Source organism: Oncorhynchus keta, chromosome 30 (genome assembly GCF_023373465.1).
Source record: "Oncorhynchus keta strain PuntledgeMale-10-30-2019 chromosome 30, Oket_V2, whole genome shotgun sequence".
Taxonomy (NCBI): Eukaryota; Metazoa; Chordata; class Actinopteri; order Salmoniformes; family Salmonidae; genus Oncorhynchus; species Oncorhynchus keta.
The window spans coordinates 27,506,650-27,578,738 of NC_068450.1; the positions used below are offsets into that span (position 1 = coordinate 27,506,650).

General features: G+C 43.8%; 3 protein-coding genes across 4 annotated transcripts; all 3 read right to left on the minus strand.

The window, feature by feature from the left end:
- Nucleotides 1-15,929: 15,929 nt before the first annotated feature.
- Nucleotides 15,930-17,660, minus strand: LOC127913966 (uncharacterized). Its single transcript, XM_052488095.1, has 2 exons — nt 16,325-17,660; nt 15,930-16,070 (listed from the first exon to the last, which is right to left on the minus strand). Exon 1 carries the CDS (start codon nt 17,610-17,612, stop codon nt 16,656-16,658), a length of 957 nt encoding a protein of 318 aa, XP_052344055.1. The 5' UTR covers nt 17,613-17,660; the 3' UTR covers nt 15,930-16,070; nt 16,325-16,655.
- An 8,906-nt stretch (nt 17,661-26,566) lies between these two features.
- LOC118363352 (gastrotropin-like) lies at nt 26,567-29,056 on the minus strand. Its single transcript, XM_035744093.2, has 4 exons — nt 28,691-29,056; nt 28,222-28,382; nt 27,994-28,083; nt 26,567-27,781 (listed from the first exon to the last, which is right to left on the minus strand). Exons 1-4 carry the CDS (start codon nt 28,755-28,757, stop codon nt 27,722-27,724), a joined length of 378 nt encoding a protein of 125 aa, XP_035599986.1. The 5' UTR covers nt 28,758-29,056; the 3' UTR covers nt 26,567-27,721.
- Nucleotides 29,057-33,586: 4,530 nt separating this feature from the next.
- LOC118363353 (alpha-1A adrenergic receptor-like) lies at nt 33,587-58,759 on the minus strand. 2 transcript variants are annotated; one of them, XR_004821394.2, is made up of 4 exons: nt 57,264-58,759; nt 36,243-36,384; nt 34,056-35,418; nt 33,587-33,939 (listed from the first exon to the last, which is right to left on the minus strand). XR_004821394.2 is itself a non-coding variant. In XM_035744094.2 (3 exons), exons 1-3 carry the CDS (start codon nt 58,243-58,245, stop codon nt 35,004-35,006), a joined length of 1,539 nt encoding a protein of 512 aa, XP_035599987.1. In that variant the 5' UTR covers nt 58,246-58,759; the 3' UTR covers nt 33,587-35,003. The 2 variants fall into 2 exon arrangements, 1 of the variants encoding a protein (XP_035599987.1); XM_035744094.2 differs by having other exon boundaries at nt 33,587-35,418.
- Nucleotides 58,760-72,089: the final 13,330 nt, after the last annotated feature.

Below are 72,089 nucleotides of genomic sequence, written 5' to 3' on the forward strand. Positions count from 1 at the left end.
GGATATGGATACTTTTGTACCTGCATCCTCCAGCATCTTCACAAGGTCCGTTGTTGTTGTTCTGAGATTGATTTGCACTTTCCACACCAAAGTACGTTCATCTCTAGGAGACAGAACGTGTCTCCTTCCTGAGCGGTATGACAGCTGTGTGGTCCCATGGTGTTTATACTTGCGTACTATTGTTTGTACAGATGAACGTGGTACTTTCAGGCGTTTGGACTTGTGGAGGTCTGCAATTTCTTTTTGGAGTTCTTGGCTGATTTCTTTTGATTTTCCCATGATGTCAAGCAAAGAGGCACTGAGTTTGAAGGTAGGCCTTGAAATACATCCACAGGTTCACCTCCAATTGACTCAAATGATATCAATTAGCCTATCAGAAGCTTCTAAAGCCATGACATAATTTTTTAAAAATTTTCCAAGCTGTTTAAAGGCACAGTCAACTTAGTGTATGTAAACTTCTGACCCACTGGAATTGTGATACAGACAATTAAAAGTGAAATAAAATGTCTGTAAACAATTGTTGGAAATATTACTTGTGTCATGCACAAAGTAGATGTCGTTACCGACTTGCCAAAACTATAGTTTGTTAACAAGAAATTTGTGGAGTGGTTGAAAAACGCGTTTTAATGACTCCAACCTAAGTGTAAACTTCCGACTTCAACTGTAGGTCCATGTAGGTCTATATATGTAGAGATAACTAGGTACACGTAGGTTTATATACATTATGTAAAGATATGTGGGTACTTGTAGGTCTACATATGTAGAGATATGTAGGTACGTATAGGTCTATATAGACAGTACCTGTCAAAAGTTTGGACACCTAGTCATTCAAGGGGTTTTCTTTGTTTCAACTATTTTCTCCATTGTAGAATAATGGTGAAGACATCAAAACTATGAAATAACACTTATGGAACCATTTAGTAACCAAAAAAGTGATAAACAATTCAAATATATTTTATAATTGAGATTCTTCAAAGTAGCCACCATTTGCCTTGATGACAGCTTTGCACACTCTTGGCATTCTCTCAACCAGCTTCATGAGGTAGTCACCTAGAATGCATTTCAATTAAACAAGTGTTCCTTGATAAAAGTTAATTTGTGCAATTTCTTTCCTTCTTAATGCGTTTGATTCGATCAGTTGTGTTATAAGGTATAGGGGATATACAGAAAATAGCCCTATTTGGTAATATACCAAGTCCATATTATGGCAAGAACAGCTCAAATAATCAAAAATAAATGACAGTCCATCCTTACTTAAAGATTTGAAGTTCAGTCAATCTGGAAAATTTCAAGAACTTTGAGTTCCTTCAAATGCAGTTGCAAAAACCATCAAGCGCTATGATGAAACTGGCTCTCATGAGGACCACCACAGGAATGGAAGACCCAGACCCTCTGCTGCATTAGAGTTACCAGTCCAAATAGACTGGTACCAGTCCAAATAGAGTGTCCAAATAACCAGCCCAAATAAATGCTTCACAGAGTTCAAGTAACAGACACATCTCAACATCAACCGTCCAGAGGAGATTGTGTGAATCAGGCTTACTTTGATTTACTTAGAATTCAAGGCACACTTAACCAGCATGGCTACCACAGCATTCTGCAACGATACACCATCCCATCTGGTTTGCGCTGAGTGGGGCTATCATTTGTTTTTCAACAGGACAATGACCCAACACACCTTTAGGCTTTGTAAGTGCTATTTGACCAAGAAGGAGAGTGATGGAGTGCTGTATCAGATGACCTGGCCTCCACAATCACCAATTTTTTATTTTTATTTTACCTTTATTTAACCAGGCAAGTCAGTTAAGAACATATTCTTATTTTCAATGACGGCCTGGGAACAGTGGGTTAACTGCCTGTTCAGGGGCAGAAGGACAGATTTGTACCTTGTCAGCTCGGGGGTTTGAACTCGCAACCTTCCGGTTACTAGTCCAACGCTCTAACCACTAGGCTACGCTGCGATGGGTTGGGATGAGTTGGACCTGAGAGTGAAGGAAAAGCAGCCAACAAGTGCTCAGCATGTGGTAACTCCTTCAAGACTGTTTGAAAAGCATTCAAAGGTGAAGCTAGCTGAGAGAATGCCAAGAGTGTGCAAAGCTGTCATCAAGGCAAAGGGTGGCTACTTTGAAGAATCGAAATGATTCCATATGTGTTATGTCATAGTTTTGATGTCCTCACTATTATTCTACAATGTAAAAAATAAAGAAAAACTGTTGCAATGTGAACTCCCTTCACTTCTTTCCGAATGCAGAATAATAACTTCACAACATGATAGTTTTCTCATGAAGAACATGAAATCTCAATTTGCCTCCACATAGGCCAAAGGAATCATGAAGGGATGTTTGCTGTTTAAAGAGGAAACTGCTGTCTAAAAAATGTGGACTTTTAACAAATTGCAGTAATTCCTTTACCCCATAGCCCTACATAAAAGAGGTGATGGCATTGTTTAATTGAACTACCATTAGAGGGTCGGGTGGCTGAGGGTTTGGTGCAGTAATTGTGTCTATAGCAGAGAAAGCCAGAAGGAAAATAAATTGTTAATCGCTTGATTTAATTAGTATGACTACTGGGAACAAATTAGAATTAAGCAATGACGCCTGATGAGGTGTGGTATACAGCTAAGGGCTGTTCTTAACCAAGACGTAACGTGGAGTGCCTGGATACAGTTTTAGCCGTGTTATATTGGACATCTATCACAAACCCCCCGAAGTGCCTTATTGGTATTATAAACTGGTTACCAATGTAATTATAAGAGTAAAAATAAATGTTTTGTCATACCCATGGTATACGGTCTGATATACCACGGCTTTGAGACAATCAGCCTTCAGCACACGAACCACCCAGTTTATAATTAAGCAATAAGGCATGAGGTGGTGTGGTATATGGCCAATCTACCATGAGTAAGGGTGGTTCTTATGCATGACGCATCGTGGAGTGACTGGACAAATCAAATCAAATCACATTTTATTTGTCACATACACATGGTTAGCAGATGTTAAATGCGAGTGTAGCGAAATGCTTGTGCTTCTAGTTCCGACAATGCAGTGATAACCAACAAGTAATCTAACTAACAATTCCAAAACTACTGTCTTATACACAGTGTAAGGGGATAAGGAACATGTACATAAGGATATATGAATGAGTGATGGTACAGAGCAGCATACAGTAGATGGTATCGAGTACAGTATATACATATGAGATGAGTGTGTAGACAAAGTAAACAAAGTGGCATAGTTAAAGTGGCTAGTGATACATGTGTTACATAAGGATGCAGTCGATGATGTAGAGTACAGTATATACATATGCATATGAGATGAATAATGTAGGGTAAGTAACATTATATAAGGTAGCATTGTTTAAAGTGGCTAGTGATATATTTACATAATTCCCATCAATTCCCATTATTAAAATGGCTGGAGTTGGGTCAGTGTCAATGACAGTGTGTTGGCAGCAGCCACTCACTGTTAGTGGTGGCTGTTTAACAGTCTGATGGCCTTGAGATAGAAGCTGTTTTTCAGTCTCTCGGTCCCAGCTTTGATGCACCTGTACTGACCTCGCCTTCTGGATGATAGCGGGGTGAACAGGCAGTGGTTCGGGTGGTTGATGTCCTTGATGATCTTTATGGCCTTCCTGTAACAACGGGTGGTGTAGGTGTCCTGGAGGGCAGGTAGTTTGCCCCCGGTGATGCGTTGTGCAGTCCTCACTACCCTCTGGAGAGCCTTACGGTTGAGGCGGAGCAGTTGCCGTACCAGGCGGTGATACAGCCCGCCAGGATGCTCTCGATTGTGCATCTGTAGAAGTTTGTGAGTGCTTTTGGTGACAAGCCGAATTTCTTCAGCCTCCTGAGGTTGAATAGGCGCTGCTGCGCTTCTTCACGGACGCTGTCAGTGTGAGTGGACCAATTCAGTTTGTCTGTGATGTGTATGCCGAGGAACTTAAAACTAGCTACCCTCTCCACTACTGTTCCATCGATGTGGATAGGGGGGGTGTTCCCTCTGCTGTTTCCTGAAGTCCACAATCATCTCCTTAGTTTTGTTGACGTTGAGTGTGAGGTTATTTTCCTGACACCACACTCCGAGGGCCCTCACCTCCTCCCTGTAGGCCGTCTCGTCGTTGTTGGTAATCAAGCCTACCACTGTTGTGTCGTCCGCAAACTTGATGATTGAGTTGGAGGCGTGCATGGCCACGCAGTCGTGGGTGAACAGGGAGTACAGGAGAGGGCTCAGAATGCACCCTTGTGGGGTATATTGACCATATACCACAAACCCCAGAGGTGCCTTATTACTATTATAAACTGCTTACCAACGTAATTAGAGCAGTAAAAACAAATGTTTTGTCATACCCGTGGTATATGGTCTGATATACCACGACTGTCAGCCAATCAGCATTCAGGGCGCAAACCACCCAGTTTATAATAGGGTATAATCTATTTTTCCACTTATTATCATGAAATAATCTAGTGGCACCGTCTAGTTGAGAAAACAAGTATGTTTCCAAAGTGGTATATATGGATTAGCTGACAACATCACAAAAATGATGTGCAGGCTTCAATGTGGCACTAGATTAGTATGTGAGTTGTTTTGATTCTGAATGGCCAGATAGCTAGCAGCAATGACAAGAAACTGCCTTGTGGGGAATCGTTTCAGCAAGTTTCATCTTGCTCTTGATACCATGTCTTGAGATGTTTTGACTGACTTCATGTCAATGCTAATATGGCAACAACTGTTGGTTAGCTATGTCTTTGAGCAATTGTCTTTGTTTTTAATATACATTGAAGACTAAATATAGTTTACATGTTGTCAACAATCTAAGCAAACCCTAACCTCTATGAATCCAAGAGTGGAAGACTCCTCTTGTCTCTAAAAGTAGGTTCACTTTATGTGAACAGTCCCATCACAAGTCAGACTGTTGAATTAACTTAATTTGAACGTACTTTACCTGTTGTCTGCTGATTTAGTCCTTATGTACTGTTGGAGGTAATCTGAGACCAAGTATCCACAGACTAGTGTTATTCACCCAACTTTCATTACGTTGGTCTGTATGTCTATTAGTATTTCTGATTTTAACCAAAGAACAGACCAAACCTTGTCCCATGCAATCAGTTGGCAAATTTCACAAGCACTTCCAGCTTGTGAAATATATACTTCCGGCCTGTCCTTGGACACTGTGCTATCTAACCTCCAAAGGAGCTTCAATGCCATACAACACTCCTTCCGTGGCCTCCAACTGCTCTTAAACGCTAGTAAAACCAAATGCATGCTTTTCAACCGTTCGCTGCCTGCACCCGCACGCCTGACCAGCATCACCACCCTGGATGGTTCCGACCTTTAAAATGTGGATATCTATAAGTACCTAGGTGTCTGGCTAGACTGTAAACTCTCCTTCCAGACTCATATCAAACATCTCCAATCGAAAATCAAATCTAGAGTCGGCTTTCTATTCCGCAACAAAGCCTCCTTCACTCACGCCCCCAAACTTACCCTAGTAAAACTGACTATCCTACCGATCCTCGACTTCGGCGATGTTATCTACAAAATTGCTTCCAACACTCTACTCAGCAAACTGGATGCAGTTTATCACAGTGCCATTTGTTTTGACACTAAAGCACCTTATAACACCCACCACTGCGACCTGTATGCTCTAGTCGGCTGGCCCTCGCTACATATTCGTCGCCAGACCCACTGGCTCCAGGTCATCTACAAGTCCATGCTAGGTAAAGCTCCGCCTTATCTCAGTTCACTGGTCACGATGGCAACACCCATCCGTAGCACGCGCTCCAGCAGGTGTATCTCACTGATCATCCCTAAAGCCAACACCTCATTTGGCCGACATTCGTTCCAGTTCTCTGCTGCCTGTGACTGGAACGAATTGCAAAAATCGCTGAAGTTGGAGACTTTTATCTCCCTCACCAACTTCAAAAATCTGCTATCTGAGCAGCTAACCGATCGCTGCAGCTGTACATAGTCTATCCCATTTTTACCTACCTCATCCCCATACTGTTTTTATTTATTTACTTTTCTGCTCTTTTGCACACCAATATCTCTACCTGTACATGACCATCTGATCATTTATCACTCCAGTGTTAATCTGCAAAATTGTAATTATTCGCCTACCTCCTCATGCCTTTTGCACACAATGTATATAGACTCCCCTCTTTTTCTACTGTGTTATTGACTTGTTAATTGTTTACTCCATGTGTAACTCTGTGTTGTCTGTTCACACTGCTATGCTTTATCTTGGCCAGGTCGCAGTTGCGAATGAGAACTTGTTCTCAACTAGCCTACCTGGTTAAATAAAGGTGAATTTTTTTTTTTTAATTGCGAAGGAACACGCTTTGGTCAACAACATTCGGTTACATTTGGCCAGTTTTCTAGTACTCGAGTCGGGTCTCGAAACCACATATTGAGTATCACGTGTCGGTTACATTTTTACTCTGTCTTGACTTGGTGTTCCCAAGACCTGCAGAGTAAAACACTCATAATCAACCTCCATTTAGTCAGCGCATAAAATCCTTCGCCAGGCCAAATATATACACTCCTTTCTTGAAACAATATCTTACGGTCTATAGAAAGCTACTTAACTCGTAACACTACTGTCCTTTACTGTCATTGAAAAGTTGACTTGACTCTATGACAGGGAAGAGTTGGGAAACTGTTGGAAAGTTGCCTTGACTCTCTGACAGGGAATAGTTGGGAAACTGTTGGAAAGTTGCCTTGACTCTGACAGGGAAGAGTTGGGAAACTGTTGGAAAGTTGCCAGGGAAGAGTTGACTATCTGACAGGGAAGAGTTGGGAAATCTGTTGGAAAGTTGTTGCCTCTGACTGGGAAACTGTTCTGACTTGACTCTGGGAAGAGTTGGGAAACTGTTGGAAAGTTGCCTTGACTCTCTGACAGGGAATAGTTGGGAAACTGTTGGAAAGTTGCCTTGACTCTGACAGGGAAGAGTTGGGAAACTGTTGGAAAGTTGACTTGACTCTCTGACAGGGAATAGTTGGGAAACTGTTGGAAAGTTGCCTTGACTCTGACGGGGAAGAGTTGGGAAACTGTTGGAAAGTTGCCTTGACTATCTGACAGGGAAGAGTTGGGAAACTGTTGGAAAGTTGCCTTGACTCTCTGACAGGGAAGAGTTGGGAAACTGTTGGAAAGTTGCCTTGACTCTGACAAGGAAGAGTTGGGAAACTGTTGGAAAGTTGCCTTGACTCTCTGACAGGGAAGAGTTGGGAAACTGTTGGAAAGTTGCCTTGACTCTGACAGGGAAGAGTTGGGAGACTGTTGGAAAGTTGCCTTGACTCTCTGACAGGGAAGAGTTGGGAAACTGTTGGAAAGTTGCCTTGACTATCTGACAGGGAAGAGTTTGGAAACTGTTGGAAAGTTGCCTTGACTCTCTGAAAGGGAAGAGTTGGGAAACTGTTGGAAAGTTGCCTTGACTCTCTGACAGGGAAGAGTTGGGAAACTGTTCGAAAGTTGCCGTGACTATCTGACAGGGAAGAGTTGGGAAACTGTTGGAAAGTTGACTTGACTCTCTGACAGGGAATAGTTGGGAAACTGTTGGAAAGTTGCCTTGACTCTCTGACAGGGAAGAGTTGGGAAACTGTTGGAAAGTTGCCTTGACTCTGACAGGGAAGAGTTGGGAAACTGTTGGAAAGTTGCCTTGACTCTCTGACAGGGAAGAGTTGACAGGGAAGAGTTGTGGAAACTGTTGGAAATTTGCATTGACTCTCTGACTTGACTCTGGGAAGAGTTGGGAAAACTGTTGGGAAACTGTTGGAAAGTTGCCTTGACTATCTGACAGGGAAGAGTTGGGAAACTGTTGGAAAGTTGACAGGGAAGAGTTGGGAAACTTGACTCTCTGACAGGGAAGTTGGGAAAGTTGGGAAACTGTTGGAAAGTTGCCTTGACTCTCTGACAGGGAAGAGTTGGGAAACTGTTGGAAAGTTGCCTTGACTCTGACAGGGAAGAGTTGGGAAACTGTTGGAAAGTTGCCTTGACTCTCTGACAGGGAAGAGTTGGGAAACTGTTGGAAAGTTGCCTTGACTCTGACAGGGAAGAGTTGGGAAACTGTTGGAAAGTTGCCTTGGCTATCTGACAGGGAAGAGTTGGGAAACTGTTGGAAAGTTGCCTTGACTCTGACAGGGAAGAGTTGGGAAACTGTTGGAAAGTTGCCTTGACTATCTGACAGGGAAGAGTTGGGAAACTGTTGGAAAGTTGCCTTGACTCTCTGACAGGGAAGAGTTGGGAAACTGTTGGAAAGTTGCCTTGACTCTGACAGGGAAGAGTTGGGAAACTGTTGGAAAGTTGCCTTGACTCTCTGACAGGGAAGAGTTGGGAAACTGTTGGAAAGTTGCCTTGACTCTGACAGGGAAGAGTTGGGAAACTGTTGGAAAGTTGCCTTGACTCTCTGACAGGGAAGAGTTGGGAAACTGTTGGAAAGTTGCCTTGACTCTCTGACAGGGAAGAGTTGGGAAACTGTTGGAAAGTTTCCTTGACTCTCTGACAGGGAAGAGTTGGGAAACTGTTGGAAAGTTGCCTTGACTCTGACAGGGAAGAGTTGGGAAACTGTTGGAAAATTGCCTTGACTCTGACAGGGAAGAGTTGGGAAACTGTTCGAAAGTTGCCTTGACTCTGACAGGGAAGAGTTGGGAAACTGTTGGAAAGTTGCCTTGACTCTCTGACAGGGAAGAGTTGGGAAACTGTTGGAAAGTTGCCTTGACTCTGACAGGGAAGAGTTGGGAAACTGTTGGAAAGTTGCCTTGGCTATCTGACAGGGAAGAGTTGGGAAACTGTTGGAAAGTTGCCTTGACTCTGACAGGGAAGAGTTGGGAAACTGTTGGAAAGTTGCCTTGGCTATCTGACAGGGAAGAGTTGGGAAACTGTTGGAAAGTTGCCTTGACTCTGACAGGGAAGAGTTAGGAAACTGTTGGAAAGTTGGGCGCTTACTATTAGTAAAGGGGAGACAGGGTGAAACTGTAACAGTCTTTATATCTTTTAGGCATGTCTTCGCAGTGATGAACCTATTGGACCGAGGTCTTCAGTGTGTGACAGGTTAGTACAGTGGTGAACCTATTGGACCTAGATCTTCAGTGTGTGACAGGCTTGTGATGCTGAAAGGACAGCAACAGTAATACCAGCACACTCATGTAGGAGATGTCACTTTTTATAAAACACAAATAGCCAGTGGTGGTATACGCCAGTACCCCGATAGGACCAACAGCACCTATCGGCGCCACCTCCTATCGCCAAAAGGACCAACAGCACCTATCAGCGCCACCTCCTATAGCCAAAAGGACCAACAGCACCTATCGGCGCCATCTCCTATTGCCAAAAGGACCAACAGCACCTATCGGCGCCACCTCCTATCGCCAAAAGGACCAACAGCACCTATCGGCGCCACCTCCTATCGCCAAAAGGACCAACAGCACCTATCGGCGCCACCTCCTATCACCAAAAGGACCAACAGCCCCTATGGGCGCCACCTCCTATCGCCAAAAGGACCAACAGCACCTATCGGTGCCACCTCCTATCGCCAAAAGGACCAACAGCCCCTATCGGCGCCACCTCCTATCGCCAAAAGGACCAACAGCCCCTATGGGCGCCACCTCCTATTGCCAAAAGGACCAACAGCACCTATCGGCGCCACCTCCTATCGCCAAAAGGACCAACAGCCCCTATGGGCGCCACCTCCTATTGCCAAAAGGACCAACAGCACCTATCGGTGCCACCTCCTATCGCCAAAAGGACCAACAGCACCTATCGGCGCCACCTCCTATAGCCAAAAGGACCAACAGCACCTATCGGTGCCACCTCCTATCGCCAAAAGGACCAACAGCACCTATCGGTGCCACCTCCTATCGCCAAAAGGACCAACAGCACCTATCGGTGCCACCTCCTATCGCCAAAAGGACCAACAGCACCTATCGGTGCCACCTCCTATAGCCAAAAGGACCAACAGCACCTATCGGTGCCACCTCCTATCGCCAAAAGGACCAACAGCACCTATCGGTGCCACCTCCTATAGCCAAAAGGACCAGCAGCACCTATCGGTGCCACCTCCTATCGCCAAAAGGACCAACAGCACCTATCGGTGCCACCTCCTATCACCAAAAGGACCAACAGCACCTATCAGTGCCACCTCCTATCACCAAAAGGACCAACAGCACCTATCGGTGCCACCTCCTATCACCAAAAGGACCAACAGCACCTATCGGTGCCACCTCCTATCACCAAAAGGACCAACAGCACCTATCGGTGCCACCTCCTATCACCAAAAGGACCAACAGCACCTATCGGTGCCACCTCCTATTGCCAAAAGGACCAACAGCACCTATCGGTGCCACCTCCTATCACCAAAAGGACCAACGGCACCTATCGGTGCCACCTCCTATCACCAAAAGGACCAACAGCACCTATCGGTGCCACCTCCTATTGCCAAAAGGACCAACAGCACCTATCGGTGCCACCTCCTATCACCAAAAGGACCAACAGCACGGATGCGTTTAAATATACATTTTGTCAACATTCTGGCTTGTATAGATGATTGCATCCTTGTTTACAACGACTTCTTTGACTGATATCCATGGAGTAACCATGGTAACATTCTGATGTTTAGACAAAGTCAACCCGTCTGTTTTGTCCAATAGTTGCACACGCGTCGGTTGTGTCGTTAAACAACCAACATGTCCTTGATTTTCTTATTTTTGATCACCTTGGCACATTTTCAGATGTAAGTGGTATATTTATAACACTCTAAACGGTTTACTTGTTGAGCCCCCTTTCTTTTGTTCAGGAACCTTTGATGGTGAAGTCATTGGGGTTTCACACGTCTTTCACCACGGAGTCCTTGATGCAACGTCTAAGTTAAAATCATCAGATAATGATAGGCTCACCATTTCATGTGAACTACCATTTAATCCAATAGCAAAAAATACAAGATAAACATTTCAAAAGTGTTATTTTTGAAGTGCTGAATAGAACAAATGGTAGATTGTAAATATCCTTTTCCATACAGTGTTTGACTATAACATATTATTATTATTATATATTATAACATGACAGGCACCATTTTCTGTAAATGTTCTATTCAATGGCAGGTTGTGAGCATGTTGACAAATATTTCAGTCTAACAGTTTCATTATCCTTATACTGTAGATGTCAAATTGATACATTTGAGGTAGAAATATAGACATTTAGAGTGTTCAGGAGTTCTGAAAAAAATATACATTATCTAGACATCACATGATTGTGTTTCTGTAGTTATCAGTATTGAGCAGTTTCATTCAATGATAGTTATTTGTATTGTTAACAAATGACAGGAAAATGATAGCAAAATTGAAGTGAATATTGCATTTTGAAAAGCAGATACACAGATTGAACATGTATCCAAATTGAAAGAGTGAATTGGTGCAGTGAACAAGAGACTGTGAGTTTGTTTGTTGTACTCAGCCAATTAAAAATATGTGTAGTTCTGAAACATGAGCCATTTTGATGATCTGTTTATATTTGTGTGCTTAAGAGATGTGAAAATGTACCACATTCTTGCGAAAATTCCAGCAAAGTAAATGATCTCAGCTGTAAAGGAACAGTGTCAGGCTGTCTCCCTCTAGTGGCTGTAAAGATACATTATAGACCTCTCGAGCCAGAAGCTCCTTCTGGGGGAGGTAGAACAGTGGATTGTCATTTCTAGAACCTCTTACTGATTTTCTTCATGGTCACACCATTCTTTCCAGGGGTTGTGGTGTGCTGGAATGCACAAGAAGGATAAGCGAACAGACAGGGTTCAGGCCCTAGAGGGAAGGAGCTTGGTCCAGACGAAGTAATTTCCATGCTGGACTATCTCTCACCGCCTTGATGTCTGTCTTCACTGCATCATCGCGTACAATCCCTGGGGGAAAGTTGAGGAAAGGGTGGAAGAGGGGAATGTGAGCGTGGAAGATGGGGGTGCGAGAACGATTGAGGTCAACATTCTGTGAAAGCAATGATCAAATACACACTATATAAAATGTTAGTTTTGCTCGTTCCAACAGAGGTTAACACAGAATAACTTGTCCAAATGTTGTTCTCTGTTTTTGAACAACATTTATGTCTACTAAACCTCATTGAAAATGATAGCTTTGGTACTGACCAAAGTGCTTGAGGAACACCACTTGGTTCTTCTGAATCTTCATCTCATATCTGCCACTGAATGACATGAGGGGAGGTCAGAGTAGAGGGCTGAAGAGAGAGGTGGTGTTCTCTGTAGAGAGAGGTGGTGTTCTCTGTAGAGAGAGGTGGTGTTCTCTGTAGAGCGAGGTGGTGTTCTCTGTGGAGAGAGGTGGTGTTCTCTGTGGAGAGAGGTGGTGTTCTCTGTAGAGCGAGGTGATGTTCTCTGTAGAGAGGTGGTGTTCTCTGTAGAGAGAGAAAGTGTTCTCTGTAGAGAGAGATAGTGTTCTCTGTAGAGAGAGATGGTGTTCTCTGTAGATAGAGAAAGTGTTCTCTGTAGAGAGAGGTGGTGTTCTCTGTAGAGAGAGATGGTGTTCTCTGTAGATAGAGGTGGTGTTCTCTGTAGAGAGAGATGGTGTTCTCTGTAGATAGAGGTGGTGTTCTCTGTAGAGAGAGTTGGTGTTCTCTGTAGAGAGAGAAAGTGTTCTCTGTAGAGAGAGAAAGTGTTCTCTGTAGAGAGAGATAGTGTTCTCTGTAGAGAGAGATAGTGTTCTCTGTAAAGAGAGATGGTGTTCTCTGTAGATAGAGGTGGTGTTCTCTGTAGAGAGAGTTGGTGTTCTCTGTAGAGAGAGAAAGTGTTCTCTGTAGAGAGAGAAAGTGTTCTCTGTAGAGAGAGATAGTGTTCTCTGTAGAGAGAGGTGGTGTTCTCTGTAGAGAGAGATGGTGTTCTCTGTAGAGAGAGAAAGTGTTCTCTGTAGAGAGAGAAAGTGTTCTCTGTAGAGAGAGAAAGTGTTCTCTGTAGAGAGAGATAGTGTTCTCTGTAGAGAGAGATGGTGTTCTCTGTAGATAGAGGTGGTGTTCTCTGTAGAGAGAGATGGTGTTCTCTGTAGAGAGAGAAAGTGTTCTCTGTAGAGAGAGATAGTGTTCTCTGTAGAGAGAGATAGTGTTCTCTGTAGAGAGAGATGGTGTTCTCTGTAGAGAGAGAAAGTGTTCTCTGTAGAGAGAGATAGTGTTCTCTGTAGAGAGAGAAAGTGTTCTCTGTAGAGAGAGATAGTGTTCTCTGTAGAGAGAGATAGTGTTATCTGTAGAGAGAGATGGGGTTCTCTGTAGATAGAGGTGGTGTTCTCTGTAGAGAGAGATGGTGTTCTCTGTAGAGAGAGAAAGTGTTCTCTGTAGAGAGAGATAGTGTTCTCTGTAGAGAGAGATAGTGTTCTCTGTAGAGAGAGATAGTGTTCTCTGTAGAGAGAGATAGTGTTATCTGTAGAGAGAGATGGTGTTCTCTGTAGATAGAGGTGGTGTTCTCTGTAGAGAGAGATGGTGTTCTCTGTAGAGAGAGAAAGTGTTCTCTGTAGAGAGAGATAGTGTTCTCTGTAGAGAGATAGTGTTCTCTGTAGAGAGAGATGGTGTTCTCTGTAGAGAGAGAAAGTGTTCTCTGTAGAGAGATAGTGTTCTCTGTAGAGAGAGAAAGTGTTCTCTGTAGAGAGAGATAGTGTTCTCTGTAGAGAGAGATAGTGTTATCTGTAGAGAGAGTTGGTGTTCTCTGTAGAGAGAGAAAGTGTTCTCTGTAGAGAGAGATAGTGTTCTCTGTAGAGAGAGAAAGTGTTCTCTGTAGAGAGAGATAGTGTTCTCTGTAGATAGAGGTGGTGTTCTCTGTAGAGAGAGAAAGTGTTCTCTGTAGAGAGAGGTGGTGTCCTCTGTAGAGAGAGGTGGTGTTCTCTGTAGATAGAGGTGGTGTTCTCTGTAGAGAGAGGTGGTGTTCTCTGTAGAGAGAGGTGGTGTTCTCTGTAGAGAGAGGTGGTGTTCTCTGTAGAGAGAGAAAGTGTTCTCTGTAGAGAGAGGTGGTGTCCTCTGTAGAGAGAGGTGGTGTTCTCTGTAGATAGAGGTGGTGTTCTCTGTAGAGAGAGGTGGTGTTCTCTGTAGAGAGAGAAAGTGTTCTCTGTAGAGAGAGGTGCTTCGTACTGGTCTTTTACCCTGGATGATTACACTAGGAATGTCCGTTGTATTAGGGAGATTGATTGAACTCTGGCCGACCATAGTCTCCTTACCAGCTCTAACCTCTGCCACCTGGAACGGTACCATAGTATCAGTTGAAAACTGGTCGAAACCAACATACCATAACCCAAGATCCTGGGTCTTGGCCGTTTTAATTGGGTGTATGGGTTTACATAGCCATCCCTCTCAGTGTGAGCTATGACCTGATTCCATGAACTACACGGTGATTTACACAAATACCTTCCATAGAGACCCATGGTTCTAGACTGCCAAGGAGTAAAATTCGACTGAGATATCCTTCCCCAATTCCACTCTCACTTCCTTACTATTCAGTTCCAGTGACCTTTTGAGATGCTTTGGTAATATCAAATTCCCCTCGTCTATCACGAGTCAAGTTACCCTCTTGGCCTTCTCGGGGTTCATGGTGTATCAGGAATATGGTCCCACAATCAGACAGCTCAGGACGGTCAGCACACCTGTGAAGCACCACCCTCTCCCAGAGAACATATCACCAGTCAGAGGCCAACTCACCTTCACTTCCATGAACGTTCACAGTGGGGAAAGGTCGGGGACAAGGGAGTCTTCAGTAAAGAGTTTAACCCCCAAACCTGATTGTTTACGGTTCTGCTCTTACCTCTGTGATTGTTCGACAGTGTCAGTGGGTCTTACCCTCTTACAATGTGTGATATGCACCCAGGTAGCTCTTTCAGCTATCCTCACCGCGAAGGCAGTAACCAGGAGTGCTTGGTATGGCCCCTCCCAACAGGGCTGGTTCCGTCTATTCTCACAGCGAAGGCAGTCACCAGGATTGCATGGTATGGCCCCTCCCAACGGGGCTGGTTCCTGTCTATTCTCACAGCGAAGGCAGTCACCAGGAGAACTTGCTATGGCCCCTCCCAACGGGGCTGCTTCCCGTCTGTTCTCACAGCGAAGGCAGTCACCAGGAGAACTTGGTATGGCCCCTCCCAACGGGGCTGCTTCCCGTCTATTCTCACAGCGAAGGCAGTCACCAGGAGAACTTGGTATGGCCCCTCAACGGGGCTGGTTCCCGTCTATTCTCACAGCGAAGGCAGTCACCAGGAGAACTTGGTATGGCCCCTCAACGGGGCTGGTTCCGTCTATTCTCACAGTGAAGGCAGTCACCAGGAGAACTTGGTATGGCCACTCCCAACGGGGCTGGTTCCCGTCTATTCTCACAGCGAAGGCAGTCACCAGGAGAACTTGGTATGGCCCCTCCCAACGGGGCTGGTTCCCGTCTATTCTCACAGCGAAGGCAGTCACCAGGAGAACTTGGTATGGCCCCTCCCAACGGGGCTGCTTCCCATCTATTCTCACAGCGAAGGCAGTCACCAGGAGAACTTGGTATGGCCCCTCCCAACGGGGCTGCTTCCCGTCTATTCTCACAGCGAAGGCAGTCACCAGGAGAACTTGGTATGGCCCCTCCCAACGGGGCTGGTTCCCGTCTATTCTCACAGCGAAGGCAGTCACCAGGAGAACTTGGTATGGCCACTCCCAACTGGGCTGGTTCCCGTCTATTCTCACAGCGAAGGCAGTCACCAGGAGAACTTGGTATGGCCCCTCCCAACGGGGCTGCTTCCCGTCTATTCTCACAGCGAAGGCAGTCACCAGGAGAACTTGGTATGGCCCCTCCCAACGGGGCTGGTTCCCGTCTATTCTCACAGCGAAGGCAGTCACCAGGAGAACTTGGTATGGCCCCTCCCAACGGGGCTGGTTCCCGTCTATTCTCACAGCGAAGGCAGTCACCAGGAGAACTTGGTATGGCCCCTCCCACGGGGCTGGTTCCCGTCTATTCTCACAGCGAAGGCAGTCACCAGGAGAACTTGGTATGGCCCCTCCCAACGGGGCTGCTTCCCGTCTGTTCTCCTCAGGGACTGGATTGAGTGAATCACCTTCTCCTGTAATTCACCTGTAGAGCATAACATCTTGGACATACAGGTTTGGTTAACAAACAGTTTCTCATTTGTTATATCTGATTATATCTTCAACTTCTATGTCTACTTTGTTAACTATAATAAAAAAAAATGTGTTTATTATCCAATAGGCCACAAAGTGTCCTATCCTAGGCCCCATCCTATCCTAGACCACAATTTACCCATCCCCCTTTGATACCTGGCTCTGCCCAGGTAACATTACAACAGCCTATTTAAACCGTAACTTAGGTAAAATAGATAGGTACCTTTTGTGCCAAATTCCTCCTTTATCAGTGGCTCCCATCTTAACCCATCTATTAACTTCCTTAATCGGAGCTCTAAGCTGACTTTCCTTCAGTAATTCTGTGTCAATACAAACTTCCTCTTTCAAGTGAGATTCTGTGTGTGGGTGTTGTTTTCTGGCCGCTCTTTTAGCTTCCTCATCTGCCCCTTCACATTTACAAATTGCTACTGTCTTTGGTCATAAAACTGGCTTTAGTAAATTCAAATACATGGATGGGTGCAAATACATGGATGGGTGCAAATACATGGATGGTGTTAAAAGCATAAGCACTGTCAATATATATCGTAATGCATTTACCCTTCCACAATTCCCAAGCTCTGGTAAGGGCTCCATCTTAATGCTCCATCTTCCAACACCTCAGTAAGAGTCACTAATGCATAACCAGTTGCATTTGAGCCATCTGGGTTCTTTCTGTACGACCCATCTACAAACAAAGTCAGTTCCCCATCCAATAAAGCTAGATCAGTCAAATCGGGTCTTAGTAAGACAACGTTCTTGGTTTCTGTTACACAATCATGTGGAGGGTGCAAGGTAGAACATCGCTCTATTGTTAGATTTGGCATATTTAACAGAATAATCTTACAAGACAAGTGTCTAGCTGGCGACATGTATGCCATTTTATGTTCCAATAACAAGATTGAGACGGCATGTGGTACCCTCAAAGTCAAATCATGGTACAGTACTACAGAGGTTGAGTCCTCCACAGTCCGTGCTGCAGCCACCACTGACTGTAAACACAGGGGCATTGCTTGTGCCACCTCATCAAGACGGGAGGAATAATAGACCACTGACTGTAAACACAGGGGCATTGCTTGTGCCACCTCATCAAGACAGGAGGAATAATAGACCACTGACTGTAAACACAGGGGCATTGCTTGTGCCACCTCATCAAGACAGGAGGAATAATAGACCACTGACTGTAAACACAGGGGCATTGCTTGTGCCACCTCATCAAGACGGGAGGAATAATAGACCACTGACTGTAAACACAGGGGCATTGCTTGTGCCACCTCATCAAGACAGGAGGAATAATAGACCACTGACTGTAAACACAGGGGCATTGCTTGTGCCACCTCATCAAGACGGGAGGAATAATAGACCACTGACTGTAAACACAGGGGCATTGCTTGTGCCACCTCATCAAGACAGGAGGAATAATAGACCACTGACTGTAAACACAGGGGCATTGCTTGTGCCACCTCATCAAGACAGGAGGAATAATAGACCACTGACTGTAAACACAGGGGCATTGCTTGTGCCACCTCATCAAGACGGGAGGAATAATAGACCACTGACTGTAAACACAGTGACATTGCTTGCGCCACCTCATCAAGACAGGAGGAATAATAGACCACTGACTGTAAACACAGGGGCATTGCTTGTGCCACCTCATCAAGACAGGAGGAATAATAGACCACTGACTGTAAACACAGGGGCATTGCTTGTGCCACCTCATCAAGACAGGAGGAATAATAGACCACTGACTGTAAACACAGGGGCATTGCTTGTGCCACCTCATCAAGACAGGAGGAATAATAGACCACTGACTGTAAACACAGGGGCATTGCTTGTGCCACCTCATCAAGACAGGAGGAATAATAGACCACCGACTGCAAACACAGGGGCATTGCTTGTGCCACCTCATCAAGACGGGAGGAATAATAGACCACTGACTGTAAACACAGGGGCATTGCTTGTGCCACCTCATCAAGACAGGAGGAATAATAGACCACTGACTGTAAACACAGGGACATTGCTTGTGCCACCTCATCAAGACGGGAGGAATAATAGACCACTGACTGTAAACACAGGGACATTGCTTGTGCCACCTCATCAAGACGGGAGGAATAATAGACCACTGACTGTAAACACAGGGGCATTGAATGCGCCACCTCATCAAGACAGGAGGAATAATAGACCACTGACTGTAAACACAGGGACATTGCTTGTGCCACCTCATCAAGACGGGAGGAATAATAGACCACTGACTGTAAACACAGGGGCATTGAATGCGCCACCTCATCAAGACAGGAGGAATAATAGACCACTGACTGTAAACACAGGGACATTGCTTGTGCCACCTCATCAAGACGGGGAGGAATAATAGACCACTGACTGCAAACACAGGGGCATTGCTTGTGCCACCTCATCAAGACGGGAGGAATAATAGACCACTGACTGTAAACACAGGGGCATTGCTTGTGCCACCTCATCAAGACAGGAGGAATAATAGACCACTGACTGTAAACACAGGGACATTGCTTGTGCCACCTCATCAAGACAGGAGGAATAATAGACCACTGACTGTAAACACAGGGGCATTGCTTGTGCCACCTCATCAAGACAGGAGGAATAATAGACCACTGACTGTAAACACAGGGGCATTGCTTGTGCCACCTCATCAAGACAGGAGGAATAATAGACCACTGACTGTAAACACAGGGACATTGCTTGTGCCACCTCATCAAGACAGGAGGAATAATAGACCACTGACTGTAAACACAGGGGCATTGCTTGTGCCACCTCATCAAGACAGGAGGAATAATAGACCATTGACTGTAAACACAGGGGCATTGCTTGTGCCACCTCATCAAGACAGGAGGAATAATAGACCACTGACTGTAAACACAGGGGCATTGCTTGTGCCACCTCATCAAGACAGGAGGAATAATAGACCATTGACTGTAAACACAGGGGCATTGCTTGTGCCACCTCATCAAGACAGGAGGAATAATAGACCACTGACTGTAAACACAGGGCATTGCTTGTGCCACCTCATCAAGACAGGAGGAATAATAGACCACTGACTGTAAACACAGGGGCATTGCTTGCGCCACCTCATCAAGACAGGAGGAATAATAGACCATTGACTGTAAACACAGGGGCATTGCTTGTGCCACCTCATCAAGACAGGAGGAATAATAGACCACTGACTGTAAACACAGTGACATTGCTTGCGCCACCTCATCAAGACGGGAGGAATAATAGACCACTGACTGTAAACACAGGGGCATTGCTTGTGCCACCTCATCAAGACAGGAGGAATAATAGACCACTGACTGTAAACACAGGGACATTGCTTGTGCCACCTCATCAAGACGGGAGGAATAATAGACCACTGACTGTAAACACAGGGACATTGCTTGTGCCACCTCATCAAGACAGGAGGAATAATAGACCACTGACTGTAAACACAGGGACATTGCTTGTGCCACCTCATCAAGACAGGAGGAATAATAGACCACTGACTGTAAACACAGGGACATTGCTTGTGCCACCTCATCAAGACAGGAGGAATAATAGACCACTGACTGTAAACACAGGGACATTGCTTGTGCCACCTCATCAAGACAGGAGGAATAATAGACCACTGACTGTAAACACAGGGGCATTGCTTGTGCCACCTCATCAAGACAGGAGGAATAATAGACCACTGACTGCAAACACAGGGGCATTGCTTGTGCCACCTCATCAAGACAGGAGGAATAATAGACCACTGACTGTAAACACAGGGGCATTGCTTGTGCCACCTCATCAAGACAGGAGGAATAATAGACCACTGACTGTAAACACAGGGGCATTGCTTGCGCCACCTCATCAAGACAGGAGGAATAATAGACCATTGACTGTAAACACAGGGGCATTGCTTGTGCCACCTCATCAAGACAGGAGGAATAATAGACCATTGACTGTAAACACAGGGGCATTGCTTGTGCCACCTCATCAAGACAGGAGGAATAATAGACCACTGACTGTAAACACAGGGACATTGCTTGTGCCACCTCATCAAGACAGGAGGAATAATAGACCACTGACTGTAAACACAGGGGCATTGCTTGTGCCACCTCATCAAGACAGGAGGAATAATAGACCACTGACTGTAAACACAGGGGCATTGCTTGTGCCACCTCATCAAGACAGGAGAAATAATAGACCACTGACTGCAAACACAGGGGCATTGCTTGTGCCACCTCATCAAGACGGGAGGAATAATAGACCACTGACTGTAAACACAGGGGCATTGCTTGTGCCACCTCATCAAGACAGGAGGAATAATAGACCACTGACTGTAAACACAGGGGCATTGCTTGTGCCACCTCATCAAGACAGGAGGAATAATAGACCACTGACTGCAAACACAGGGGCATTGCTTGTGCCACCTCATCAAGACAGGAGGAATAATAGACCACTGACTGCAAACACAGGGGCATTGCTTGTGCCACCTCATCAAGACAGGAGGAATAATAGACCACTGACTGCAAACACAGGGGCATTGCTTGTGCCACCTCATCAAGACAGGAGGAATAATAGACCACTGACTGTAAACACAGGGACATTGCTTGCGCCACCTCATCAAGACAGGAGGAATAATAGACCACTGACTGTAAACACAGTGACATTGCTTCTGCCACCTCATCAAGACAGGAGGAATAATAGACCACTGACTGCAAACACAGGGACATTGCTTGTGCCACCTCATCAAGACAGGAGGAATAATAGACCACTGACTGTAAACACAGGGACATTGCTTGTGCCACCTCATCAAGACAGGAGGAATAATAGACCACTGACTGCAAACACTAGGGCATTGCTTGTGCCACCTCATCAAGACAGGAGGAATAATAGACCACTGACTGTAAACACAGGGGCATTGCTTGTGCCACCTCATCAAGACGGGAGGAATAATAGACCACTGACTGCAAACACAGGGACATTGCTTGTGCCACCTCATCAAGACAGGAGGAATAATAGACCACTGACTGCAAACACAGGGACATTGCTTCTGCCACCTCATCAAGACAGGATGAATAATAGACCACTGACTAAAAACACAAAGACAATGCTACTGCCACCTCATCAAGAAAGGAGGAATAATAGACCACTGACTGTAAACACAGGGGCATTGCTTGTGCCACCTCATCAAGACAGGAGGAATAATAGACCACTGACTGTAAACACAGGGGCATTGCTTGTGCCACCTCATCAAGACAGGAGGAATAATAGACCACTGACTGTAAACACAGGGGCATTGCTTGTGCCACCTCATCAAGACAGGAGGAATAATAGACCACTGACTGTAAACACAGGGGCATTGCTTGTGCCACCTCATCAAGACGGGAGGAAGTGTTTTGGGTGCTTCTAAGATAGCTGTCTTTCTGGTTACATTAAGTGTTCTCCCTTCCTGAGTTATAGTGTGTCCTAAATAGAGCTGTAACTTCCTCTTATTAACCTTGTGACCTTGGTCTGCTAAGAAGAGGAACAGAGCAAGAATATTTGCTCTAAAAATCAACATGTCTATAGTAGTAATCTCTAGGATTATTACATAGTGTCACGTTCTGACCTTTATTTCCTTTGTTTTGTCATTATTTAGTATGGTCAGGGCGTGAGTTGTGGTGGGCAGTCTATGTTTGTTTTTCTATGATTTGGGGATGTCTATGTTTCGGCCTAGTATGGTTCTCAATCAGAGGCAGGTGTCATTAGTTTTCTCTGATTGAGAATCATACTTAGGTAGCCTGGGTTGCACTGTTTGTTTGTGGGTGATTGTCTATGTTGATTGCTTGTTTCAGCGCAGTTCGCATTAGCTTCACGGTTGTTATTTTGTTTATTGTTTTTGTATATCAAATCAAATCAAATCAAATGTATTTATATAGCCCTTCGTACATCAGCTGATATCTCAAAGTGCTGTACAGAAACCCAGCCTAAAACCCCAAACAGCAAGCAATGCAGGTGTAGAAGCACGGTGGCTAGGAAAAACTCCCTAGAAAGGCCAAAACCTAGGAAGAAACCTAGAGAGGAACCAGGCTATGTGGGGTGGCCAGTCCTCTTCTGGCTGTGCCGGGTGGAGATTATAACAGAACATGGCCAAGATGTTCAAATGTTCATAAATGACCAGCATGGTCGAATAATAACAAGGCAGAACAGTTGAAACTGGAGCAGCAGTCACAGTCAGGTGGACCAGGTCCTCTGAGAGAGAGAAAGAAAAAGAGAATTAGAGAGAGCATATGTGGGGTGGCCCGTCCTCTTCTGGCTGTGCCGGGTGGAGATTATAACATAACATGGCCAAATGTAAATGTAAATGTAATGTTCAAATGTTCATAAATGACCAGCATGGTCGAATAATAGTAAGGCAGAACAGTTGAAAGTGGAGCAGCAGCATGGCCAGGTGGACTGGGGACAGCAAGGAGTCATCATGTCAGGTAGTCCTGGGGCATGGTCCTAGGGCTCAGGTCCTCCGAGAGAAGGAGAGAATTAGAGAATGCACACTTAGATTCACGCAGGACACCGAATAGGACAGGAGAAGTACTCCAGATATAACAAACTGACCCTAGCCCCCCGACACAAACTACTGCAGCATAAATACTGGAGGCTGAGACAGGAGGGGACAGGAGACACTGTGGCCCCATCCGAGGACACCCCCGGACAGGGCCAAACAGGAAGGATATAACCCCACCCACTTTGCCAAAGCACAGCCCCCACACCACTAGTGTGGGGGCTGTAAAGGGTTTCAGTGTTCAGTGTTTTCTTTATTAAAATTCATGATGAACACATACCACGCCGCATTTTGGTCCTCCGATCCATCTCGCAGGTGTAGAAGAAGAGGAGGACGACCGTGTTAAACGTAATTATTTCGATACTCTCAAAGATCCTGGATCAACCAAGATGCCATATATGTCTGTCAACTTTCTACTATTTAAATAAAAAATATTCTAATAATTAAACAAAGCATATGTTTTCTGTACCAATGAAATCTCTCCTTCGGGAGTCTACTGTATTTGAATCTAACAATAACATGGGTTAATCAGTCTCATCAATAATTTAATATATGTTGCGTAGTGTGGGATCCATTATCTACAGTAATTTACCATCCCTAAGTACTGCAACATTTTTCTTTACATAATTAATTGTAACGCTTATAAAATGTTTCTATCTTCATCGTTTTTCCTGCCCTGTTGGCTTAAAATATGTCCTAAATACTTAACATGAGTCGTCCATAATTAAAACGTATCCTAGCTCATTTTCTCACCACATTCATCAAATAAAATATAATGACACTATAGTATCAATTTCACAGCCTTGTTGTATTAAATTACCTCAATATCAGTAATACAAATGACCTTAGATTCTCCATCCAAATGGTTTTCCAATGAAGCTGATCAGACCACAAAGGAAAGTTATGATAGAGGTCATAAGTCATACCACCCCTTCAAATAAGTGTTTCTTACTGCATTAAACAACATTCCCTTATCAAAATAATGAATGTAACTTCAGAAAATTAAACTTCAAAAATTCCATGTAACTCACTCACTCTCTGCTCTCGCTCTCGTTGTCTCTGTTTCTCTCTTTACACTTGCCTTCCTGCTGCTACTATATCTCTCTCTTTACACTTGCCTTCCTGCTGCTACTATATCTCTCTCTTTACACTTGCCTTCCTGCTGCTACTATATCTCTCTCTTTACACTTGCCTTCCTGCTGCTACTATATCTCTCTCTTTACACTTGCCTTCCTGCTGCTACTATATCTCTCTCTTTACACTGCCTTCCTGCTGCTACTATATCTCTCTCTTTACATCTCTCTTTACACTTGCCTTCCTGTTGCTACTATATCTCTCTTTACACTTGCCTTCCTGCTGCTACTATATCTCTCTCTTTACACTTGGCTTCCTGCTGCTACTATATCTCTCTCTTTACACTTGCCTTCCTGCTGCTACTATATCTCTCTCTTTACACTTGCCTTCCTGCTGCTACTATATCTCTCTCTTTACACTTGGCTTCCTGCTGCTACTATATCTCTCTCTTTACACTTGCCTTCCTGCTGCTACTATATCTCTCTCTTTACACTTGGCTTCCTGCTGCTACTATATCTCTCTCTTTACACTTGCCTTCCTGTTGCTACTATATCTCTCTCTTTACACTTGCCTTCCTGCTGCTACTATATCTCTCTCTTTACACTTGGCTTCCTGCTGCTACTATATCTCTCTCTTTACACTTGCCTTCCTGCTGCTACTATATCTCTCTCTTTACACTTGGCTTCCTGCTGCTACTATATCTCTCTCTTTACACTTGCCTTCCTGCTGCTACTATATCTCTCTCTTTACACTTGCCTTCCTGTTGCTACTATATCTCTCTCTTTACACTTGCCTTCCTGCTGCTACTATATCTCTCTCTTTACACTTGCCTTCCTGCTGCTACTATATCTCTCTCTTTTTCTTTCGCCTACGTTCCCTTTTCTGTCTCTGTCTACTGTTCCTTGGTGGGACCTTACAATCCTCTGCCATGTGTCCTGTTTTATCGCCGTTGTAGCACTTTCTGCCCTCGGGTTCTATCCTGTTTGCAATCTCTGTGATTTTGTCCTTTCCTATTGCAATGTTTACAGGGACCAATACACTCCCGGGCAAAATGTCCTGTCTCATTGCAATTGAAACATTTTCTATTGTCTGATCCTGTCCATTTTCTCCCTTCTCTCTTAGGTCCCTTCCTCTTAAGGCCTCCTTCGACCCGACCTGTTCACTCTTTTTACAGTCTCGGTGGTAATGGCCTACTTTAGTGCAGTGTTTACACGGTGCCTCACAATCTCTAGCAAAATGACCCGGTTTGTTCCAGTTGAAGCATGTATGTTCACCTTTCTTTTGACGGTCTCTATCCATTTTTCTCCACTTTTCCCCTTTCTTTACCTCTATCCACTTTCTCAAGAAGGTTTCTAAATCCTGTCCTCCTTCCCCAGCCCGTGGGTTCTGTAAGGCAATTAGGGGATATTCACTGTCCTCTTCTCCTTTCTTCCTGTCGCTTGTTTACTCTGCGTCTTAGTTTAGTTCAATCTTTCCTGACTTTCCCTAGGGCAGCTGGCCCTGTCCTTTCCTCCTCCAGCTTGCTACTTACAGCTTCCTTCTTCTTTTCTCCCTCTGCTCTTTTCCTGGCTTCCGAAAGCCAGACTCTGGCTGTGTTCAACCCCTGTTTATTCTGCTTCCTAACATCCTTACCACATTCCTTATGTATCTGTTTTATTAGCAATTCCAGCTTTTCAACATCCGAACGCCCATCAAATTCATACTTCTTTCTCCATTTTGGACCGAAATCAATGTTCCGTTTATCTCTCTGCTCCATATATCGCTCATCTCCCGTTAATTCCGGGACCTCCTTTGAGGATTTACTACCCATGTTTGATAAATTCTTGCCGTTCCTAGTAGCTATGGTATTTATCACGACCTATGTGTGTGCGATTTACCGTTACCTAGTATTACAGTTGCTCTTCTGTCTGACTATGTGTGTGTGTCTCTTTAATGTTTACTATCTATGTGTATTTTTGGGGAAAACTCCACTACTTCTATGTGTATGGATTTATATATGTGTTTCTCCTTTTGGTAACCTTATGTCTATAGATTTGACTATCGATCGGACATTAGGTCTAACACGTACAACCATAAGCTATCACCCAGGGGTCGTAAATCCCTAGTTAACCTCCTATTTCATGTTGTGTCATAGGACTTTTAAAGTACACCAATATCTCGCATCTCACTCCTCTATATTAGGTTTCCCTCTCCACCGTTTCGATATTACTTCAGTCCTGACTATTGAATTAACATAGATGGTCAATTACTCCGCCTACTCCTCACAGCACCTATTTAATATCCCCGCCTAATAACCCTGTTGGCCTTCAAGGCGCCAATATCTATTAAGCTCTATTTTATTTATGGCAGCCCCTTACCTCAGGTCATTTCGGACCTAACATCCTTTTATCAATACATCCATGTATATTGGTCATACAAAACCCATAGAATCTGTTTGGAGTAGTAACGCTCCTATTGTTGATAAATTCGAAACCGTTTAGAACATCAAACCAAAGATAACTTAAATCATTCCCCCGAAAATCGAAAATTGAGGCTACTGACCTTGTCGCCGACTGGGAAAAGCAATGTTGGTTTTGGATCTAGTCACCGTTCCTGCTCACCTGGGGTGTATACTGGCCTGTTATAGAGCCCCAATGTCAGGGGACAGGACTTTGTTTTACGGGACCACGTCCCGCCCGTGCACGGTTCTCGGCTTGTTACCTTCAGATGACAGGAACAGATATTTAGATCCGGCTCGAAGGACCAGATTGTTAGAGGAATTTTGATTCCTATATGTTCATTAATCAATTCAAGTAAAACACTGTCCGTTTCTAAGAATTTGTAAGATCCTTATTTGCATAAAATGGACAGAGACCAGCCTTAAAAGTAATCAGTCGTGTTTATTTCCGAGAGCTCTGCCATAATCACATGTACATTGGCTTATATATCACATACAGTGTCATAGCTTTTAATATGTCACTCCTCTTCTTGGACATTGTCTTTCTTCCTCTTGGACAATGACTTACCTACTTTTCAATGCAATTCCAACACACACATATTGTTTATCTTATGTTACCACATGTTACACAATCTATTGTGTATCGTATTTTTCCCCTCCCTGGATGGGGACCAGACATTTCTCCTGTTGTTAGTTTCACTGTGGTCACAAGTTGTCGGTTAACACTCCCTCTTGGTATATGTATAAACATTTTATTCTTCAGACAGCATAGAGTTCTGTTAATTAACATTAGTTATAATTCCACGTTGAATGTATACATTATTTAGTCATTATTGATAAAAATCCTTCAACAAAATCTAAACCAGATATAGAAAATAGACCTATATGATGATATAACCTCTATCGTTTACACGGGTTATCCAAGAACATGGTTGAGGAAAGCAGTGAGTTATGTTATGATTCCCCAAATGTAATGAGATGGTGTAGATCGGCCTTCTGTCTGGCCCCCCAGATCTCCACGAGTGAACAGCTCCACATACATTGAAGAGAAACCCCAAGAGGGCCCAAAGCTGCCTGTCTCTTCACTAAGCCTTATTGAGCTAGAAACACATCTGCACTGTTTCCTAATAAGCAGTAGGTGGAGGCAGACTGCAACTGCTACTCTACTGCAACAGCAAAGCTCAGGATGAGTCTATAACAAAGAAAGCTGCCTTGGCAATGAGTCTGGTGTTCTCTTGCGTGTTAATTTTACTTTTATTTTACATGATCAGCTGGTACAAAGAAATAAGACATTACTTTATTCACATGAAGGTAGTTCATGGATTCCATTGACACACTTCAAACATTGAATACCAGGAAGTTGCATAGATTGTTTGGTATATCTCTTTTTATATTAAAGATGGACAGGGGACCGTTGCTGGAAATGTACTGGAAGGGTGATCCAGCTGGTATGAGTCATCTAGATGTTTGTGGAGGTGCAACAGTAACATACGGGTAGTTTACGAAGTAGTGGGGACAAAGTTTCCAGTAACAGCACACACAGAAGAGCTCTGCCTCAACACGTTACATTTTTGATATCAGATCCTCTTGTTGATTCTCTTCAGGGTCACACCCTTCTCCCCAGCGGTTGTACAGAGCTGTATAACAGAGAAAGGAGACAAGAACACGGAGAGAGGGTTTATCAGAGTATTGGAATTAAAATATAAATTCTGTTGTACAGTATGTCACATACAAGTGTTAACAAGACTCCTTACTTTAATCACTCACTAACAAGTCTCTTAACTTTAATCACTCAATAACTCAATCACTCTCCTCTTTCTTTCTCTCTGCCTCAGTCTCTTTCTCCTACCATGATCAGCTTGTCCCCACTGATCTCCGCAGTGAAATGATACTGGGGGAACGGAATAATTATCTTGCCTCCTTCCATGGTGACGGTGGTCTAAGAGGGACAAAAAGAGTTCACCACGCGACTCACATTCAGATGGAAAGTACAGTACATACGCTGTATCTCTTTGAATACTATTCCACGAGTTTAAAGAGCACACTCATTCATTTATTCATTCACTTATTCACTCACCACGAACTTGGTGCGTAGCATGCTCTCTAGCTCACACTCCTTTCCGATGGTGAACTTGTTAGTCAAGGTCCAGTTGGGAATAATCTGTGACCAGGTAAAATCGTCCCCCTCCTGAAGCACTTCTGTTATCACTTTAAAGTCAGTCTTGGCATTGGCAAACCCTGAGGGAAAAGTACAGAGGGTACAGTAAGGGTTATATGTTAATGTTGGGGTTAGGGTAAGGGTAGGGGTAAGATATGGGTTATGGTTAGAATTAGACTGATAGTTGCGGCTAGTGTTAGGATTAAATTTGGGGTCATTGTTAGGATTAGAATTAGGGTTGTGGTTACGGGTAGAGCTACGGTAGTGCACGGTGGGAAAAATTAATGGGGGAAAGATTGAGGTTAATGACATACACATCTAATTAAAACCTTTTAGTTTGACTCAAACACGTTCAACACATAAATAAATCTTTTAGAGTTTGACTTACCAATTGCCTCCAGAAACTCATCGTAATTCTCTTGACTTTCAAGCTCATACGTCCCAGAGAATGCCATGGTGGTGAAGAACTGACCAGAGACAGCAGAGAACTCTAGAGAGGTGTGGTATTCTCCTTCTTTTGAAAGAATTCTTTCTTTTTATCATGCAATGTTCAGTGACTCACTGACAAAACTGCCTCATCCCCTCCTTCCACACACAGGCCTCACTGACAGCAGCACAAAGACTCCAATAGGAAGTTTGTAGAGCACATGCCAGTCAAGGCAACTTGTCGTTCTATTGCCAATGCAACAAAATAACGTTGCTGCACGCAGAAACAATCAGGCACTCAAGTGTTCAGAAAAGTGGATTTCACCTATGCTATTCACTATTGGGTTGCTGTTGCTTTAAGAAATGTTATATCGGATGTGATTGAGTCATACAGAACAAGTTTGTGCAGTATGACAGACAGATGTTTCTAATAAGATGCACTGCACATTGCAATAGTATTGCTGACGTAACACCCCTATGGTGGATAGATAGTCTCTCCCATAGCCATGTATTTAATCATATGAATCTGGTCCCTCCTTTTCAGTGGTCGGCTCCCGAGTCAGTATTGATAATAAAGATCATCTTGGCCTAGAAACCAATATAAAAACAAACGTTTTATGACTATGTCAAACGTTTTAGAACACTTACTCATTCAAGGGCTTTTCTTTATTTTTACTATTTTCTACATTATAGAATAACAGTGAAGACATCACACTACGTAATAACACATATGGAATCATGTAGTAACCCAAAAAGTGTTAAACAAATCTAAATATATTTTATATTTGAGATTCTTTAATTAACCAGTCTTAGGCTTGATGACAGCTTTGAACACACTTGGCATTCTCTCAATCAAGGAGTTCCCACAAATGCTGAGCTCTTGTTGCCTGCTTTTCCTTCACTCTGCAGTCTGACTCATTCCAAACCATCTCAATTTGGTTGAGGTCAGGGGATTGGGGAGACCAGATAATCTGATGCAGCACTCCATCACTCTAGTTATTGGTAGAATAGCCCTTACACAGCCTGGAGTGGTTTTGTGTCATTGTCCTGTTGAAAAACAAATGACAGTCCCACTAAGCCCAAACCAGATGGGATGGCGTATCGCTGCAGAATGCTGTGGCCATGCTGGTTAAGTGTGCCTTAATTTTAAATAAATCACAGACAGTGTCACCAGCAAAGCACCCCCACACCATAACACCTCCTCCTCCATGCTTTACGATGGTAAATACACATGCGGAGATCCTCCGTTTATCCATACCGCATCTCAGAGAGACACTCCAATTTGGACTCCAGACCAATGGACACATTTCTTGGGGGGGGTACTTTATAGGAGGTGTTTATAGGAGGTGTATAGTATGCGGTATAGGGGGCTGTTTTTTGGAGGTGTATAGTATGGGGTATAGGGGGCTGTTTATTGGAGGTGTATAGTCTGGGGTATAGGGGGCTGTTTATAGGAGGTGTATAGTATGGGGTATAGGGGGCTGTTTATAGGAGGTGTATAGTATGGGGTCTAGGGGGCTGTTTATAGGAGGTGTATAGTATGGGGTATAAGGGGCTGTTTATAGGAGGTGTATAGTATGGGGTATAGGGGGCTGTTTATAGGAGGTGTATAGTATGGGGTATAGGGGGCTGTTTATTGGAGGTGTATAGTCTGGGGTATAGGGGGCTGTTTATAGGAGGTGTATAGTATGGGGTATAGGGGGCTGTTTATAGGAGGTGTATAGTATGGGGTCTAGGGGGCTGTTTATAGGAGGTGTATAGTATGGGGTATAGGGGGCTGTGTTAGTATGGGGTATAGGGGGCTGTTTATAGGAGGTGTATAGTATGGGGTATAGGGGGCTGTTTATAGGAGGTGTATAGTATGGGGTATAGGGGGCTGTTTATAGGAGGTGTATAGTATGGGGTATAGGGGGCTGTTTATTGGAGGTGTATAGTATGGGGTATAGGGGGCTGTTTATAGGCCACCATTTTTGTCAGGACTTCCTGGGATTTTGAGGTTGAGAACTCTGGTCTATGCAAAATGCCTAACAATCCAGATGTTGCAGGAATTAATAAAATTTCTTGATCACTTGCTGCTGGACACTTGGTGAGATATCAACATCAATATTGGGAGATCAGCACTATTTTACAAAGTATCTTGAGAGATTGACAAAATCACTCCAACATTGCTTGTCCTCATATTTATATATTCTATTCTTTTAGATTTGTGTATTGTTGTGAGATGTCAGACACTACTGCACTGTTGCTAGGAACACAAGCATTTTGCTACACCCGCAATAACATCTGCTAAATATGTGTATGTGACCAATACATTTTCTATTTCATAAAAGGAATCTACCTGCACTCCGGCAGTCATTTTGAGATGGTTTCCAAGGTAACTACAGTATGTACCTGCCTACAGTTCTCCTGAGTAGACACCAAACACCCCCTGATCTGCCTGCCTAGTATCTCACAACCCAAGATGGCCACAAACGCATAGCAAAAGTTTTTATTGAAGAAGGCATAAATAAAAGGATTCAGAGATGAGTTAACCCAGCCACATAGAGTCCTCCAGGACTATGGGGCTGATCCTGTCTCCCCACAGAGTGAAGGCTATGTTGATACTGTTGATACTGAAGTAGGGGTGCCAGCACATTAGGAACACCCTCATGATCAAACCCAGGGTCCCTTGCAGCCTTGTTCTCCTTTCTGATGGAGAAGCCCCCCAACCTAGCCCGGACTCGCCTGGCTGGATCTGATCTGGCTGGGTCTGGCCTGGCTCGTGCTGGGTCTTCCCTGGTAGGGTTCTGCTCCGTGTGGAGCTGCCCGGGATGGTTCTCCATGGCATGATTCCATCTGGCCTGCCTCTGAGCCACCATAAAGATCCTCCCATAGGCAAACAGCATGAACACAACAGGAATGAAGAAACACACCATAGAGTCAGCCACAGCATATGGGGTGTAGATCTGGGCCACACAGGTCTGGCTTTCCTGCTGGGTGCCCCTGTGCCCAGTTGGGGGCGTCAGATAGTACATGCTGAGGGAGACGCAGAAGGAGGAGATGAGGAGGGGAGCAGCCAGGAGAGCAGGAGGAGCATGGTGACCCGTCTGGGAGACATGCGGGTGGGGTAGTGAAGCAGGTTGCGCACTGCCACGTACCGGTCCAATGCCACACAGCTGAGGTTGAAGATGAAGGGTCATGTCCAACAGGAAGTGGGCCATACAGAAGTTCCTTCCGAACCACCAGGTGTCCACAGAGCACACCAAGCTGAACGGCATCACCAGCACAGCAACCAGGAAGTCCGCCATTGCTAAAGAGACAATGAAGGAGTTAGTGGGCGTCTGGAGGTTCCAGAAGCATCTGACAGAAGCCACGATGAGGAGGTTGCCCAGTATGGCGAATACCAGTATGGGGATGAGGATGTAGAGCACAAACACTTTGAAGGCGGTGCTCCGGAGCAGGGCTGAGGTGCTCTCGTTGTGCCCCCCAGTATCAGTGAGGTTGGTGTAGTCTGTGGTGGAAGAGTTGGACCCAGAGAGTAGAACACCATGATAGAGCTCGCCAGCCATCCACAGGCCAATTACTGAGAACCCAGAAGGTGTAAATGAATTCGACGAATAACTACTATCACAAGAGGCTTTCAGCCATATGTCCCACTAAATATATAAACTCAATGTATCCTGACTTAGCTGAAGGTAAAATCCCTTAATTAATAGATAAATATCCTCTTAGTTTGAGCGATTGATCCGTAGCTTTCGGTTGGAGTCTAAGACTCCGACGACACTCTCAATCTCTTCCTTTATCATAGGGACTGCCTTGTCCCCTCTCAGTGCTGTTTGTCTCTACACCTCCCAGCTGTGCGTCTCCAGCCATGGGTGGTCATAGCAGCACTACACATGTCAATCATTAACCAGCATGCATTAGGGTGTCAGGGGGTAACTGGGCATGAATGAGAAGACTAGGTAGCTATGGCTTCATATGGCTCTTTCAGATGAGGCCTGATCGATACAGCGCTATCACAACCATAAACCCTCTCTCTCTCTCCTGCTCTCTCTCTCTCTCTCTCTCTCTCTCTCTCTCTCTCTACTCTTTGAATGTATTCCTGTCACTGTCTCACTGTTTGCTCCCAACCCCTGTCACTCAGGACTGTTTGATCACTGCTTAAAGCAGAATTCATCATTGCCTATCATTGCCATTTATGTCTGTAAAAAAAAAGGGATCATGACATTGAAAATGTGCCTGGATACCAGTCTGTTTTTACCATCACACCACTCCTTTGCGAATCCTTAATCTATGTAGGCAACATACAACATTTTATCTTCGACATATGAATAACAGTTTGAGGAATATTTTGAAATATATTTATTTACAGAGTGTATCAAATTTGTCATCGATGGAGTAGCGAGTGTAACCACAGCAGTGTTTTTTTTCTTCTCTCAAATCAAAACACACCTCAATGTTATCTACACACCTTTTCATACCCACTAGATGTTTCCCCATATGATTACTACACCAGATAAACCAGGTTAGACTTTATTTACCCACTAGATGTTTCCCCATATGATTACTACACCAGATAAACCAGGTTAGACTTTATTTACCCACTAGATGTTTCCCCATATGATTACTACACCGGATAAACCAGGTTAGACTTTATTTACCCACTAGATGTTTCCCCATATGATTACTACACCAGATAAACCAGGTTAGACTTTATTTACCCACTAGATGTTTCCCCATATGATTACTACACCGGATAAACCAGGTTAGACTTTATTTACCCACTAGATGTTTCCCCATATGATTACTACACCGGATAAACCAGGTTAGACTTTATTTACCCACTAGATGTTTCCCCATATGATTACTACACCAGATAAACCAGGTTATACTTTATTTAAGCAAACACACCATAAAGACAATGAGTGACATTAACAGAAATGTGATCATCTGCTCTTTACATATAGCACCATTCTCCGACTGACCACACAACAGATACATTCACAGATCAGACCAACTTAAAGATAATGACCACAGACCAGAAACATTCACAGATCAGAACAACTGAAAGAGAATGACCACAGACCCAGGATACCAGAAACATTCACAGATCAGACCAACTGAAAGAGGTTGACCACAGCCCCAGGAGACCAGAAACAATCACAGATCAGACCAGCTGAAAGAGAATGACCACAGCCCCAGGAGACCAGAAACATTTACAGATCAGACCAGCTGAAAGAGATGGAATGACAGATTAGGGTGCAGTTCTACAGGTAGTCCCAAGGTAGCATAGTCTCTCCCAGTCCTAGGGCCAATACTGTGGCCTTTTATAACTTAGATTTGCTCACCTCCGGCGTCCTCTCTCCTCCGTCCTCTCTCCTCCGTCCACTCTCGCCTCCTTTTGAAAAAGGTCAAAGTTAATCAAGGAGAGTCAGCGAGGAGAGTGAACGTGGATGAAAATACAGTTGTTTGAAATGAGACGGTCCCTTTCCACTTGCGCATCACTAGGAGAATTGCATTTACACAGGTGGATCCCCCAAACACGTGTAAAGTGCTCAAAACAAATGAAATTAGTTGTTCAATACATTTAGAGATAAAACAATAAGTAGCATATTATTTTTAAATGTGTTCATTTTTTTCTCCTCTGACCTAAAAGCTGATTCAAAGGGGGTGTGGCAGATTTGAAAAGTGTTCCGCGTTAGGATACACATGAGTGTCCTTGATGAAAGGTGGCCATTGAGGAGGGGAAGACACTCTTCTGTTCTCCCACTAACGAATTAACACACTCCTCCAACATTAAACCACTTATTAGTTTCTGGGTCACGGAGGAGAGAGGACGGACGACGGTCTTTGGCCCAAACGAGAATCTCCCTGTATGTACAGCCTTGAAACAGATGCATACATTGGTATGCTATGGTCAAATCCATAATGTACAGTTCTTGTGGTTTATCCCATTTCTACACTATTGCCCTCGATCATTTCTCTGAGAAATACAAAACAGCTTCATCTGTTGTCATCTCCATCTGACACTGTTCCATTGAACAGATGCTGGACAGACCCTGATGCTCAGTAATACCTGCTAACATACAGCAGAGGCCACTGTAGCGCCATCTCTACTCCTTCAACCATTGTCCATGCCAACAATACAAAACCATTGACAGTTTGACTTGACTTGAACCATTGACAGTAAATGGAACCATACATCACTCCCCCTCATCAATCAGGTACTGAACATGATTTAAATCCCCATCGGGAATCATTCAACAACAACTGATGGCTGTAAGACTCCCAGACAGTTAAACCTTATCCTCAGGTATGTCCCCTTCACGCTCCCCACATGGGAACGAGAACACCCCCTGGCTGGACTTCCTGTGAGACATCCCACTCTGAGTCCCTCCACCCCCCACACCCCCCCTCAGTGTCCCCAGCTGGCAGTCAGCAGGACTCCCAGGCAGCATAGAGGAGGGCCTGGAGGTGGCAGAGGCCCAGCAGGTGGAGAGGGTCTCCCCCTCTGAGCAGGACGGCAGGTAGCTGGGGCTGGGGCTGGCTGAGGATGGCAGGGTGCGCTGGCTCCCGTTGAGGCAGGCAGAGTTCTTCCGTGAGTAGCCAGACTCTGCAGAGTTCTTCCGTGAGTGGCCAGAGGAGTTGAAGTGGGAGGTGCGGTAGTTGGAAGCCCGCCAGCCTGGGCGACTTCTATAGTGACACTGGCATCTAAGGTTGGGGAGGGGCGGGAAAATGTTTAATTAAAAACATTGTCCATTGAAATGTGTCTTTTGTTTCCACAGCTACAGACACAATGTACATACTCTAACATAATTTTATATCATTGGCCTAAGAAATACGAAAGGCCAACCGGAGGATGCAGATGAATTAAGGAGTACAGTAATATGATAGGTATTAAAGTAATAGACCAACTGGAGGATGCAGATGAATTAAGGAGTACAGTAATATGACAGGTATTAAAGTAATAGACCAACCAGAGGATGCAGATGAATTAAGGAGTACAGTAATATGATAGGTATTAAAGTAATAGACCAACCGGAGGATGCAGATGAATTAAGGAGTACAGTAATATGACAGGTATTAAAGTAATAGACCAACCGGAGGATGCAGATGAATTAAGGAGTACAGTAATATGATAGGTATTAAAGTAATAGACCAACCGGAGGATGCAGATGAATTAAGGAGTACAGTAATATGACAGGTATTAAAGTAATAGACCAACCGGAGGATGCAGATGAATTAAGGAGTACAGTAATATGATATGTATTAAAGTAATAGACCAACCGGAGGATGCAGATGAATTAAGGAGTACAGTAATATGACAGGTATTAAAGTAATAGACCAACCGGAGGATGCAGATGAATTAAGGAGTACAGTAATATGATAGGTATTAAAGTAATAGACCAACCGGAGGATGCAGATGAATTAAGGAGTACAGTAATATGATATGTATTAAAGTAATAGACCAACCGGAGGATGCAGATGAATTAAGGAGTATAGTAATATGATAGGTATTAAAGTAATAGACCAACCGGAGGATGCGTATGAAGGCCAGTTTGAACTCTCGGCTGTAGCAGGGGTAGATGATGGGGTTGAGGCAGGAGTTGAAGTAGCCCAGCCAGAAGAACACCTTGAACAGCGTCTCAGGAGGACGAAAGTCTGGGTTGAAAGACCCTGGGGGAACAAGAACAGATACAAGTTATACAGCTTTATATTGATCTGTATTGATCTGTGTTCCCTGTTCATGACAACAGCCTTTATATCATTGAAGTCAATACATAAAGCTGCACGCGTCAGGCTACTTGATAAGCTCACTAGTGTACTTATATTTTTGTCCAATAGATGGCAGCATGCTGTAATGAAACCATGTTGTTCATGATGGACCAAATCAGCTGGACATGTAAACTGCCTCAGTGAAAGATAAATAACGGGGGACAAAAACAGCTCATTGCAGCCTTTTGCAACATTGCCAGAAGACACAGTAAAGGAGGCCAGAGATCCTAAACTAGATAAATATAATGTTTACTTCTTCTGACAACGACGCCACATTAGTCCCAGGTATGTGACTGGCGGACCTGGCTGGCGGACACCAACCTAGCCACTTGGAATTGACACATAACAACACTAACAGGGCCTGGGATGACCCCAACATTCTGAGGGAAGACAGATACGTTCCAGATGAGATGCACCTCTTCAAAAAGAGGGCAGGAATCGGTATGTGTTCAAGGCTACATAGCATCTTAAACTTCTTAGCCTTGCTATCTCAAGGTCATTTTTCAATTACAGTGGCATTTGTGCATTGCATTTCAATTAGAAAATAAAAATAAAATAAAAATGTGTTTACCTTTATTTAACTAGGCAAGTCAGTTAAGAACAAATTCTTATTTACAATGCAGGCCTACACCTGCCAAACCAGGACCATGCTGAGCCAATTGTGTGCCGCCCTATGGCACTCTCAATCACAGCTGGTTGTGATACAGCCTGGATTCAAACCAGGGTGTCTGTAGTGATACTTCTAGCACTGAGATACAGTGCCTTAGACCGCTGCGCCACTTGGGAGCCCTGGTACATCTTCCCATTCTAAATAAATGAATATGGTATCTTAATGACTTTACCATTATGGTAACATTGTGTCACCAGTAATATTTGTATTTCAGGATCGGTGGGTCCCCTGCGGGACGTTGAGCTAATGTAGGCTAATGTTATTAGCATGAGGTTGTAAGTAACAAGACAATTTCGTAAGACATAGACATATCTGATATTGTCAGAAAGCTTAAATTTGTGTTAATCTAACTGCACTGTCCAATTTACAGTAGCTATTACAGTGAAAGAATACCATGCTGTTGTTTGAGGAGAGTACACAGTTTTGAACATGAAAAGTTGAAAGCAACAAATTAGGCACATTAGGGCAGTTGGAAACAACATTTTGAACAGAAATGTAATAGTTCATTGGCTCAGTCTAAAACTTTGCACTTTCACTGCTGACATATAGTGGCCAAAATCTAAATTGCAGCTGGGCTGGAATAATACATGATGGCCTTTCTCTTGCATTTCAAAGATGATGGTGTAAAAAAAAATACAAAAGAAAGGTTGTTTTTTTTCTTTGTATTTTCTTTTACAAGATCTATTGTGTTACATTCTCCTACATTCCTTTCACATTCCCACAAACGTCAAAGTGTTTCCTTTCAAATGGTATCAATAATATGCATATCCTTGCTTCAGGGCCTGAGTTACAGGCAGTTAGATTTGGGTATGTCATTTTAGGCGAAAATTGAAAAAAAGGGTCCGTTCCTGAAGAGGATTTATAGGCCCCTCCCTCAAGTTTGCTACTGTTTGCTACTGGAGGGAATAATCAAGGTCCTTGTATATCTTTGTAATCAGTGATTTGTCAAGGTGGTAACACCAATGAAATCAAACTGAGAGACACATTATACTACTTAAAGAAATAGGCATCTTAACAGTGTTCTTTATTTTTATTGAAACAATATATTCAATAATTGTGTTCATTGTCTAGCATTCAAAATAATAGATTGATATCTATTATTGTGTGTGTGTGTGTGTGTGTGTGTGTGTGTGTGTGTGTGTGTGTGTGTGTGTGTGTGTGTGTGTGTGTGTGTGTGTGTGTGTGTGTGTGTGTGTGTGTGTGTGTGTGTGTGTGTGTGTGTGTGTGTGTGTGTGTGTGTGTGTGTGTGTGTGTGTGTGTGTGCGTGTGTGCGTGTGTGTGTGCGTCTGTCTGAATGATGTCTGTGGTGTAGGGTAAGCCGCACTTGGTCTCTGAGGAGATGAACGGCCCAAATTAAAATCACATTCCTGGTAAAATTGTGGATGCTCTATAATCCCTGGCAATCGTGTGTGAACGTTGTAGGACAAATTAGGACATAATATCTGGAGAACCACATATTGTTCTCTTCCAGGACCCTGATGAAAACAGCTTGTCTGTCATAACTCTGGATGTTAGGTTATTACATGATTGTATCTGAGCTCCTAGTGTGCGGCTCTCCTTTTCTTTTTAAGTGTTTTATTTCGCGAGCCTACACCTCGCCTACACCTCGCCTACACCTCGCCTACACATGTGTGTGTTTCTTTCTCCTCCAGATGAATCTTTTCCAGGACACCAACATAAAGAGAAGTAGTACTAATGGTAACACTGTTACTTGGTAGTACTGGTAACAATGTCATCTGGTACTGTTAACACTGTCGTCTGATAGTACTGTTAACACTGTCGTCTGATAGTACTGTTAACACTGTCGTCTGATAGTACTGTTAACACTGTCGTCTGATAGTACTGTTAACACTGTCGTCTGGTACTGGTAACACTGTCATCTGGAAGTGGTATAGCTATCATGTGGTAATACTGGTAACAACTGTCATGTGGTAGTGGTGCAACTGTCATCTGGTAGTACTGGTAACACTGTCATCTGGTACTGGTACCACTGGTCATGTGGTAGTACTACTCACACTGTCAACTGGTAATTATAATCCTGTCATATAGTAGTAGTCACTGTCATCTGATAGCACTGCTAACACTGTCATCTGGTATTGGTAACACTGTCATCTAGTAATGGTCACACTGTCATCTGGTATTGGTAACACTGTCATCTGGTATTGGTAACACTGTCATCTAGTAATGGTCACACTGTCATCTAGTAATGGTCACACTGTCATCTGGTAATGGTAACACTGTCATCTGGTAATGGTCACACTGTCATCTGGTATTGGTAACACTGTCATCTAGTAATGGTCACACTGTCATCTGGTAATGGTAACACTGTCATCTGGTATTGGTAACACTGTCATCTAGTAATGGTCACACTGTCATCTAGTAATGGTCACACTGTCATCTGGTAATGGTCACACTGTCATCTGGTAATGGTAACACTGTCATCTGGTAATGGTAACACTGTCATCTAGTAATGGTAACACTGTCATCTGGTATTGGTAACACTGTCATCTAGTAATGGTCACACTGTCATCTGGTATTGGTAACACTGTAATCTAGTAATGGTCACACTGTCATCTGGTATTGGTAACACTGTCATCTAGTAATGGTCACATTGTCATCTAGTAATGGTCACACTGTCATCTGGTATTGGTAACACTGTCATCTAGTAATGGTCACACTGTCATCTGGTAATGGTAACACTGTCATCTGGTAATGGTCACACTGTCATCTGGTAATGGTAACACTGTCATCTGGTAATGGTAACACTGTCATCTAGTAATGGTAACACTGTCATCTGGTATTGGTAACACTGTCATCTAGTAATGGTCACACTGTCATCTGGTATTGGTAACACTGTAATCTAGTAATGGTCATACTGTCATCTGGTAGTGGTAACACTGTCATCTAGTAATGGTCACACTGTCATCTGATAATGGTAACACTGTCATCTAGTAATGATAACACTGTCATCTGGTAATGGTAACACTGTCATCTGGTAATGGTAACACTGTCATCTAGTAATGGTCACACTGTCATCTGATAATGGTAACACTGTCATCTAGTAATGATAACACTGTCATCTGGTAATGGTAACACTGTCATCTGGTAATGGTAACACTGTCATCTAGTAATGGTAACACTGTCATCTGTTAATGGTAACACTGTCATCTGGTAATGGTAACACTGTATCTAGTAATGGTAACACTGTCATCTGGTAATGGTAACACTGTCATCTGGTAATGGTAACACTGTCATCTGGTCGTGGTAACACTGTCATCTGGTAATGGTAACACTGTCATCTGGTAATGGTAACACTGTCATCTAGTAATGGTAACCCTGTCATCTGGTAATTGTAACACTGTCATCTGGTAATGGTAACACTGTCATCTGGTAATGGTAACACTGTCATCTAGTAATGGTAACACTGTCATCTAGTAATGGTAACACTGTCATCTGGTATTGGTAACTCTGTCATCTAGTAATGGTAACACTGTCATCTAGTAATGGTAACACTGTCATCTGGTAATGGTAACACTGTCATCTAGTAATGGTAACACTGTCATCTGGTAATGGTAACACTGTCATCTAGTAATGGTAACACTGTCATCTGGTAGTGGTAACACTGTCATCTAGTAATGGTAACACTGTCATCTGGTAATGGTAACACTGTCATCTGGTAATTTTAACACTGTCATCTGGTAGTGGTAACACTGTCATCTAGTAATGGTAACACTGTCATCTAGTAATGGTAACACTGTCATATGGTAATGGTAACACTGTAATCTGGTAATTTTAACACTGTCATCTGGTAGTGGTAACACTGTCATCTAGTAATGGTAACACTGTCATCTAGTAATGGTAACACTGTCATCTAGTAATGGTAACACTGTCATCTAGTTATGGTCACACTGTCATCTAGTAATGGTAACACTGTCATCTAGTAATGGTCACACTGTCATCTGGTAGTGGTAACACTGTCATCTAGTAATGGTAACACTGTCATCTAGTAATGGTAACACTGCCATCTGGTAATGGTAACACTGTCATCTAGTAATGGTCACACTGTCATCTAGTAATGGTAACACTGTCATCTAGTAATGGTAACACTGTCATCTAGTAGTGGTCACACTGTCATCTAGTAATGGTAACACTGTCATCTAGTAATGGTAACACTGTCATCTAGTAATGGTCACACTGTCATCTGGTAGTGGTAACACTGTCATCTAGTAATGGTAACACTGTCATCTAGTAATGGTAACACTGTCATCTAGTAATGGTAACACTGTCATCTGGTAATGGTAACACTGTCATCTAGTAATGGTCACACTGTCATCTGGTAATGGTAACACTGTCATCTAGTAATGGTAACACTGTCATCTGGTAATGGTAACACTGTCATCTAGTAATGGTCACACTGTCATCTGGTAATGGTAACACTGTCATCTAGTAATGGTCACACTGTCATCTGGTAATGGTAACACTGTCATCTAGTAATGGTATCACTGTCATCTGGTAATGGTAACACTGTCATCTGGTAGTGGTAACATTGTCTGAACCACAACTAAGTAATGCATTTAGAATATAGTATCGCATAACACTACCACTCCATAGCGCATGACACAACTACGAAAACAGTCATAATATTAATTGCTCCAGACTTCCTACGACAAAGCACAACATCATTTTCAAATTAATTTATACATAAGCAAACATTGTAGACAATCTGACACACTCTGGTAGAGCATGGCGCTTGTAACGCCAGGGTAGTGGGTTCGATTCCCGGGACCACCCATACGTAGAATGTATGCACACATGACTGTAAGTCGCTTTGGATAAAAGCGTCTGCTAAATGGCATATATTATTATTATTATTATCTACTGTTTGAAAGTGTGGTGTGTATTGTCAAAGACTCTCATTTTACAGGCACAACTCTAGTGGTATGACCCAGTTCATCCTTTACCCCTGACTGGGCCCTGTCCAGGGAATCCTTTCCTACTCTTACCCCAGACCCGACGTGGTGCCAGACTTGAGAGAGAGTGGAACTTTTGTTTACTGTACATTTTTTATTGTTTATTTCACTTTTGTTTATTTTCTATTTCACTTACTTTGGCAATGGAAACACATAATAGAGAGAGATAGAGAAAGATTGAAAGACAGCGATGGAGGGAGATGGACAGAAAGAGAGCGACAGAGAGAGACAGAGAGAGAGACAGACAGACAGAGAAAGAAAGAAAGAAAGAAAGAGGAAGGTAAATGGGGGGAGGAAGGGATAGAAGTAGATAGTTGGGGGCTTAATGCCCAACCTATTCTGCATCTCAAGCAGTCCTACGCTGCATCAATTCCTGGTTATGTAATCTCATTTACTGTGGACGTCTGAAATACCAGCCAGTGAACACTGTTTCATACATGTACTGTACAGGAGGTCAAGCCACGTACAGAGAACATTCTCCCTCTGTCTCTCTTTCGCTTTCTCCATCTCACGGACCAAAACACACACACAGATTATCCTAATTGCAAATGCGTTGTGCCATCTGTGACTCAAGCCTCACAGTAAACAGTGCATCCTTGCCATCCCTGCCACACACAGAGAGATTGGCTGATCTCTCTCTCTCTCCCTCTCTCTCTCTCTCTCTCTCTCTCTCTCTCTCTCTCTCTCTCTCTCTCTCTCTCTCTCTCTCTCTCTCTCTCGCTCTCTCTCTCACTCTCTCTATCTCACAGACCAAAACACACACACAGATTATCCTAATTGCAAATGCGTTGTGCCATCTGTGACTCAAGCCTCACAGTAAACAGTGCATCCTTGCCATCCCTGCCACACACAGAGAGATTGGCTGATCTCTCTCTCTCTCTCTCTCTCTCTCTCTCTCTCTCTCTCTCTCTCTCTCTCTCTCTCTCTCTCTCTCTCTCTCTCTCTCTGTCCTTGGCCAGAGCTAAAGGTTTTGTGCCAAATTAAAGGAGCAGTGTACTGGGACTGAGAGGAGAACCAGTGGGTAGTGGGAAGCTTCACTTCCTCCAAGGGGCCAGGGAACCACAGAGGGGCCGTTAGCCTGGTATGAGCCCATGCCAACAAAGCTGTGTTCCTGTCTGCCTCTCTGTCAGGAGTGGGCTCTACACACACACACAGAGAGTCCCCTGGGGGCCACGACCATGGGTCAGTGCCTAGACCACAGTGCCTGGACCAATACACACAGCCACTGTGTCAACTCAACCCAACACACACACTCATGTACAAAGAGGATTATCAGAGGATTAAGCTCATCCTAATATATCTATTACTTAACATATAATTATGTTTAACCAATTATAAACTGTCTATACACACCATGTATTCATATTTAGATTCTCGATTCTGACACTGCTCACCCTAATATATCTACTTTGGATTGTTAATGTTTCAATGGAGATGTTTTTATCTCAATATCAAATCAATAGCCTCTTAGAAAGAGACACTTCTCAACTAGCTATTATTGACAGATAGGTTTGGAAAGATCTTTCTTATTAGTCTATTGACTATATATACCGCCTGGTGTCAGGCCAAAACTCCATCCCACCAAAACAGGTAGAAATTTCAGGCCATCTTTTCAAACAGCTCTTACACTAAAAGGGTATTATCATAATTTTCACAATTTCACAGCATTATTCCATTCAGACCCCTTGACTTTATCCACATTTTTTTATGTTACAGCCTTATTCTAAAATTGATGAAATAAAAAAAATCTTCATCGATCTACACACAATACCCACTAATGACATCACAATACCCACTAATGACATCACAATACGCACTAATGACAAAGCAAAAACAGGTTTCACCCCAGTCTGCGGTCCTGAGCGCTCTGGAGAAGGTTTTCATTAAGGATCTCTTTGTACTTTGCTCCGTTCATCTTTCCTTCGATCCTGACCATTCTCCTAGTCCCTGCTGCTGAAAAAAATCCCCACAGCATGATGCTGCCACCACCATGCTTCACCGTAGGGGTGGTGCTAGGTTTCCCCCAGATGTGATGATCGGAATTCAGGTCAACGAGTTCAATCTTGGTTTCATCAGACCAGAGAATCTTGTTTCTCATGATCGGAGAGTCCTTTAGGTGCCTTTCGGTAAACTCCAAACAGGCTGTCATGTACCTTTTACTGAGGAGTGGCTTCTGTCTGGACACTCTACCATGAAGGCCTGATTGATAGAGAGCTGAGGAAATGGTTGTCCTTTTAGAAGGTTCTCCCATCTCCACAGAGAAACTCTGGAGCTCTGTCAGAGTGACCACCAGGTTCTTGGTCACCTCCGTGACCAAGGCCCTTCTCCCCTGATTGCTCAGTTTGTCTGGGTAGCCAGCTCTAGGAAGAGTCTTGGTGGATCCAAACTTCTTCCATTTGTTGATGGAGGCCACTGTGTTCTTGGAAACCTTCACTGCTGAAAACAAAAATGTATACCCTTCCTCAGATCTGTGTCTCGACACAATCCTGTCTTGGAGCTCTACGGACAATTCCTTAGTTTTTGTTCTGACATGTACTGTCAAGTGTGGGACCTTATATAGACAGGTGTGTGCCTTTCCAAATCATGTCCAATCAATTTAATTTACCATAATCAAGATGTAGAAACATCTCAAGGATGATCAATGGAAACAGGATGCACCTGAGCTCAATTTTGAGTCTCATAGCAAAGGGTCTGAATACTTATATAAATAAGGTATTTTTGCTTTGTTTTCCATACATTTGGAAAAACAACCTTTTACGCTTTGTCATTATGGGGTCTTGTGTGTCGGTTAATGAGGGGGAAAACTATTTAATCAGTTTTAGAATAAGGCTGCAACATAACAAAATGTGAAAAAGTCAAAGGGTCTGAATACTTTCCGAATATACTGCATATATAAAACACAGGACAATTATATTCTGGACTGCCCTGGTCTATAACACCTGTAGATCTGTGTACGTGACCAATAACGGTTGATTTGATTTGACACACACAGAGGATTAGAGAGGACAGAAGAAAGATAAGAACACAACAGGAGAGAAACCGGGAGAGCTTTTTCCTGCATGTTTGCTCAGGAGGTCCTTTGTGATATTTAGCTTTGAAAGCTACGTGTATTATTGTAGATTGTTTTGTGTGTTTTAGCTGCACTTTGTGTGTATGACACTTTGTTCTACAGTATCCTTTTGCCAGTGTTTATATTGAATTCCTATTCATAACTGTCAGTATAAACTGTCAACTGTTTGGCACGGCGTGTAGCCAGTGTCCGGTGGTACATGAAAGACAATGGGATGGGGGAAGAACTTAGGGAGAACTATTGTTTCTCCAATGGTCTGATCCCGTCCACTGAAAACAGTGTTTGCACCTCCTTCCTGCAGACAAACAACCTTCACTCGCACATTATTACATTATTTTACACAGAACTTAACACATTACTTTACACATGGCACAAAACGTTTCATTTGTTTCTTTTATCTTTGTGTTTTTTTTTCTGGGGTGTTCCCTCTGTGTAATTTGTTGTTGTAAGATGCTCCCTTCCAAAAGAGACCTTGGTCTCAATGGGACTTCCTGTTGAAATAAAGGTAAGATAAATCAAACATTACACAGCGTAAGAAACAACAGGAGCATCTGCAGGAACGTCCTGAGGAAGCAACGCATCCTGTTATTCTCACTGATGGTGTGTTCGATAGCTTTATGACCACACACACATGTACACACATGCAAAGAGGTGTCTAAGATCAGTGTTGAGGGGAGAGAAAATCACACACTCAGACCGGAATGATAGAATGTCCATTAGGTATGTACAGTAAGATATGTCTGGTGTTATAAAAACCTGGTTTCTTGGTGACATAGCCTACATACATATGTGATGAACGATGTAAGCCGAGGGAAAGTGTTATTGCTTTGAATGAAAGACACGGAATTCAGATATTATCGGTGCATTCATTTGATGTCCCTGCGCCCTTGCTTTAGTGACCCTGTCCAGTGGTCCATGGCAGCTCGGTCACAAGGCTCACCTGCCATCCCCTCTGTATCGACATCACTCCTCTGACACTTAGCATTCTCATTATTCTTCCCTTCAAAACACCATTTCAATTACCCCCAGAGCACAGGGGCCAGCGGCCTCACTGCGTAAGCACAACATGGACACACGCAGGTGGAGACATACACACATTGAGACACATCGAGACACACACACACACACACACACACACACACACACACACACACACACACACACACACACACACACACACACACACACACACACACACACACACACACACACACACACACACACACACACACACAGCTCCACCGTCTCAATCACACACAAATACAACACTGCCTCACACAAACACACTGTTTTATAAATACAAATTGTCACGTTTGGACATGCTGCCTTCACCATTGGCTAAATAACAAGTGCTGGGTGTTCTTATAAATATACACTTTTATGGGTTAAATTGTCCAGGGAAATGTATGCAGAGAAAATAACACAATTATCCCCTGAGTATAAATGATTTTTCACTGACTGGCTGAGATCAGAGAGACAGCCTTTAGATGTCCCACCTTCATTTACTGCAGCTAACGAGGGAGATGTACAGGTAACTGCCAAAATAAAGGAAACACTTTCCCACCTCCATCAACAAAACACCAAATGATGGTATATCTTGTGGAAAAATGGTGTCGCATCCCTCCAATAGAGTTCCAGACAAATGTTCAATGCCAAGGTGCATTGAAACTGTTCTGTCTCGTGGTGACCCAATGCCCTATTTAGACACTTTATGTTGGTGTTTCCTTTATTTGGGCATTTACCTGTATATTGAAGGCATATTCGTTGATAGAAGCTGATGGATTTTGTGCCCTCTGGGATGGCAATATTACAGATAAACCTCTGCATCTCATTCTCATTCTATGGAGATACAATTAGGCACATTGGTTTACTGTACTTGTTAAAGGATGGGTCTCTCTTTGGGGAATAACACATTCTCAGCTTCTTTCTGTGAGAAAGTTCAGTTCAGTAAGCAGGTCTGATAGAGCATGAATCCTACAGGTTATATAGCTGTGTGTCTTACACACAGAGATGAATACTGACACCTGTGTATCCTTTCAGGAAGTGATTAACACTGGGCTACTGGTTGCCCACGTCAGTGACCTTCATTAGTCTATGTGTGCGTGTGTGTTTGTGTGTGCATGTGTCCGTCTATTTTGTGCTTTGAAGTCAGGCGGCAGACTCCTATGAGCCGTAGTTACACAAAACATCCACGCTGGAAAAAAGACCCTCAGGCCACCTGGCATGTGTTCTGAAATCAACATGAGTTTGAGGAGAGAGGAGCCGCTAGGAGCACAGCCAGCCATCACTCTAGTTACATTACATCGACCACAGACTAGTGATTGCAGTGGTTGGGTGTAATGAGCGGCTCACAGGAAATCCCCCTTGGTGGGAGGAGGTAGGCTGATGAAGGCAGTGGGAGTGGAGCTGGGCTGGGAGAGAGAGGATGTGTGTGTGTGTGTGTGTGTGTGTGTGTGTGTGTGTGTGTGTGTGTGTGTGTGTGTGTGTGTGTGTGTGTGTGTGTGTGTGTGTGTGTGTGTGTGTGTGTGTGTGTGTGTGTGTGTGTGTGTGTGTGTGTGTGCGTGTGTGTGTGTGCACGCATGCATACGTGTGTGTGTTTGTGTGTGTGCGTGTGTCAAAGGGAAAGGGGGATACCTAGTCAGTTGTACAACTGAATGCATTTAACTGAAATGTGTCTTCCGCATTTAACCCAGCCCCTCTGAATCAGAGAGGTGTGGGGGGCTTCCATAATCGACATCCACGTCTTCGGAGTGCATGTTGTAACGGTTTTGACTTCAGGGTCGTCACAATGTGTGTGTGATGGAGCTTGTGTGTTTCTGCTCCTATCAGGCAACTATTACTGGGGCTTTAGACTTTGAGCTAATGAGCCAGACAGTTAAGCTCAGAAGAGCAGCATTTACAGACTATAGGATAGGGAGAATAGATGGGTGAGGATACGACTACAGGATCGTCATAATATACTGACGAGGAGTCGAGAAGAGGTCGAGTATTCCACTGTATGGTGTGGTTATGTAAACACTATTGATGTACGTGGTCCACTGTTCCTACTGTATCTATGCTTGGATTCACAACTCTTGCAGCGCAGCTTAAAATAGCCCCTAAAGTGAAACAAGGCTGTACTGTAAAGTAACATGATACACTGTATTGTACTGGCCCCTAATAATCAGGATATTTGTCTCGTGGCTATCTGTTGATTGGTCTTAAACAAACAGTCCAGAGCTGTCCTCATTCTTACGCCCCCCTCCTCTTCCCACTCCAAAGAACCCTCAGGATCAACACAACACAACTTCACAATGTTCTCAGGATGTGCCCAGATTTCTGTGCTTCTGTTATCTAATGAAATGTTCCTTAGAGCGGTAGGAGGAATCTCCTGCTGCTGTCCGACCTTGTTTAGTGACCAGCAACCTCATCTCGGATAGGAACGCATAATGTGTGTGTGTGTGTGTGTGTGTGTGTGTGTGTGTGTGTGTGTGTGTGTGTGTGTGTGTGTGTGTGTGTGTGTGTGTGTGTGTGTGTGTGTGTGTGTGTGTGTGTGTGTGTGTGTGTGTGTGTGTGTGTGTGTGTGTGTGTATGTTTGTTTGTGTGTGTGTGTGTGTGTGTAGCAGTGGGGGGTTCTTAAGGAGACTTCATATTAGGTTCTTTGCTCCAAGGCAAAGTGAACGTCTGTGTCTCGAGTCCCTTAAAAGACTTTAGATTGAAAAACAGGAAAAAAGAGGCAATAATACTGTTTGTCTCTCTTGAGATGCAGTAGCAACAACATAGCCAGTTTACACTTCTTCAAAATAGTCAGAATTAATCTAAAATGATCCAAGAAATCTGTTAGAAATGTTTACAGAGAATGTTTGATGCAGAATTTCTCAAGTGAAAAAATATACATGAAAACTAGTCATGTTTCATTGACTGACAATAAACATCCATCATTCTCACTCCTACTAGGAAAAGTAATGTCGACCAAATAGTGACAAATATTTTTTGCGCAAACCCTGCCGAACACCAAAACTAACAAAAATGTCACAAAGTGTACTCATAATATATGCGCAACCTTTTTCGACTGGGAAGCATGCGACAGGCTTAAGGCCAGGGCCTGTCAAAAAGCACATTTCCACAAGGCTGCAGTAATTATAGTCGCACCGGTTGGCGCTCAATGTTAAATTAAAATCTCCTTATTATCATAGCTAAGCCAGTATGAAACCAATGTTGATGAAAATTCACAAATCAACTTGATTCGTCATGATCTGTCTGGCCGTTTACCGAGAACCACTATAACGGATTGTTGACAGGGTCGTTATCGTTAGCATTAGGGTTGTCAGACAATTTTTTGAGGGAGTTCTATTACTCTGGCCCGGGTTGAACAGAGCAATGGCCCATCACACCATCAGGTGAAAAAAGGGAGGGTGGAGGATCCTTCTCAAAACAAGCAGTAATCTTTGCCAGACAGTAAAAAGGCAGCATGGTGCATCGTCCAAAAACATACAACATCTCTATTCCTTAAAATACATGTTTACATTTTCTATTTAGTTTTCATTAGGAAGGCAGATAAAGCGTTTTTTTATTAAAAGCAATCACTTCTGCATTTGAAAACAGAATCTTACTCATCACTCCTGCTTGACTACACCACTTTCTTATGAGCCGACTTCACCGTCGTTGGCCAGAGCGGGGCACCTGCTTCACGCCCAGAAGGCAGCCCAGTTCAAAAAAGAAATGCAATCACTTCTCACCCAGTCACCCAGGCCAAATAAAGGAACCCCCTCACTGCTTGCTTGCGCCACCTGTGCACTGTCAAAACATGCAAGAAAAATTATGTTCAATCAGTACTGAGTGAATGAACAACTAAAGCAATTTTGGAATGAACGTGGCTGCCATCACCAGACTGTCCATTGAAATGCAGTGTCAAGTTGACTTACCTCTAACAGTGTTTGTAACGGTTAGCGTCACCGCCCTGGGATTTGAAAGTCCTGGAATATTTTGACAAAAAAAATGTAGTGTATAGTTTTTGACGCCCCCTCTCTTCCTGACACACACACTGGTGCACACACACATGGTGTGTGCTTATTTTAATTTATTAGGTGTTTATTAGGCTCTTAAAGGAGCCTTTGGGTTGGTTGGGCATCGTTGAGTGGCAAGGTGACGAAGTGGGACCTGCACTTGTACTAGTGTGCGTGTCTTGCTACTACAGAGGAGAGAACGGTGGCGAGACCAGCTCTCAAACTCTCAAGTAAGTTGTTGTTGCCCTCAACCGTCAGATGCACACCATCCCTACGGTACATCCCATGGACACACTGCTTAATGGCAGGGTGGCGGATTGTGGGCATTTTTTAAATATTTTTTTTATTTCACCTTTATTTAACCAGGTAGGTTAAGTTCTCATTTACAATTGCGACCTGGCATGCACCTATCCCGTAGAAATGTGCAAACCTGCTGATTCATTTATCACCAGGCCATCTCTATGGGAATATTTCTGTCATTTGAGAAGCTAAGAAATTTGTCAAGCTGGCCAAATTGGATCTGACAAACAACTTCAGCACATACACATGTACACAGTAGACTAGCCTACATCACACACATCACACATCAGTAGCACTTATGTATGTTTTCATATTTCTACTGCCATTTAAAAATGGGGGAATGTGTGCTCTTTTACTGGACTTGGACAGCTGTGTACAGCACTACGAAGAGCATCTGCAGCTAAATGATTAAGAGTGACAAACTTACAGACACACAAATATCATACCCCCAATATACGATAACCTCTCACCATTACAAGAACAGGTGAGGTTAGCATGTCTTGGAGGTATGATATTTGTGTGTCTATAACTTTCTCACTCATCGTTATTCACAATTCGTTCAGGATTATTTGTAAACATGGTCGCATCCACATGAATGTAGAAGAGAGATCAGAGAAAAGTTTTCCAGTTTACTCCATACTGGCTTAAATGGGTTTCTGGTTTTTGCTTCCCTCCGGAAAATAAGCTGTTAATATTAAATAAATAGTAACAACTACATTATTTCTATTGCCATTTGTGATTATTGTTTACTTTTACTTAACTTTTATTTCTGTGTTATATTGTATTATAACGTTGTATAATAATGTTGCATGTAAAACCATGGAAACCCAAAACATTAAACAAGGTTTTAAGTGAGAAGTAGGCATTGGTCTGAAGCTGAAAAAGAAAGGAAATTCACATGAGCCCGACAATGTGTACTTCACCCATGCTCTACCAAGGTTTTCCTGCACACAGCTTTGACCTACTACAGTAGCTCTGTTGGTCTATTGTACTTAAAACAACGTGTAGGCAGGTTGCTTAACATTCAAACCTTCTCAAACAGCCTAATTCATAGTCTTCAGAGGGATAATGGACTTTACAGTGTCCTGCTGTTCAAATAATATATATTTTATTTTATATATATTATTTCAACAGCAGGACACTGTAAAGTCCATTATCCTGTGACATTTGTGGTGGTTGTAGAGCAAAATGGAGAACAACACAGTGTCTTATCTTTCCAGTGGTCATATTAGGCCAAACTGTTCTGACGCTACAGGCATTTTCATGAGAAGACCAATTTTTCATGGTCTGACACACATCGCTGTAGAGCGACCATCTTCCACCACAGACGTGGAAGGCCGACATAGGTGGATGGAGTGGATTCAGAGTCAGCCCATGCAGATATCTCTAGCTTAAACTGACGGATTTTGATGGGGGGTTTTAAAATAATGTTACTGAGATTGACGCACAGCTAAGAATTGCTACATAGTCATTTAAAAGAGGTAATGAACTGTCCATTGATCAGCACAGCAATTGATAAAACAGGACCATGTTTGACAAATGGTTCTGATCTGATGTCAATATTACACAGGTAAACTAATGGTTATATAAATCAGGTTTGAAGACATGCTCTATAGACCACTATATCTAAACTCACCAAAAAAATAAACGTCTTCTCACTGTCAACTGCGTTTATTTTCAGCAAAATTAACATGTGTAAATATTTGTATGAGGACCTGCCTTACAACAAGCCTACAAGCCCTCAGTCCAGCCTCTGTCAGCCTATTGCGGACAGTCTGAGCACTGATGGGGGGATTGTGCATTCCTGGTGTAACTCCAGCACCTGTCCCGCAGGTGTGATGTTCAGATGTACTGATCTTGTGCAGGTGTTACACGTGGTCTGCCACTGCGAGGACAATCAGCTGTCCATCCTGTGTCCCTGTAGTGCTGTCTTAGGCGTCTCACAGTACGGACATTGCTGCAGTCCTTATGCCTCCTTGCAGCATGCCTAAGGCACGCAGATGAGCAGGGATCCTGGACATATTTCTTTTGGTGTTTTTCAGAGTCAGTAGAAAGGCCTCTTTACTGTCCTAAATCTTCATAACTGTGGCTTTAATTGCCTAGCGTCTGCAAGCTGTTAGTGTCTTAACGACCGTTCCACAGGTGCATGTTCACTAATTGTTTATGGTTTATTGAACAAGCATGGGAAACAGTGTTTAAACCCTTTACAATGAAGATCTGTGAAGTTATTTGGATTTTTATATCAACCCCTGTTGTTAAGTTGGGTACACACTGACCAACAAAGGTGTTATGAAATATACACTGCTCAAAAAAATAAAGGGAACACTAAAATAACACATCCCAGATCTGAATGAATTAAATATTCTTATTAAATACTTTTTTCTTTACATAGTTGAATGTGCTGACAACAAAAGCATACAAAAATGATCAATGGAAATCAAATTTATCAACACATTGAGGTCTGGATTTGGAGTCACACAAAATTAAAGTGGAAAACCACACTACAGGCTGATCCAACTTTGATGTGATGTCCTTAAAACAAGTGAAAACGAGGCTCAGTAGTGTGTGTGGCCTCCACGTGCCTGTATGACCTCCCTACAACGCCTGGGCATGCTCCTGATGAGGTGGTGGATGGTTTCCTGAAGGATCTCCTCCCAGACCTGGACTAAAGCATCCACCAACTCCTGGACAGTCTGTGGTCTGTGGATGCACAGTCCCAGATGTGTTGGATTCAGGCCTGGATGGAGCGGGCCGGTCCAGTCTTCTTGCAGGAACTGCTGCTCCAGCCAGATGAGGTCTAGCATTGTCTTGCATTAGGAGGAACCCAGGGCCAACCGCACCAGCATATGGTCTCACAAGGGGTCTGGGGATCTCATCTCGGTACCTAATGGCAGTTAGGCTACCTCTGGCGAGCACTTGGAGGGCTATGCGGCCCCCCAAAGAAATGCCAACCCCACACCAAGACTGACCCACCGCCAAACCGGTCATGCTGGAGGATGTTGCAGGCAGCAGAACGTTCTCCACGGCATCTCTGTCACGTCTGTCACATGTGCTCAGTGTGAACATGCTTTCATCTGTGAAGAGCACAGTGCGCCAGTGGCGAATTTGCCAATCTTGGTGTTCTCTGGCAAATGCCAAACGTCCTACACGGTGTTGGGCTGTAAGCACAACCCCCACCTGTGGACGTCGGGCCCTCATACCAACCTCATGGAGTCTATTTCTGACCGTTTGAGCAGACACAAGCACATTTGTGGCCTGCTGGAGGTCATTTTGCAGGCCTCTGGCAGTGCTCCTCCTGCTCCTCCTTGCACAAAGGCGGAGGTAGCGGTCCTGCTGCTGGGCTGTTGCCCTCCTACGGCCTCCTCCACGTCTCCTGATGTACTGGCCTGTCTCCTGGTAGCGCCTCCATGCTCTGGACACTACGCTGACAGACACAGCAAACCTTCTTGCCACAGCTCACATTGATGTTCCATCCTGGATGAGCTGCACTACCTGAGCCACTTGTGTGGGTTGTAGACTCCGTCTCATGCTACCACTAGAGTGAAAGTACCGCCAGCATTCAAAAGTGACCAAAACATCAGCCTGGAAGCATAGGAACTGAGAAGTGGTCTGTGGGCCCCACCTGCAGAACCACTCCTTTATTGGGGGTGTCTTACTAATTGCCTATAATTTCCACCTGTTGTCTATTCCATTTGCACAACAGCCTGTGAAATGTATTGTCAATCAGTGTTGCTTCCTAAGTGGACAGTTTGATTTCACAAAAGTGTGATTGCCTTGGAGTTACATTGTGTTGTTTAAGTGTTCCCTTTATTTTTTTGAGCAGTGTATTTATTTTTCAATGACATGTATTGTTAAAATATAGGTTTAAGGAAATACAGGCAGGCGCCACATTACTACAAGACAATAGCTCAATGAAGCCTGTTGGTCTTTAAGTCTATAAGTATAGAAGTAAAGCTTGCTTTCATATAATAATAAAAAAGCGTGTAAAGGTAGTGGAAGGAGCTAGTGTAAGCTGGGGAAAATGCAATACATTGCCTTGTATACAGTACAAATCACGTTGTTGTGGGAGCCCCTCCTCTAAGAGAATGAATTAGGCTGTTTGAGAAGTTTGGAATGTTAAGCAACCTGCCTACACATTGTTGGAAGTACAATAGACCAACAGAGCTACTGTAGTAGGTCAAAGCTGTGTGCTGAAAAACCTTGGTAAAGCATGCGTGGAGTACACGTTGTGGTGCTCATGTGAATGTCCTTTCATTTTAGGCTTCAGACCAATTCCTACTTCTCGCTTAAAACATCATTTTTTAATTTTAATTAACTAATAGTTCTAGTCGAAGTTAGGACTGCAGACTCCTCATAAGTGCACTACGGATAAGTACTTCCTGATAAGCACAAACTCGTTCACAATTCAAGTGCTCTACATTATTTCTAATGACTGGAGCTCTGCATGCTCTGGTTCAGTGCATGCATTCACAACTGTCCCAAGCCAATCCACAGTGGTGGAAAAAGTACTCAATTGTCATACTTGAGTAAAAGTAAAGATTAGAAAATTTCCCAATAGAATAGAAAATTACCCAAATAGAAGTGAAAGTCCCCCAGTAAAATACTAATTGAATAAAGGTCTAAAAGTATCTGGGTTTACATTTACTTAAGTACAGTGGTGGAAAAAGTACTCAATTGTCATGATGTTACTGGAGTAAAATTCCTTATATTAAGCAAACATTTTGGCCGTAAAAACTTAAGTTTTTTGTTTTTAAAGTCAAGACATCCAGGGGCACACTTCACAACTCAGACATCACTTAGAAACACAGTATATGTGTTTAGTGAGTGTGCCAGAACTGAGGCAGTAGTGATGACAACACGTTATATTGATAGATGTGTGATTTGGGCCATATTGCTGTCCTGCCTGAGCTTTCAAAATGTAACGAATACTCTTGGGTGTAAGGGGAAATTTATGGGAGTAAAAAGTACATACATTTCTTTTCTTTAGGAACGTAGTGTGGTAAAAGTAAAAGTTGTGAAAAATATAAATAATAAAGTACAGACGCCCCCAAAAACGTCTTAAAATATTTTGATTTAGTTACTTTACACGACTGCCAATGCATATATCAGGAGTTTTAGTGATTGACTGCATCTGGTTTATTAGGGTTTTAATAGATAGCTGACACAGTATATTACCATACTGGAACAGACCTCTTAGAGATAGAGGCACAGAGAAGGGGAAGGACAGAGCAGAGGTCTCCCTGAAAACAGCAGCAGTAAATAATGATGAACGTTTTCCTCGTCTATCTGCACTGCTCTGTCCACTAACCCCTACCGCCCCCCACTGGCCCCTCCAGATTCCACTAGTCCCTACCGCCCCCCACTGGCCCCTCTAGACTCCACTAACCCCTACCGCCCCCACTGGCCCCTCTAGACTCCACTAACCCCTACCGCCCCCACTGGCCCCTCTAGACTCCACTAACCCCTACCGCCCCCCACTGGCCCCTCTGGACTCCACTAACCCCTACCGCCCCCCCACTGGCCCCTCTAGACTCCACTAACCCCTACCGCCCCCACTGTCCCCTCTAGACTCCACTAACCCCTACCGCCCCCACTGGCCCCTCTAGACTCCACTAGTCCCTACCGCCCCCCACTGGCCCCTCTAGACTCCACTAACCCCTACCGCCCCCCACTGGCCCCTCTAGACTCCACTAACCCCTACCCCCCCACTGGCCCCTCCAGATTCCACTAACCCCTACCGCCCCCCACTGGCCCCTCTAGACTCCACTAACCCCTACCACCCCCCACTGTCCACTCTAGACTCCACTAACCCCTACCGCCCCCACTGGCCCCTCTAGACTCCACTAACCCCTACCGCCCCCCCACTGGCCCCTCTAGACTCCACTAGACCCTACCGCCCCCCACTGGCCCCTCTAGACTCCACTAGCCCTACTGGCCCTGGGGCTGAGGATCCCCATTTCAGATAAGAGAGAGGCCCAGGAAGCTCAGGTCAGTGTATGTGGCATTTTCTTGACCATAAGACTCCGGCTCAGGAAAACCTCCTAGGACCTAGTAATATGATTAAGGAATTATGGTCCATACCTCTAAGTATTATGTCTTACAGCTGGTTAAGTTAACCCCACCCTGACATGGTGACACCATGGGCATTAGTCTCTGCTATAGACAACTGTTTGTTGTTTGGCAAGGTAGTAGACCCCCACTGCAGAATAATAAAGTCCAATATGCCATACATATTGTTTGCGTCCCAAAAAGCACCATATCCCATTAGTGTAATACTTTTAACCAGGGTCCATAGGGATTTGGTCAAAAGCAGTCCATTATAGGGAATAGGGTGTCATTTGGGACGCAGGCATCATGCTGATAAATCATGTCAGTAAATTAATGGATGGATATTATCATATAGGCCATGGTCAGTGCCAACATTCTGGAGATGGGATTTATGGAACAGTTCTCTCTGAATGGGACCCGAAGGCCACATAGATTTACTTCCAGATAAAAAAAGAAACATCTTCTCAGCCACTTTTCAGCAGTTTGCTTGCAAAATGAAACATGGCAGCAAAACATATTTAAATGTACCATAATATTTTTGTATGTGTATTATCAAATATTGAGGGTTATTTTAATTGTAGGCTACAGTATCATATTATTATGATTATTATCATTGTTTCATTTAACTGCTGGACTTCTGTGTCAAATATTCATATTGATCAAGATAGTTTTATGTAAAAGGCGTGTTTGGATATTAATTTGGAAAAGGGTCAATATATATGGTAAAATATACCTACCGATGGGTAAGGCTAGGAAGAACGGCAGCCAGCAAAGCGTAAACATTCCAACCACGACCCCCAAAGTTTTAGCTGCTTTCTTCTCCCGGGAGAATTTCAGAAGTTTCACTGCCAGGGAGCTCCTCGCCTGGGTTGCACGGCCCTTGCTGGTGCCTCCGCCTGTGTCATCATGCATCTGGGATCCCCTGTGGATCCTGAGCGTCAGCTCACTCGTATTCATTCTCTCTCTCATCACCCCAGCCTCCAGGTTCTTGGTGGTTCGCTTGGCGACCACATAAACCCTAAAATACATGGACAAGATAACAACCAACGGTATATAGAAGGACCCGAGGGAGGAAAAGAGTGCGTAAAACGGTTCCTCTGTGATGAGGCACACCGTGTCGTCCGGCGATGGCGGCTGCTTCCACCCAAGGAGGGGTCCAATGGAGATGACCACCGAGAGCACCCACACCCCGAGCATGGCCAGAAGTGCCCGCTTCTCAGTCACGATGCTCAGGTACTGCAGCGGGTGGCTCACCCCGATGTAACGGTCGATTGAAATGACGCACAGGCTCATAATGGACGCGGTGCAGCACAAAACATCCAACGCCGCCCAGATGTCACAGAAGACCCTGCCGAACACCCAGTAGTTGAGGATCTCCAGGGTGGCAGACACCGGCAGCACGGTGGTGCCCAGCAGCAGGTCGGCGATGGCCAGGTTGATAATGAAGTAGTTGGTCGGAGTTCGCAGGTGCCTGTTGGTCACCACCGCCAGGATGACAAGGATGTTGCCCACGATGGCAAACACGATGAAAGCTCCCAGAACCAAGCCAAGCAGGATGGCACGGGTAAGATCCACTTCATCGATCTCCGTCCCGTTGCCAGTGGCATTTGTGGAGTTGACAGGCGACTCTGACAACCACGGTATCCCCACTTTCCCGCCCTGAAATTCCAATAAGGAACCATTTCCCCTTAAATTGGCATCGTCAGTGCTCAGATTCATTTTGAATAAAGAGGTCCTCCATAGCAGGTTTCTAATCACATGGAGCTTTAGCAAAATAAAACAAGCAACACCATCCCGAAATAAATCTGCTCGACCAAGTGTTGTTAGGCTACATGACTAAAGGAGAGGTTATCAAGGATTAAAACAAAATGTCCCAAATGGTGCATTTTCTTAACGTCCCACTCAGTTAATTGTATCTCAAAGGTCTTGTCACATTAGTCCAATTGCAGTGCAGTTGTCTTGCTCTGTCTTCTCTGGGAACTGTCTGCATGAAAAGTATCGAGCAGTCCCCCCTGTGCCTCCTGTCAAACCTCACTGCTCAGCGCGCTGCACTGTATGTGCTTCAGCAGCTCTCTCCTTAATGCAGCTTGACTGTATTGGTAGATAGATATACAGCCGAACAGAAGAGACGTACTGTATATGACGCATATTAGGCCTACGCAGTAGCCCAAGAATAACTACACTAGGAAAATGTCTGTGGCAGCACAGAAAACGCATGGATTTCTGTGTTGGTTTTGTGGTGAGGTCTATGCATGCAACTTTTTCATGAGCTGGGCTGGGAGTGGACTATTGGCTGTGATGTCATTGATGTATTTTTTCAGATGAGTTGATTAGATTGTTGTTTTGGGAGCTTAGTCTATAGGCTACTATGTTATGCAGGATGTGGCAGGGGTTCAAGTGGGATTTTCTGGTCGAAAATACGATTTGATTGAAGGGCTAAACTAAAATCAAACAATTGTGCCATTATGTTCATAATGGGTTTCAATGAGAGATGATGCTGCTATGGAATGAATTCCTTAAAAAAACAAACATTCTCCAACAAATCACTCACAACATTATCACAACCACACATTTTATGAGTTTATCTGATCAAAACATGGAATGGTTCAAACTTGGCTTGGGATTTGTCTATGTTTTCAGAAGGAATAATTCCCTCAATATCTCTATCCACCATGAAACTCCACAATATTCAGGTCATATGAACAACGTTCAGAAATACATCATCGAAAAGTCTATCACTACAAATCTTAAACTGGATTTTGGAGGTGGGCTTTAGCACATTATACCCTGGGCATCACACTAGGTTTAATATCTTGGGCATCACACTAGGTTTAATATCTTGGGCATCACACTAGGTTGAATATCTTGGGCATCGCACTAGGTTTAATATCTTGGGCATCGCACGAGGTTGAATATCTTGGGCATCGCACTAGGTTCAATATCTTGGGCATCGCACTAGGTTGAATATCTTGGGCATCGCACTAGGTTCAATATCTTGGGCATCGCACTAGGTTGAATATCTTGGGCATCGCACTAGGTTCAATATCTTGGGCATCGCACGAGGTTGAATATCTTGGGCATCGCACTAGGTTCAATATCTTGGGCATCGCACGAGGTTGAATATCTTGGGCATTGCACTAGGTTGAATATCTTGGGCATCGCACTAGGTTCAATATCTTGGGCATCGCACTAGGTTGAATATCTTGGGCATCGCACTAGGTTGAATATCTTGGGCATCGCACTAGGTTCAATATCTTGGGCATCGCACTAGGTTGAATATCTTGGGCATCGCACTAGGTTGAATATCTTGGGCATCGCACTAGGTTCAATATCTTGGGCATCGCACTAGGTTCAATATCTTGGGCATCGCACTAGGTTGAATATCTTGGGCATCGCACTAGGTTCAATATATTGGGCATCGCACTAGGTTGAATATCTTGGGCATCGCACTTGGTTGAATATCTTGGGCATTGAAAACGTTGAAGGTTTTTCTGTGCCCCTTGTCTCGATCGGTCATTTAGTTCAAACGGAGTGGAGGTTTAAAGGGAATCAATAAGGTGAACAAGTACATGGCTGAATGTTGCCTGTGTTTTTACCCATAGAATAATACCCGTAAGCAATACATAGCTGTTCAAATTTCTTTCCCTGTCAAGACAGACTAACATCTTATCATTAAGATTCAGGTGAATATATTTTTCCCACAGGTGTTGCAGTCGCTGTAAAAAAATATATTTTTGTATCAACCCCTCCAACAATTACTTCAACTAGTCACATGTAAATTGGTTTGGTCGTTCCATTTGAAAAATACTACATTTGTTGAAACCAAATATTTCATTCAATACCAACTGTTATTTGATTATTACCAAACCTATTTGTCAAGTTGCAACCTATGTCTTTCAACACTTACTTTTCCCCTTTGGTTAAACCTAATAAATAACAAATAAAACAAATATTTAATGTAAATACAACCCATTGTTTTTATCCCGTTCCAAGTTAAAAAAAATATTTTGAATGCCCTAATCACATTTCTTCAATTGAGTTACTTTGAATGAAATAAATTCCCTGGACATAGAGAAATAAGTTGGTTCAATAACTTATTATTTACACAAGACTGTCATGTATAGTAGACACAATATCTAAACCTTACCCTTCTCTTTAATAGCACATGCACTTACAGTATGTAAGTAAAATTACAAATGGTGGCAGTGTGTCAGCTGAAGTTCGAATAACAAATGCAAAAGACCACATCAACTGGAGTCACATTCATTCTCAAGGGCGGGCAAACAGAACAAGCAGAAAGCCACGTCATCAATGAGCCACGCCCCCAACTCTTCTGATAGGCTCCCACCGCTACATTCAATGCACATGTTGAAAGCCATTTAAAAGCTTTCGTTCAATTAATAAAATCATATTTGATCAGACACATTGAATAATAGGTTGAACGAATCCAAATCGTAATTTTTAATAATTCCAATCAGTATAAGTTTTCCTAATGAACAACAGTTTAGTCCCACTTTTCACAGTGTAGGCTCTAGGGTGGTCTAATGGAAGGGATAGTTCAGGCATTTGCAGAACAATTTATGTTCTTGTCCAATTTTTGCCATTCAGGCGTTTCAATTACTGCTTTGGCCCAGACCGGATTTCTTGTCTAGGATAATTATGCAGCCATACATATGAAATACTACTGTACTATTATTACTGTATCTACTGTATACTGCAGCTTCCATGTATACTGTCACTGCCTGGAACCTAAACTACCTTGTGTGTATATAGTAATAATAATAATAATAATATTATATAGAAAGAACATTCCTACACTGCTCAGCATGCATTGGTGATGGATTGAGGTGTTTTTACAGGCTTGTAATGGAAGCAAATTAAAGTCCTAATAATAGCAATTTTTTTCTGTAGCTTGTTCACAAATACTCTGGGTTGCATATCACCTTTGAGTTCTTCTTCACCACACCGGTTTCCAGTAGGGGTTCAGAGCAGTTTGGTCATTGTAATGCCACATTCATTCATATTGTTCTGTGTGTTCCGGTCCAGCACGGGCCACAAGTCCATATAACAAGGGATTACTAAAGTTAACATTGTCAGGGGTTGACCTGCAAACCACAAAGTTAATGAAGTTGGTATTCAGGTGTCTACGTCTGGAGGCTTTCAACGCTTTCAGGACTGATGCTGTGGCGCTTCCCTTTATGTCAACGTAGTCTGAGGCATGTGATGCCAGTCTTTCCGATTGAGACATTGTTCATTACACAGGAGATGGGGGAGGGGGGCAGGGCGAAGCCGCATTACGGACCTCTTCATGCATATTATTGCTAGCGATTAGCAAGGCACCAAGGCTAACTGAAAGGCTACTACTCTGATGGTGGACCTGGCGAAGGCTGTCAGTCAGTCTGGAAACACTTTGAGCTGAATTCATAACACAAGAACCGTATTGACCTGTTCTGTCATCGCGCCTGGAGTTATAGATGTGTTGATGTTTACATCCTGATGAATGGCACATGGCAGAGAAGCGAATATGGCCCCACACGCATCCCACGTCTAGTCCAATATACAGTACATAGATTGCATTTGTACCAGTCAGTGCTCCATTCAGTCTCCAGATGTCTTATTCTGTAGAGACAGTCTGTCCCTGCCCACATATGTTTCATCTGTAGAAAAATAACTAAGGAGACCACTTTGTTTAGCTGCATGTGAGACTTGTTTAAATTATATGATTTTGACACCACAGCAAAACAAGCCCTCACTCATAACCAACGAAGAGGCCAAAATTCTCTCTCTCTCTCTCTCTCTCTCTCTCTCTCTCTCTCTCTCTCTCTCTCTCTCTCTCTCTCTCTCTCTCTCTCTCTCTCTCTCTCTCTCTCTCTCTCTCTCTCTCTCTCTCTCTCTCTCTCTCTCGCTCTCTCTCTCGCTCTCTCTCTCTCTCTCTCTCTCTCTCTCTCTCTCTCTCTCTCTCTCTCTCTCTCAGAACCTTTGCAGATAATTGAGTTTTTCCTAGGAAATCAAATCCTACTCTTATTGTCAGCCAGCACACTGTAAATCCATGAAGAAACAACCAATTCAACTGGGAATTCAGATCTTTATCAATGCAAGTCCTTAATCGCAAGGAATTGCTACTAGAAAATAGCGGCCTGGTGATGTCGTTGGTCAAAATGTTTGCCATAGCTCTATGCTGTAAAAGTCCATTAAACGGGTCCTCGGTGATTTTCAGACAGTGTGTTGTGCTCTACTTTTGTTGTTGTTGTCTGTTAATGTAACATATGACCTCCGGAAACCCTTCAGAAACAGGGGACATCAACTTGCCGAAAGAGCTTCAGCACACAGCCATGTCCATATCTGGAAAAGTTTACGATTCTGAGCACCCTAACTTCAAACGTATGAATAGTCTTTGTCTTTGTTTAGTGAAGACAAAATCCTTTAAAACAAGAGAAACTATTTTTTGATTATGTTGCTTGGCCACAGGCCTCTTCACAGTACTATGTTTTTATTATTATTATTTCTACTAGTCTTCTGGAGCAGACTGACTGAGTCCCTGGAGATTGTGATTGAGCATCAAGCGATGAGAGCCATATGTGTAAGACGGCATGCAGGGAGAGAGGGAAAGAGAGAGAGAGTGAGGAAAGAGAAGGAGAGAGGGAAAGAGAGAGAGAGTGAGGGAACAGAAGGAGAGAGGGAAAGAGAGAGAGAGAGAGAGAGAGAGAGAGAGAGAGGGAACGAGAGGGAAAGAGAGAGAGAAGAAGATAGGGAAAGAGAGAGAGAGTGAGGGAAGAGAAGGAGAGAGGGAAAGAGAGAGAGAGAGTGAGCAAAGAGAAGGAGAGAGGGAAAGAGAGAGAGAGTGAGGGAACAGAAGGAGAGAGGGAAAGAGAGAGAGAGTGAGGAAAGAGAAGGAGAGAGGGAAAGAGAGAGAGAGTGAGGAAAGAGAAGGAGAGAGGGAAAGAGAGAGAGAGTGAGGGAACAGAAGGAGAGAGGGAAAGAGAGAGAGAGTGAGGAAAGAGGGAGAGAGGGAAAGGGAGAGAGAGTGAGGAAAGAGAAGGAGAGAGGGAAAGGGAGAGAGAGTGAGGAAAGAGAAGGAGAGAGGGAAAGAGAGAGAGAGAGTGAGGAAAGAGAAGGAGAGAGGGAAAGAGAGAGAGAGAGTGAGCAAAGAGAAGGAGAGAGGGAAAGAGAGAGAGTGAGGAAAGAGAAGGAGAGAGGGAACGAGAGAGAGAGAGTGAAGGAAGAGAAGGAGAGAGGGAAAAAGAGAGAGAGTGAGGGAAGAGAAGGAGAGAGGGAAAGAGAGAGAGTGAGGAAAGAGAAGGAGAGAGGGAACGAGAGAGAGAGAGTGAGGGAAGAGAAGGAGAGAGGGAAAGAGAGAGAGAGTGAGGGAAGAGAAGGAGAGAGGGAAAGAGAGAGAGAGTGAGGGAAGAGAAGGAGAGAGGGAAAGAGAGAGAGAGAGAGTGAGGGAAGAGAAGGAGAGAGGGAAAGAGACAGAGAGTGAGGAAAGAGAAGGAGAGAGGGAAAGAGAGAGAGAGTGAGGGAAGAGAAGGAGAGAGGGAAAGAGAGAGGGGGTGAGAGAGAGAGAGGGTGAGAGAGAGAGAGAGAGAGAGAGAGAGAGAGAGAGAGAGAGAGAGAGGGAACGAGAGGGAAAGAGAGAGAGAAGAAGATAGGGAAACAGAGTGAGGTGAGAAAAGGGAGAGAGAGAGAGGAAGAGAGAGGGAGAGAGAGAGAGAGAGAGAGAGAGAGAGAGAGAGAGAGAGAGAGAGAGAGAGAGAGAGAGAGAGAGAGAGAGAGAGAGAGAGAGAGAGGAAGAGAGGGAAACAGAGTGAGGTGAAATGAAAAAAGGGAGAGGCAGAGAGGAAGGCAGAGAGAGGGAAAGGAAGAGAGAGAGCGTGAGAGAGGGAGAGAGGGAAGGAGAGAGAAAGAGGGAGAGAGAGAGAAACAGAGTGAGGTGAAAAAAAGGAGAGGGAGAGAGGGAGAGAGGGAGAGAGAGAGAGAGAGATCTCCAGTCTCTCACTCATCACCTAGCATTGCGCACCACACATAGTTTGCTACATAAACCCTTCTCCAATGGCACGCAACAACAATCAGCACACAACACCATTCAGCAAGCTCATGTATTCACTAAAAGACACTGCATACATTAGCTCAGCCATTGGGACATGTAGGGGGGTAGGTTAGGGACCTTTACCTGTAATGTATACTCTGTAACTCAAGACTACGTTAGCCCACTGAGCCAAAGCCTCCACTTGCTAACCTCTAAACATTGAATTCAAGTATAACGCTATCCTCAGGTCTCTTGCGATCTCTCTACAACAGCCAAGTCAGTGAACTATCCCATCCACAACGAGAAAGCCAGCCATGTAAAACGTCACAATGGTGGAAGTTGGATACATATTTTGTGCTCTCCAGGGATAGACATCGTGGGTCCTGTTGAATGTTTCTGTGTTATACGATGACTCGAAGTGACAGAAGATATTTTGGAATGGAAATTCGAATGACTCACTCTACCTCCTGAGAATGGCACATGAAATGGGAACTGAAATTAGCCAGTCGTTCATGGTTTGATTTGAATGAATTACACCGAGGGAATAGCACTGGAGTGATATTACGCTTGATTGGTTACATTGTGATTACATTTCACCGTCGTTACTTTTTTCATTTCTACTAATACAGAGCAGTTTGAGTTGTTTCACACCCCTTAAAACAACAGTGCGGCAGCTGAATGGCTTTGGTTCCGGAATAATGGCGTGTTTCTTTTATTCTTCTCATTTCATACAGATATTTTTGTCTTGCCTTTGCAGCTTGAACATGGATTCTTAATATGCAGTACATCCCAGCAAATTGAGCACTTGGTTGAGATTGAATAACTCCCTTGACAGAGACGGCTATACAATAAGTATTTCAGATGAAATGTTATTCAATAGAACACATTTCCCATCTTCCGAACCCCAAAAGGCTGATGATTCAGTTGGGGTTCGGGCCGACACAGTACTCCTATAGAATGTTTAGGGCTATTCTGATGAAGTACATCGGCAGACACCGGTGGGATGGTTTCTCATTCATGCATTATATTGCGTTACTCTCTTCTGGTTGAACTACAGCATATCTCAGCGCTCATATACACAGTGGTTATTTATCCCTTTCTCTTTTTCTTCCTGATTAGGGATCTCAAATGTCTTTGGGGATTGTCAAGGGTTACTACTTACCCCAACCCTGTCCCTTCAAATCACTGGCCATCCAGGAATGGAGATAAGGAAAGAAAGATGGTTTTGAGAATTGGCACACAGCCAAAGCCCTCTTAACGTATTGACTTTGACCTATCCCTGTAGATTGCCAGTGTAATATGGATTTCTGGACCTGTCAATCACAGACGTGTTACGCGTTGTAAAGTTCTGAGAGGCTTCTCAGGTTTCAGTCCCCAGATTAGCCATTAAGACCTTTCTCACAGTATTAACACAGGACATGAGTCCAAAATGACATACTATTCCTTATATAGTGCACTACTTTTGACCACAACCATATAGGCCCTGGTCAAAAGTAGTGCGCTATAAAGGGAATGGGGTGTCAATTAGGGTGTGGACAGGACGTTCTAATCACATTAATAGTCCCACATTAACTCTTCCCAGAGGCCCTGTTGTTGCTACGTTGAGCGCTGCACAGCACAGTTCAGAACAGTTCAGTTCAGAACAGCACAGAACTGCACAGTTCAGTTCAGAACAGCACAGTTCAGAACCGCACAGAACAACACAGTTCAGTTCAGAACAGCACAGTTCAGAACAGCTCAGAACAGCACAGTTCAGTTCAGAACAGCACAGTTCAGTTCAGAACAGCTCAGAACAGCACAGTTCAGAACAGCTCAGAACAGAACAGCACAGTTCAGAACACCTCAGAACAGAACAGCACAGTTCAGTTCAGAACAGCTCAGAACAGCACAGTTCAGAACAGCTCAGAACAGAACAGCACAGTTCAGAACAGTTCAGCACAGCACAGAACAACACAGGGGAATACCATCGTCTCTGGCTTCTCTATCAGCTCAGCAAGCACACTTCAGGGAGACAAGACTCTCTCTCTCTCTCTCAGTGTATTGCTCTGTCTGTCTCTCTCTGTGTATTGCTCTGTCTCTCTCTCTGTGTATTGCTCTGTCTTTCTCACTCTCTGTGTATTGCTCTGTCTGTCTGTCTGTGTATTGCTCTCTCTGAATGTCTCTCTCTCTCTCTCTCTCTCTCTCTCTGTGTATTGCTCTGTCTGTTTGTCTCTCTGTGTATTGCTCTCTCTGTCTGTCTCTCTCTCTCTCTCTCTCTCTCTCTCTCTCTCTCTCTCTCTTTGTATTGCTCTCTCTCTCGCTCTGTGTATTGCTCTCTCTGTCTGTCTCACTCTCTGTGTATTGCTCTGTCTGTCTGTCTCTCTGTGTATTGCTATCTCTGTCTCTCTTTCTCTCTCTCTTTGTATTGCTCTCTCTCTCTGTGTGTATTGCTCTCTCTGTCTCTCTCTCTCTTTGTATTGCTCTCTCTTTCTCTCTCTCACTCTTTCTCTCTCTCTCTCTTTGTATTGCTCTCTCTTTCTCTCTCTCTCTTTCTCTCTCTCTCTGTGTATTGCTCTCTCTCTCTCTGTGTGTATTGCTCTCTCTCTCTATCTTTGTATTGCTCTCTCTCTCTCTCTCTCTCTCTCTCTCTGTGTATTGCTCTCTCTCTCTCTCTCTCTCTCTCTCTTTGTATTGCTCTCTCTTTCTCTCTCTCTCTCTCTCTCTCTCTCTCTCTCTCTGTGTATTGCTCTCTCTCTCTCTGTGTGTATTGCTCTCTCTCTCTCTCTCTCTCTCTCTCTCTGTCTCTCTCTCTTTCTTTGTATTGCTCTCTCTTTCTCTCTCTCTCTGTCTCTCTCTCTCTCTCTGTGTTTTGATCTCTCTGTCTCTCTCTCTGTCTTTTCCCCTTTTCCCAACTCTTTCACTCTTTCACTCTTTCATCTTATCTAAGATTATATGGTTATTTACCCATTAGAACTACTTGGCTTTGTTTGTATTGGTTCCTAAGCAGAGTCCTCTAGTACTGAACTGCTGACTGCTGTGAAACTACACTATCTGTTGAAAACAAGTGTGGGACTTGCTGCAGAGGGGAGGGCTAGCTGGGCCTGGTGCCTTGGATAAAATTAAAGACAGCCTTATCCCACTGATTCCGTCTTGCAATCGCTACACTCGCATTAACATCTGCTAACCATGTGTATGTGACCAACACAATTAGATTTGATTTGATCATGGATTTGGGGAATCCAACGATAAGAATAATGATGGAAGTTAACAACCTAAATAAGTTTAATCATGTTGTTTTGTTGCCACTGTGCCTGAGATGGCTGTAAGGACACCGTAATGTTCAATCATGTTGTTTTGTTGCCACTGTGCCAGAGATGGCTGTAAGGACACCGTAATGTTCAATCATGTTGTTTTGTTGCCACTGTGCCAGAGATGGCTGTAAGGACACCGTAATGTTCAATCATGTTGTTTTGTTGCCACTGTGCCTGAGATGGCTGTAAGGACACCGTAATGTTCAATCATGTTGTTTTGTTGCCACTGTGCCTGAGATGGCTGTAAGGACACCGTAATGTTCAATCATGTTGTTTTGTTGCCAATGTGCCTGAGATGGCTGTAAGGACACCGTAATGTTCAATCATGTTGTTTTGTTGCCACTGTGCCTGAGATGGCTGTAAGGACACCGTAATGTTCAATCATGTTGTTTTGTTGCCACTGTGCCAGAGATGGCTGTAAGGACACCGTAATGTTCAATCATGTTGTTTTGTTGCCAATGTGCCGGAGATGGCTGTAAGGACACCGTAATGTTCAATCATGTTGTTTTGTTGCCACTGTGCCGGAGATGGCTGTAAGGACACAGTAATGTTCAATCATGTTGTTTTGTTGCCACTGTGCCAGAGATGGCTGTAAGGACACCGTAATGTTCAATCATGTTGTTTTGTTGCCAATGTGCCGGAGATGGCTGTAAGGACACAGTAATGTTCAATCATGTTGTTTTGTTGCCACTGTGCCTGAGATGGCTGTAAGGACACCGTAATGTTCAATCATGTTGTTTTGTTCCCACTGTGCCAGAGATGGCTGTAAGGACACCGTAATGTTCAATCATGTTGTTTTGTTGCCACTGTGCCGGAGATGGCTGTAAGGACACAGTAATGTTCAATCATGTTGTTTTGTTGCCAATGTGCCGGAGATGGCTGTAAGGACACAGTAATGTTCAATCATGTTGTTTTGTTCCCACTGTGCCAGAGATGGCTGTAAGGACACAGTAATGTTCAATCATGTTGTTTTGTTGCCACTGTGCCGGAGATGGCTGTAAGGACACCGTAATGTTCAATCATGTTGTTTTGTTGCCACTGTGCCAGAGATGGCTGTAAGGACACCGTAATGATCAATCATGTTGTTTTGTTGCCACTGTGCCGGAGATGGCTGTAAGGACACAGTAATGTTCAATCATGTTGTTTTGTTGCCACTGTGCCAGAGATGGCTGTAAGGAAACCGTAATGTTCAATCATGTTGTTTTGTTGCCAATGTGCCTGAGATGGCTGTAAGGACACAGTAATGTTCAATCATGTTGTTTTGTTCCCACTGTGCCAGAGATGGCTGTAAGGACACCGTAATGTTCAATCATGTTGTTTTGTTGCCAATGTGCCGGAGATGGCTGTAAGGACACAGTAATGTTCAATCATGTTGTTTTGTTGCCACTGTGCCAGAGATGGCTGTAAGGACACCGTAATGTTCAATCATGTTGTTTTGTTGCCAATGTGCCGGAGATGGCTGTAAGGACACAGTAATGTTCAATCATGTTGCTTTGTTGCCACTGTGCCTGAGATGGCTGTAAGGACACCGTAATGTTCAATCATGTTGTTTTGTTGCCACTGTGCCAGAGATGGCTGTAAGGACACCGTAATGTTCAATCATGTTGTTTTGTTGCCACTGTGCCTGAGATGGCTGTAAGGACACCGTAATGTTCAATCATGTTGTTTTGTTGCCAATGTGCCGGAGATGGCTGTAAGGACACAGTAATGTTCAATCATGTTGTTTTGTTGCCACTGTGCCTGAGATGGCTGTAAGGACACCGTAATGTTCAATCATGTTGTTTTGTTGCCACTGTGCCAGAGATGGCTGTAAGGACACCGTAATGTTCAATCATGTTGTTTTGTTGCCACTGTGCCAGAGATGGCTGTAAGGACACCGTAATGTTCAATCATGTTGTTTTGTTGCCACTGTGCCAGAGATGGCTGTAAGGACACCGTAATGTTCAATCATGTTGTTTTGTTGCCACTGTGCCAGAGATGGCTGTAAGGACACCGTAATGTTCAATCATGTTGTTTTGTTGCCACTGTGCCTGAGATGGCTGTAAGGACACAGTAATGTTCAATCATGTTGTTTTGTTGCCAATGTGCCTGAGATGGCTGTAAGGACACAGTAATGTTCAATCATGTTGTTTTGTTCCCACTGTGCCAGAGATGGCTGTAAGGACACAGTAATGTTCAATCATGTTGTTTTGTTGCCACTGTGCCGGAGATGGCTGTAAGGACACCGTAATGTTCAATCATGTTGTTTTGTTGCCACTGTGCCAGAGATGGCTGTAAGGACACCGTAATGATCAATCATGTTGTTTTGTTGCCACTGTGCCGGAGATGGCTGTAAGGACACCGTAATGTTCAATCATGTTGTTTTGTTGCCACTGTGCCTGAGATGGCTGTAAGGACACTGTAATGTTCAATCATGTTGTTTTGTTGCCACTGTGCCTGAGATGGCTGTAAGGACACTGTAATGTTCAATCATGTTGTTTTGTTGCCACTGTGCCAGAGATGGCTGTAAGGACACCGTAATGTTCAATCATGTTGTTTTGTTGCCACTGTGCCTGAGATGGCTGTAAGGAAACCGTAATGTTCAATCATGTTGTTTTGTTGCCAATGTGCCGGAGATGGCTGTAAGGACACCGTAATGTTCAATCATGTTGTTTTGTTGCCACTGTGCCAGAGATGGCTGTAAGGACACCGTAATGTTCAATCATGTTGTTTTGTTGCCACTGTGCCGGAGATGGCTGTAAGGACACAGTAATGTTCAATCATGTTGTTTTGTTGCCAACGTGCCGGAGATGGCTGTAAGGACACCGTAATGTTCAATCATGTTGTTTTGTTCCCACTGTGCCTGAGATGGCTGTAAGGACACCGTAATGTTCAATCATGTTGTTTTGTTGCCACTGTGCCAGAGATGGCTGTAAGGACACCGTAATGTTCAATCATGTTGTTTTGTTGCCAATGTGCCGGAGATGGCTGTAAGGACACAGTAATGTTCAATCATGTTGTTTTGTTGCCACTGTGCCTGAGATGGCTGTAAGGACACAGTAATGTTCAATCATGTTGTTTTGTTCCCACTGTGCCAGAGATGGCTGTAAGGACACCGTAATGTTCAATCATGTTGTTTTGTTGCCAATGTGCCGGAGATGGCTGTAAGGACACAGTAATGTTCAATCATGTTGTTTTGTTGCCAATGTGCCGGAGATGGCTGTAAGGACACCGTAATGTTCAATCATGTTGTTTTGTTGCCACTGTGCCAGAGATGGCTGTAAGGACACCGTAATGATCAATCATGTTGTTTTGTTGCCACTGTGCCGGAGATGGCTGTAAGGAAACCGTAATGTTCAATCATGTTGTTTTGTTGCCAATGTGCCGGAGATGGCTGTAAGGACACCGTAATGTTCAATCATGTTGTTTTGTTGCCACTGTGCCAGAGATGGCTGTAAGGACACCGTAATGTTCAATCGTGTTGTTTTGTTGCCACTGTGCCTGAGATGGCTGTAAGGACACTGTAATGTTCAATCATGTTGTGTTGTTGCCACTGTGCCTGAGATGGCTGTAAGGACACTGTAATGTTCAATCATGTTGTTTTGTTGCCACTGTGCCAGAGATGGCTGTAAGGACACCGTAATGTTCAATCATGTTGTTTTGTTGCCACTGTGCCGGAGATGGCTGTAAGGACACAGTAATGTTCAATCATGTTGTTTTGTTGCCAATGTGCCGGAGATGGCTGTAAGGACACCGTAATGTTCAATCATGTTGTTTTGTTGCCACTGTGCCAGAGATGGCTGTAAGGACACCGTAATGATCAATCATGTTGTTTTGTTGCCACTGTGCCGGAGATGGCTGTAAGGACACAGTAATGTTCAATCATGTTGTTTTGTTGCCACTGTGCCAGAGATGGCTGTAAGGAAACCGTAATGTTCAATCATGTTGTTTTGTTGCCAATGTGCCGGAGATGGCTGTAAGGACACCGTAATGTTCAATCATGTTGTTTTGTTGCCACTGTGCCAGAGATGGCTGTAAGGACACCGTAATGTTCAATCATGTTGTTTTGTTGCCACTGTGCCGGAGATGGCTGTAAGGACACAGTAATGTTCAATCATGTTGTTTTGTTGCCAATGTGCCGGAGATGGCTGTAAGGACACCGTAATGTTCAATCATGTTGTTTTGTTGCCACTGTGCCAGAGATGGCTGTAAGGACACCGTAATGTTCAATCATGTTGTTTTGTTGCCACTGTGCCTGAGATGGCTGT

Bases quoted from the DNA above. Each gene is read 5' to 3' on its own strand.
- LOC127913966 (XM_052488095.1), bottom strand. From the start codon at position 17,612: ATGCCCCTGTGTTTACAGTCAGTGGTCTATTATTCCTCCTGTCTTGAT.
- LOC118363352 (XM_035744093.2), bottom strand. From the start codon at position 28,757: ATGGCATTCTCTGGGACGTATGAGCTTGAAAGTCAAGAGAATTACGAT. The intron at 28,383-28,690 runs GTAAGTCAAACT...CTTTTCCCTCAG, and splicing joins TGAGTTTCTGGAGGCAATTG to GGTTTGCCAATGCCAAGACT. The intron at 28,084-28,221 runs GTGAGTGAATAA...TGTCCCTCTTAG, and splicing joins TGCTACGCACCAAGTTCGTG to ACCACCGTCACCATGGAAGG.
- LOC118363353 (XM_035744094.2), bottom strand. From the start codon at position 58,245: ATGAATCTGAGCACTGACGATGCCAATTTAAGGGGAAATGGTTCCTTA. The intron at 36,385-57,263 runs GTAGGTATATTT...TTGTTCCCCCAG, and splicing joins CTTCCTAGCCTTACCCATCG to GGTCTTTCAACCCAGACTTT. The intron at 35,419-36,242 runs GTTGGTCTATTA...CCCCAACCTTAG, and splicing joins GCCTTCATACGCATCCTCCG to ATGCCAGTGTCACTATAGAA.